Source organism: Oncorhynchus mykiss, chromosome 24 (assembly GCF_013265735.2).
Source record: "Oncorhynchus mykiss isolate Arlee chromosome 24, USDA_OmykA_1.1, whole genome shotgun sequence".
NCBI lineage: Eukaryota > Metazoa > Chordata > Actinopteri > Salmoniformes > Salmonidae > Oncorhynchus > Oncorhynchus mykiss.
Genome location: NC_048588.1, coordinates 3,308,757 through 3,380,845, shown reverse-complemented (window position 1 = coordinate 3,380,845; position 72,089 = coordinate 3,308,757). Strand labels below are relative to the sequence as shown.

The 72,089-nt window shown below is 43.3% G+C and overlaps 1 protein-coding gene across 4 annotated transcripts; it reads left to right on the top strand.

Annotated features, from left to right (window-relative positions):
- The first annotated feature begins 14,953 nt into the window (after positions 1-14,953).
- On the top strand, positions 14,954-70,569 carry LOC110503507 (protein phosphatase 1 regulatory subunit 37). 4 transcript variants are annotated; one of them, XM_021581847.2, is made up of 14 exons: positions 14,954-15,082; positions 16,114-16,955; positions 43,214-43,311; positions 55,585-55,630; positions 55,716-55,816; positions 56,609-56,728; positions 58,531-58,681; positions 58,802-58,957; positions 59,241-59,353; positions 65,058-65,199; positions 65,396-65,562; positions 65,793-67,992; positions 68,134-68,232; positions 68,358-70,569. In XM_021581847.2, the coding sequence occupies exons 2-13, from the start codon at positions 16,241-16,243 to the stop codon at positions 68,220-68,222; spliced, it is 4,098 nt and encodes a 1,365-aa protein (XP_021437522.2). In that variant the 5' UTR covers positions 14,954-15,082; positions 16,114-16,240; the 3' UTR covers positions 68,223-68,232; positions 68,358-70,569. The 4 variants fall into 4 exon arrangements, with proteins under 4 accessions (XP_021437522.2, XP_021437523.2, XP_036817863.1 ...); XM_036961968.1 differs by having other exon boundaries at positions 14,956-15,407; XM_021581848.2 differs by having other exon boundaries at positions 14,955-16,955; positions 68,134-68,266.
- The last annotated feature ends 1,520 nt before the right edge of the window (positions 70,570-72,089 follow it).

Sequence of the window (72,089 nt, the reverse complement as noted above, 5' to 3'; positions counted from 1 at the left end):
TAGGCTACCCTGCCGCCCCGTGTATCGGAGGACGCATTACTTTCAACCTTCGTCTCTCCCGAACCCGTACAGGAGTTGTAGAGATGAGACAAGATAGTAGCTACTAAGCAATTGGATACCATGAAATTGGGGAGAAAAAAAAAAAAGTGAATGTATGGGGGAATTTTTTTTATTAAATTAGTGCACTTGGTCCTTTAAATGCTTCTTTATGAGCGGAGCCGAGCAAAATGCCCCCCCAACTGAAGTGGATTTATCAAGTGACATCAATAAGGGATCATAGCTTTTGCATTGATTCACCTGGTCAGTCTATGTCATGGAAAGGGAAAGAGCATATTGTTTTGTACACCCAGTGTAAATAAACTGCACCTGCCTTCGGAAAGTATTCAGACCCCTTGACTTTTTCCACATTTTGTTACGTTACAGCCTTATTCTAAAATCGATTAAATAAAATACAAATACACAGCAATCTACACACAATACCCCATAATGGCAAAACAAAACTTGTTTTTAGAAATTCGGTCTATATAAGGTCCCACAGTTGACAGTGCATGTCAGAGCAAAAATCAAGCCATGAGGTCGAAGGAACTGTCCATAGCGGTCTGAGGCAGGATTGTGTAGAGGCACAGATCTGGGGAAGGGTACCAAACAATTTTTGCAGCATTGAAGGTCCCCAAGAACACAGTGGTCTACATCATTCTTAAATGGAAGAAGTTTGGAACCACCAAGACTCTTCCTAGAGCTGGCCGCTTGGCCAAACTGAGCAATCTGGGGAGAAGGGCCTTGGTCAAGTAGGTGACCAAAAACCCGATGGTCACTCTGACAGAGCTCTAGAGTTCCTCTGTGGAGATAGGAGAACCTTCCAGAAGGACAACTATCTCTGCAGCACTCCACCAATCAGGATTTTATGTATTAGTGGCCAGATGGAAGCCACTCCTCAGTAAAAAGGCACATGACAACCCACTTGGAGTTTGCCAAAAGGGACCTAAAGACTGTGACAAACAAGATAGTCTGGTTGATGAAACCAAGATTGAACTATTTTGGCCTCAATGCCAAGCGTTAAGTCTGGAGGAAACCTGGCACCATCCCTACTGTGAAGCATGGTGGCGGCAGCATCATGCTGTGGGGATGTTTTTTCAGTGGCAGGGACTGGGACACTTGTCAGGATTGAGGGAAAGATGAATGGAGCAAAGTATAGAGAGATCCTTGATGAAAACCTGCTCCATAGCGCTCAGGACCTCAGACTGGGGAGAAGGTCCCACTTCCAACAGGACACCAACCCTAAGCACACAGCAAATCATGTCCAACAGGACACCGACCCAACGCAGGACTGGCTTCTTGACAGTCTCTGAATATCCTTGAGTGACCCAGCCAGAGCCTGGACTTGAACCTGATCGAACATCTCTGGAGAGACCTGAAAATAGCTGTGCAGCAACTCTCCAATCCAACCTGACAAAGCTTGAAAGGATCTGCAGAGAACAATGGGAGAAACTCCCCAAATACATACCCAAGAAGACTCGATGCTGTAATCGCTGCCAAATGTGCTCCAACAAAGTACTGAGTAAAGGGCCTGAATACATATGTAAATGTGATTTCAGTTTTTACATTTTGTACAAATTAGCAAAAATGTCTAAACCTGTTTTGCTTTGTTATTATGGGGTATTGTGTGTGTATATTGATGATTTTTCTTTTGTTAATCAATTTTAGAATAAAGCTGTAATGTAACAAAATGTGAAAAAGAATCAAGGGGTCTGAATACTTCCCGAAGGCACTGTATGTACACTGAGTGTACAAAACATTAGCAACACATGCTCTTTCCATGACACAGGCTGACCTAGGTGAAAACTATGATCCCTTATTGATGTCACTTGTACAATCCACTTCAATCAGTGTAGATGAAAGGGATGTGTGCCATTCAAAAGGTGAATGGTTAAGACAAACTATTGAATGAAGTGCCTTTGAACGGGATATAGTAGTAGATGCCGGGTGCACCAGTTTGTGTCAAGAACTGCAACGCTGCTGGGTTTTTCATGCTCAACCGTTTCCTGTGTGTATCAGGGAATGCTTGTTCTGATATTTCTTATTTTATTTTTATTTTTGGGGATTTGTGTGTACTGTTTTGTATTGTTTTATATTACTGCACTGTTGGAGCTAGAAACATAAGCATATCGCTGCACCTGCAATTACATCTACAAAATATGTGTACGCGACCAATAAAATGTCATTTGATTGAGATTTTATCTCACCATATGGTAGGAGAGGTTATTTATCCAATAGAACCCAGAGTGTTCGTCAATGGAAGCTTCTCTAGCATAGGATACACTACATGACCAAAAGTATGTAGACACCTGCTCGTCGAACATCTCATTCCAAAATCATGGGCATTAATATGAAGTTGGTCCCTCCTTGGCTGTTATAACAGCCTCCACTCTTCTGTGAAGGCTTTCCACTAGATGTTGGAACATTGCTGCAGGAACTTGCTTCCATTCAGCCACAAGAGCAAAACTGAGGTCGGGTACAGATGTTGTGCGATTAGGCCTGGCTTGCAGTCAGCGTTCCAATTCATCCCAAAGGTGTTCAATGGGGTTTAGGTCAGGGCTCTGTACAGACTGATCTCAACAAACCATTTCTGTATGGACCTCGCTTTGTGCACGGGGGCATTGTCATGCTGAAACAGGAAAGGGCCTTCCCCAAACTGTTGCCACAAAGTTGGAAGTGTCACGATCGTTATGAGAGACGGACCAAGGCGCAGCGTGCGTATAGTTCCACATCTTTATTAAACGTGAAACTTCAACGAAACAAACAACGAAACGTGAAGGTCGTGGTGCACAAAAACACTCACACAAAAAATATTCCACAACCACAGGTGGGAAAAATGGCTACCTAAATATGATCCCCAATTAGAGGCAACAATTACCAGCTGCCTCTAATTAGGAACCATACAAAACACCAACATAGAAATATTGAACTAGAACACCCCCTAGTCATGCCCTAACCTACTACACCACAGAGAACCAAGGGCTCTCTATGGTCAGGGCGTGACAGGAAGCACAGAATTATCTAGAATGTCATTGCGTTAAGATTTCCCTTCACTGGAACTAAGGGGCCGAGCCGAACCATGAAAAACAGCCCCAGTCCATTATTCCTCCTCCACTAAACTTTATTGCTGGCACTATGCATTGGGGCAGGTAGCGTTCTCCTGGCATCCGCCAAACCAAGATTTGTCCGTTGGACGGCCAGATGGAGAAGCTTGATTAATCACTCCAGAGAATGCTTTTCCACTGCTCCAGAGTCCAATGGCAACGAGCTTTACACCACTCCAGCAGACACATGGCATTGGTCATGGTGATCTTAGGCTTGTGTGCGGCTGCTCTGCCATGGAAACCCATTTCATGAAGCTCCCGATGAACAGTCCTCGTTCTGACGTTGCTTCCAGGGGTAGTTTAGAACTCAATAGTGGGTGTTGCAACCGAGGACGGACAATTTTAAAGCATACAAGCTTCAGCACTCGGCAGTCCCAATCTGTGAGCTTGTGTGGTCTACCACTTTGCGGCTGAGACATTGTTGCTCCTTGACATTTCTTCTTCACAATAACAGAACTTACAGTTGACCGGGGCAGCTCTAGCAGGGCAGAAATTTGACTGACTTGAATTAGCCAAACCCACTAATTTGAAGGGGAGTCCACATACTTTTGTATGTATAGTGTATGTACTGTGCTGTGTCCCTCAGGGCAGTTGCCTTGGGCCGTTACTCTTCTCTATATTTCCAAATGACTTACAACTGCTCTTACGCAAAACTCGAATGACTATGTATGCGGAAGTTTCCACAGTCTTCATGTCATCTCCCAAATCCAGTTAGTTGACTGAAATTGTAAATAAGGAGTTAGTCAGTATCAGAAAGGGTGAATAATAATAATAAACTGGTCTTGAATACATCTAAAACAAAACATTGTATTTTGTTCAAAACAATCTGTAAGAACGCAACTGGAGTTGTACATGAAGGGTGTGACCATTGAGCAAGTTGAGGAAGCTAAACTCCTAAGTAAACTCCTAGGTAAACTGCTAGCTAAACTCCTAGGTAAACTCCTAGGTATAACAATGGATGGTCATGTTTTTTTTTTTTACACAAAAACTAACTGTACTAGTTGGTCAGGCTCTGGTCTTGTCCCATCTTAATTACTGTCCGGTAATATGGTCAAGTACAGCAAAGAAAGACTTAGCAAATCTGCTCAAAACAGAGCAGCACGCCTTGCCCTGGACTGCACATGCAGAACTAAAATCAACAACATTCATGCCTGTCTTTCCTGGTTGAGGGTTGACGAGAGATCAACTGCTTCTCTTCTAGTTTTTATGGTACATATTATTGTGATAAATTCCAGATTGTCTGCATGATCAAATAACATTCAGCTCAGACACCCATGCATACCCCACAAGACATGCCACCAGGGGTCTCTTCACAGTCCCTAAGTCCAAAACGAATTCACGGCAACACACAGTATTTATTATACATCGCCATGATCGCATGGAACTCCCTTCCATCTCCAATTACTCAAGCAAACAGCAAAATTATCTAAATGGATAAAACAACATCTCATGGCACAATAGGGACTGTGAAATGACACACACACAGGCACACTATCACACTCTAACACACAATCTACACGGCACATTATTCATTAGCTGTATTGTTTGTATATCGTTGTATTTTAAAGTTGTGAGACTGTTCTTGTCTATCAGTAAATCAGTGGTTTTGACTCGTCTTGTTTTGTGTTTTTGTGTGAACCTCCGGAAGAATAGCTGCTCCTTTGGCAAAAGCTAACGGGGATCCGAATAAACCAATAATCTTATAGGGTGGAATAGGGTGGCAGCAGGAGTATTAGGTGTTGGAGAGGGTTTGATTTCTGCCATGACCAACTCAGTCATGGCTGAGTCATCCAGAGAGTACTGATTTGGCCTGCTTGGAGGAAAATTCATGACTACTCCAATATGGTTTGCATGAGTAATCTTGTTACCCCTGACCTTCTGAACTTTCCAAATGTGAGTTCCGACACTTTCACTGCTTTTCTCTAGTCTCTCTTCCATCTTCTCTCCTCACTCATCATCACACAGGCCACTGTGACCAGCTAGTGTCACTAATAAATAGGCCAGATCCTGTCACTAATAAATACAGAGAGCCTTCCGCCCTTGTCCTGAGCATGACTCTCACAAGATACAGACAAAACAAATAGCTGGTCCCAACGATGACATCCCACATGATGAAAACCTAGACGGTCACATACGTTGATCCATTTTCGGCAGAATGAAAACAAATTGTGTTGGGATCTCCGCACAGTGTGATGGCTGGCTTCACTTTACACACACTCACTCACCGAACAGGAAGACCAGGCGGATCTGTAGCTAGCAGCCTGTCTATGACAGCTAGTGAGTCCTCCCCTATCTCCCACTTTAGAATCAGATCAAATCTGTCCAAGGACAACCTCTGGGAAGGTCCCAGCTTAATTTGTCTTCCCGTGGTGCAGCCGTTGGCCCAATGCCATGTTTAAAGTGAATCTGAACTTTTACTCAACCCCCCCACCCCTCTCTCTCTCTCCTCCACCTTTTCGCTTTTAGAATTTAGGGAAAGGGAAACGCACAGCGGACACAGTTGGTTTTCCTCAAACTGGGCAACCAGGAGATTGGCAGTGACAAAGCAAGCCATTAATGATTGCTGAGGAAATAGAGTGCTTCCAATTTGATGTTAAAATATTTACTTTTGTCCACCCGTGGGAGGTCTCCGTTTCCCGTCCTGCTCTGTCTCTGCGCGCCAGCTTTCAACTAAATCCTTGTTCGTTGCATTAATCTGGGATCCCAGACACATTAGAGCGGCCTGGTAACTGTTTTCAGTCCTCATTCTTTTGCAGGGGGTCACGCACGACATGTCAGATGGTGTTGATGTATCGGGAGACAAACCCAGGGAACTGTAGGGTAATACACCAGCCTGACCATGTGGGGAGGCCATGATGATATTAACATCGCTCTGGAACTCTGTGTTAGACTCATTCATGTAAATAGACCTATTCCTTCATAATGAGGCATACATCCATCACAAAGACAGGGGGATGTTATGTTCAATCCTCTTTATCCTGCGTAGTAACAGACAAACAGGCAATATTTCTCTGCACCTCTCCATTACAGTTGCCTATGTTGTGTTTAGCGCTTCACAATGGTAATGGTCCAGATTATGTTAATCAATATGTCAAGGGGGGCGCTTGGGAAAATGCATTCCATTATTAATAACTCATCGATGTAGTCCCCTGTTTTTCACTTATAAATCGATCGAAATGGCTCGCATTGAGCGATAGCCCTGGTTCCCACGGACACAGTAGTATATTTTTTTGAGCCTGTGTGACATAAGATGTGCAATCTGAAACCACTTGAAGCTGGGATGTTCCTCCTACCGTTTCATTCACTCTTCCGACTATCCATCAACTTCTGGCTGAGCCTACCTCAAAGGCACTAACAAAGCACATGCCTGCAACCCTTACATCGTCGCACAGGAGATGAGAATGGTTTCATCACTGTAGCACAGTCAGAGATCGATTTACAGCCATTAATCAAAAATAATTCATTGATTTGAAACAAAAAACACTTTCTGTTTATCATAGATGGACTAATATGAGATGAAAGGCGAGTTCCTAGCGAGTTCAGGAAGCCAAGCTAGAGCTCTGTGAGACGCTCACAGCGATGGGGGCAGACGCTTTGATCAAGAGAGACCTTAACAAAATATGCACATTTTCTCTAACACTAAACATACAAATACTGTATGCATTTTACAATTATAAGAAAGGTGAAATCTTATAGTTAAGTCGTTTTCTAATTTTATTATACTATATTTATAAAGCATACAAGTCATTTCAAACATTATTCAAATAGTTATGTTGAATAGGAAGTATACAATTTCATATTTGTATCATATTTGTACTGTTTACTTGTGCTTATGTCCTCAAAAGTGAGTACACCTCAGCCATTTACATACATTTTTACCAGAAAGATGAGATTTTAACCTTTATGAGTGTTCAGCATTAGTGTTTATTGTTTATGGCCCTCATGATAAATAATTACTTCTGGGGATCACATAGATTACATTTTGATTTACATTGAACTGGTTTTAATCAAACAAAGAAAGCGGCATGTGATTTGTGATTACACAGGACATGAGAAGGGTAAATAAAGCCATGAGTCGAGTATGTGTTTATAGTGTCCGAACGTATTGAATTAGGCTACATAAATCCACTTTCACCATCAATAAATGTTTCTTTCTTTTCTTTAAATAAAACCACCCTGGGACTTACTGCCCTCTAGTGTTATGATTGGTTATCAGACAATCATTCTGCTGTCAGGTTGGTCGAAATCCCGCTACTGGTATAATGTATTGTATTTCAGGATTAATGAGAAAAGTTCTCACAAAATGCAGGAAATGTTTCACATACAGTTGTTTGTGTACCTTGATACTGCGTCAATATCTTAAGATGAAGAATATGCACACCTGCCAATCAGGGTTGGGTAAGCTACTTTCTACTACAAATGTCATCCATTAGTTACTACTTACCTGTCCAAAATTGTAATCAGTAAAGTCACTTTAGGATTACCCAAACTCAGTAACATAATCTGATTGCTTTCTGTTACTGTTACTTTTCCCTTAAGAGGCATTAGAAGACGACAAAAAGGATCCATCAAATGCATTTGGTGTGTCATCATAGTGCAGTTGTGGGTCAGACTCACTCAGGTGGAACAAACTTAAACTTGAGTCTTTTTTTCAATGAATGTCATTGAGAAAACAGAAAGGTGTCATAATGTAGTTGTTCTGCTTTATGAAGGACCCTACACTTCCCACTGGGCACACCACGTCATTTCAATGTGGATAACTGGGTACTCTTTGGTTGAGACGTTGATCAATAACATTTATACCTATATTCACCCCACTCAAAAAAAGAGCTCAAAGTTAGTGCAATTTCCAACGTGTTATCACTATGCTTTCAACCATTTAAAAGCACAACAACGTTCAAATGGGAATACAAATGTCAGATATTTTCTTTATTTATACAACAGATGTGTTATCACTGTGCTTCAGCTAGCAGAACCAAATTACCTGGATTGCAGTAAAAAATATTACATTAAAAAGACATGGTGCAAAGTGATCAATGCCAAGATCTCCAAAAACCTGCAACGACCTATGCAACGACCTGTGCAACGACCTATGCATGCCATGCTATCTTGAACTTGCACGCTTTCTATGATTACATAAGAAAATGTTTTTTTAGTTACAGTAACCTCAAAATGTGGCATGGACGTGTTACTCATTTTAAGGTTTAAAGTTACATTATTTGTTTAAAAAGGTACAAATTCAACATATTTATGCAAGGTTTGTCTATGGTGAAATGTGGTTACCATGTTTGTACTGCTATGTACATATTCTTTATCCCTTTACACGTGTGTGTATAAGGTAGTAGTTGTGGAATTGTTAGGTTAGATTACTCGTTGGTTATTACTAAATTGTCGGAACTAGAAGCACAAGCATTTTGCTACACTCACATTAACATCTGCTAACCATGTGTATGTGACAAATACAATTTGATTTGATTTGATGTTTGCAAACCAACGTATTTTCCACGTAGACTCCACATTCACAATACATTGACAAATTACATTAAAACAACATTGATTCAAACAGATTGTGCCCAGTGGGCTAAGAGGTCTTCACGGGTCCACCTTTGCCCGAATACCCGAGACCTGACCCGTAGTAGTGGCGCGTCGGTAAAATCACTGGAGAAAAAAAAGCCATATTACAACCTATGTGTTTTGATAATTGAGTTTGCTCTATAACCTGTTAGTTCACCTGCTGTACCTTGACACCACGCTAAATAGACCTAAGGCGGAGACAATAAGTAGACAGTGGCAGAATCAATTCAAACACACTTTTGTTTCATCACAAAACCTGAGAGCAACCTCTGTCATCTGTCAAGTCCACAAAGCATATTGCATGCAACAAACAGTTACATGACCTACAGCATGGTCAAGGAAGTTCCTGTTTCTGACATTTTCGGACCACTAAATAACTATTGATTTACAACAACGGAGAATTACCGCAAGTCACAAAGAAAACAGGAGCTGCCTCCACTATTCCAGCACCATTTCAACATCATCAAATCGCCTATGCTTAGTCTAATACAGTGACAAGTAAAAGATGCCAAAATCTATTTAGTCCAATCAACGTAAGCAAAATATGATACGGCTGTCTATGGTTATGATTTTGTGTGTGTGTGTGTGTATGCGTGCGTTCATGCATATAGAAACAACATGTTGACGCACCCTACTTGTAGAGAAACGATAAAGCTATCCTCTTTCACGAAACGGTCTATGACTCTCATATAGTACACGCTTTTATGTTTTGATGTCCTAGGTTACGCTAGCCTATTTTCCTTTCATGGACAATGTTAACTAGTTATAATTAGTCTTCTACGTATTGAACTTCCATCCTCTCAGGCCAGGGGCACAATGTCTGAATTTATGGTTGAATCAGAATTGCCGTTATAATCAATGGCCAGTACGGAGAATTAAGTAAAATCACAAGTCCAATTCCCTATCTCCATAAATGATAAATGGCTAGCTAGCTAGCCAACGGAGGACAACACAACAAGATGCACCAATTCAGATTGTTTCTGTCAATGGCGTATGCCCTCGATGTGATTGGAGTGAATAAAAATCCAAACTGGTTTCCCTTGATACTTTTTTTGTGCGCCAGGGCCATTCACAGTTGAGCTCACTCAGTTTAGTTCAATGCCAATTGGCCATTATTTTATACTCTTTTTTTATCAAGGGAGATCATATGCTGGCTTATCTTACATTAAATGCTACAGGCGGCAAAAATGTCATAGTCATATGGCCTTAACATACAGAGGGGCACTGTTTCACTCACTCAGATGCTTTCTCCGCTGAGAGACATTCAACCTCGTGAGGGTTTTTGTCACGCTCTGACCTTAGATATCTCTGTTTTCTATATATTTTGGTTAGGTCAGGGTGTGACTAGGGTGGGTACTCTAGTTTTTTGTATGTCGAGGGTTTTTTGTATGTCTAGGGGTTTTTGTAGGTCTAGGGATTTTTGTATGTCTATGTTGGCCTGATATAGTTCCCAATCAGAGACAGATGTTTATCGTTGTCTCTGATTGGGGATCATATTTAGGTAGCCCTTCTTTTCCACTTTCTGGTGTGGGATCTTGACTATGTGTCAGCACTATTTTGTATAGCTTCACGTTTCGTTTGTTCTTTATTGTTTTGTTTTGTGAGTTTCAGTTTATTAAAATATGTGGAACTCTACGCACGCTGCGCCTTGGTCTCATTCATAAGACGAAGGTGACAGTTTTTCTCTATTTTTACTATTTTCTACATTGTAGAATAATAGTGAAGACATCAAAACTAAAAAATAACACATGGAATCATGTTGTAACCAAAAAAGTGTTAAACAAATCAAAATATGTTTATATTTGAGATTCTTCAAAGTAGCCACCCTTTGCCATGATGACAGCTTTGCACACTCTTGGCATTCTCTCAACCAGCTTCACAGGGTAGTCACCTGGAATGCATTTCAATTAACAGGTGTGCCTTGTTAAAAGTTCATTTGTGGAATTTCATTCCTTAATGCGTTTGAGCCAATCAGTTGTGTTTTGACAAGGTAAGGTGGTATACAGAAGATAGCCCTATTTAGCAAAATATCAATTACATATTATGGCAAGAACAGCTCAAAAAAGCAAAGACAAATGACAGTCCATCATTACTTTAAGACATGAAGGTCAGTCAATCCGGAACATTAAGAATTTTGAAAGTTTCTTCAAGTGCAATCGCAAAAACCATCAAGCACCATGATGAAACTGGCTCATGAGGACCGCCACAGGAAAGGAAGGAGTTAAAGGAGTTACCTCTGCCGTAGAGGATACGTTCATTAGAGTTAACTGCACCTAAAATTTCAGCCCAAACACATGCATCACAGAATTCAGGTAACAATCTCAACATTCACTGTTCAGAGGAGACTGTGTGAATCAGAAACATGAGCAATGGACATTAGACTGGTGGAAATCTGTCCTTTGGTCTGATGATGCCAAATGTGAGATTTCTGGTTCCATCCACGGTGTCTTTATGAGACGCAGAGTAGGTGAACGGATGATCTCCGCATGTGTGGTTCCCACCGTGAAGCATGGAAGAGGTGTGATGGTGTGGGGGTGCTTTGCTGGTGACACTGTCAGTGATTTATTTAAAATTCAAGGCACACTTAACCAGCATGGCTACCATTGCATTCTGCAGCGATATGCCACCCCATCTGGTTTGCGCTTAGTGGGACTATCATTTGTTTTTCAACAAGACAATGACCCATATCAAACCTCCAGGCTGTGTAAGGGCTATTTGACCAAGGAGAGTCATGAAGTGCTACATCAGATGACCTGGCCTCCACAATCACCCAACCTCAACCCAATTGAGATGGTTTGTGATGAGTTGGACCGCAGAGTCAAGGAAAAGCAGGCAACAAGTGCTCAGCATATGTGGGAACTCCTTCAAGACTGTTGGAAAAGCATTCCAGGTAAAGCAGGTTGAGAGAATTCCAAGAGTGTGCAAAGCTGTCATCAAGGCAAAGGGAGCCTACTTTGAAGAATCTCAAATATATTTGGATTTGTTTAACACTTTTTTGGTTACTACATGATTCCATATGTTTTATTTCATAGTTGGTGTCTTCACTATTCTTCTACAATGTAGAAAATAATAAAAATAAAGAAAAACCCTTGAATGAGAAGGTGTCTAAACTTTTGAGGTACTGTATTTCCTGCATCCTATATAACTACTGTCCATACACAGCATCATATACATTGTCTTATGAGTATTCTTACCCCTCGACTTATTCCACATTTTGTTGTATTACTGCCTGAATTCAAAATGTATTAATTTGTATTTTTTTCTTACCCATCTAGACACAATACCACCATGGGGCACTCAGTTCACAAAGCTGACATTAGCAAACCGCTTGGCCACACATTGTCTGCGGTTGTGAGGCCGGCTAGAAGTACTGGCAAATTCTCTAAAACGATAATCTAGGCGGCTTACGGTAGAGAAATTAACATTCTCTGGCAACAGCTCTGGTGGACATTCCTGCAGTCAGCATGCTAATTGCACATTCCCTCAAAACTTGAGACATCTGTGGCATTGTGTTGTGTGACAAAACTGACATTTTAGAGTGGCCTATTATTGTCCCCAGCACAAGGTGCACCTGTGTAATGATCGTGCTGTTTAATCAACTTCTTGATATGCCACACCTGTCAGGTGGATGGATTATTTTATCAAATGAGAAATGCTCACTAACAGCGATGTAATCAAATTTGTGCACAGAATTTGAGAGAAATAAGCTTTTTGTGCATATTAAACATTTCCGTGATATTTTATTTCAGCTCATGAAATATGGGATCAACACTTTACAAGTTGTGTTTATATTTTTGTTCGGTGTATATTTATATTCCCGGACTCTGACATTGCTCGTTCTGATATTTCTTAATTTTTGCTTTTGGGATTTGTGTGTATTGTTTTGTATTATTATGTATTACTGCACTGTTGGAGCTATTACTGCACTGTTGGAGTTAGAAACATAAGCATTGTGACACCTTGTGACCAAAAGTATGTGGACATCTGCTCGTCGAACATCTCATTACAAAATCATGGGCATAATTATGGGGTTTGTACCCCCTTTACTGTAATAACAGCCTCCACTCTTCTGTGAAGGCATTCAACTAGATGTTGGAACATTGCTTCAGGAACTTGCTTCCATTCAGCCACAAGAGAATTAGTGAGGTTGGGCACTGTTCGGCAATTAGGCCTGGCTCGCAGTCGGCATTCCAATTCATCCCAAAGGTGTTTGATGGGGTTGAGGCCAGGGCTCTGTGCATGCCAGTCAAGTTCTTCCACACCGATCCTGACAAAACATTTCTGCATGGACCTCGCTTTGTGCACGGGGGCATTGTCATGCTGAAAGAGGAAAGGGCCTTCCCCAAACTGTTGCCACAACGTTGGAGACACAGAATCGTCTAGAATGTAATTGTACGCTGTAGCATTAAGATTTCCCTTCACGGGTATTAAGGGGCCTAGCCCGAACCATGAAAAACAGCCCAGACCATTATTCCTCTTCCGCCACACTTTACAGTTGGCACTATGCATTGGGGGCAGGTAGCGTTCTCTTAGCCTCCGCCAAACCAAGACTCGTCCGTCAGACTGACAGATGCTGTTTCTACTGCTCCAGAGTTCAATGGCGGCGAGCTTTACACCACTCCAGCCAACGCTTGGCATTGTGCATGTTGATCTTAGGCTTGTGTGCTGCTGCTCGGCCATGGAAACCCATTTCATGAAGCTCCTAACAAACAGGTATTGTGCTGACGTTGCTTCCAGAGGCAGTTTGGAACGTGTTAGTGAGTGTTGCAACTGACAGCTGATTTTTACGTGCTACCTGCTTCAGCACACTGCTGTTCTGTTCTGTGAGCTTGTGTGGTCTACCACTTCGCGGCTGAACCGTTGTTGCTCCATTGTTGATACACAGCTCCATTCTTGATACACTGTTGAGCGTGAAAAACCCAGGAGTGTTGCAGTTCTTGACACAAACCACTGTGCCTGGCACCTACTACCATACCCCCTTCAAAGGCACTTACATGTTTTGTCATGCCCATTCACAGACTGAATGGTACACATACACAATCCATGTCTCAATTGTCTCAAGGCTTAAAATCCTTCTTTAACCCATCTCCTCCCCTTCCCTTGCAGGTGTCCTTAATGTTTTGTATACTCAGTGTATATTTTTAGTAAACACTACAGACATGAAAAAGAATGTTTGATTCAGTATTCTGATTAAGTGCATAAAGAACTGATCACACAAAGAACACCTGGAAGGCGATTTGGCAATAGTTGTATTTTTTTCCAAGTCTGTCATTTCATTCTGTTCACATAATACTGTCATAAGGACACTGTAAGTGTGACCCAACAATCTAATCAATTAATTATTGTCCCAGAGAATTAGGAATTAGACTAGTAATTTAATAGGATATCTATGGACTGTCCTTCCTTAGGGGGAGATCAACAATTGACCCATTGTTCAGCCCATCCCAGTGTTCTATTGATTCAATCACTGGTAGGTCTATTCAGAGTTCACCAACACTGCCATCTGAGTCTGTATGCAATGAGATTAATTGGGATTCGTAGGCGATGGAACTGTAAACAAAATTGTTTCTCAAATCAAATCAGTTCAAGTATCACTGTGTTGTCACCCTTGGTGATGCATGATGCAAAGATTAGGATATTTTCAAAGTTAGTTATCGTAATTACAGTATTGTCGTCATCATTCTGTACAGTTGTGTGGTGGTCACTATTGCCACAAAGTCATAAACCCTGCCTATTTCTACAATTGCTCTATTCTTTTCTACGATATAGACCATTTTAACTTTGTGGCTGTGTTATCTAGTGGAAACCCAGTTGTGTCCACATGTTACAATTCGATAAGTTTGACTTCAAGGGCCAAGGGGCGAGAATTTGCGAATGTGCATCACACTTTCTTGTCAGACATAGCACATATTTGTAACACCTATTGCGACAATAATTATTTTTGTTTCAACTGACTGTATGTTTTAGGTGAAAGCGCTTACACCAAATGATCACTTAGCATCGTAATCATTCTCAGCAACATTATAAAACGCTGCAAATAGAAATAGATGATATGAATTAGAAGTGTTCTACGTCAAACATATTAGCATACCTACGACCGTTCGATGTTGGCAGCGTATTGCATTTCTATTGGCGCTTGTTGCTACGTTGCGTCCACTGAACATGCCCCTGGGCGTCACTAGTTGCCACAAAGCAATAAACCACGCCCATTTCTACAATTTCTCTTCTTCAAGTCTGATTGGCATGCTTTATACCTAACCATATTAAATTAAGACCAATATTTACTTTGTGGCTGTGGTAACTAGTGAACCTCCCCATGCCCACGGATTTGCGATGACGTAGAGACAACAAACAGTTGTTCGACTTGAGTAAGCTAATGCTAGTTAGCACACGGACGAGGAGATAAAACAGCATATTTGCATTCAAGCACTTCTCGGGAGAACGTCAATAAGCGGCACGTCTTTGTTTTACAGTAACAATCGAAAAAGAGAGTATTGCTCTACAGTTAAATCATTTTGGGCACGAACTAAAACATGCTCCGGACTATGACGCTTGTTTTTTCCTTGCCTATTCGGGGATTGCGATGCGAGGTGCTCCGGTGAGACCGCGAGCGACATTAGGAAATCATTTTTAATTTTGTTTTTTTTAATAGAATGATAAACTCGAAAACAAAGCATTTGGGTCTACCGAAAGGTGCATGAAACTAAACTGTTCTAGATGTCATTGTTGGGTAACTACTTTAGCTAGGTAGCTAGTTTGCTTAATGCACAATGCATAGTATTTTGCTAACGTAATGGAGGCACCGTGAGCGAATTGTACAGTTTTAGCTAGTTAGCCAGGTAACGTTAGCTGGTCACCCAATATATAGTTAGAACGTTAGCTAGCTTCCACATCCACTTTTAGAGCGCGCTGACGAACAAAATACAGAATACTTTAACTAAAAACGGCTATCTATGCACTTCATTATCTATCGTGGTTACCTAGCATTAAATTAGCTAGCTAAAGAAGTATAAACTAGATTGAGACTAGCTACTGTCGAAGGATAATATGTTATTTCTCGGTTAGGATTTGTTTGTCACAGTCGTTTGACACACGGTGTGTTGCCTTTAGATCTTGATAATTTGACAACTATTTACAGTTGCTGGACATGGGATATGGTCGATTTATCAAAGGTTTTCTGAATTACAATTTCAGGCTATAAATATTCCGAACTGCAGGAACGCATCACGTATCAAACCAGTCAAGAAATTATATCTTGAAATAGTTGTGCATGTGAGCACAAATAGCTGTTTTGTCAACCAATTACTTTTAACACTCAGAATGCACTTCATATTGTCGTTGTTGTCAAAACAAAGTTGTAAACATTTTCGATGAAAGTACTTATTTTACAAATTGTTAGCTATTTTAGGAACGAAGACCAGCATTCAAAGGCTAGACTGAAATCAACCTTGTGTCAAGTGCAGAGTTCTCGAATCCCGTCAAATTGCTAGATCAATTGCCAACACTACCTTCCTGGAAATGAAAATATGAATATCGAGGAGCAAGCTCTAGATTTGTGCAATGTCAAAATGAAGAGTAATGTCGATGACAATACTACCAATAACTCGGAAGAGATCATACCCCGGATTTCGGAACTGATGGATGGAGACTTGTGCAAACAAGGCATTGGCACCGAGGTCGCTGACACGTCCTCTCTAGCCAGGCTCACTGACAACCCGCGGGGGGAGGACAACCACTGGTCAAAAGAGACACTGGAAATCGACGAAGTGAACGGGAATAAGAACAACAGCGTCCCAAATACCCCTGCAATTGTCAGTTCTGACTTTGCCATTTCTAATGACGACCAAGAGGAGAGTATCAAGGATACAACACCATCGGCCCTCATGTTTGCTATTGAGGAAGGGGATGATGGTGGGGATATGGACATTAGTGTGGATTTGAGCCTGGATGAAAGTGGCATGTTGGAGTCAGAACCTACGGACCAGGGACCATCCCTAGCAGAGGAGACATTCTCAAGCGGTACCAATCCAGATTCATCTACCCCAGATGTTGTCACGGACAAGGAACCTGATAAACCCTCAGAACAGGAGGACTCGCCACCTGTCATTGCCACAGGAGAGGCCCTCTCTCCAGCCCTGGATGAGGGGGATGATAAACACAAAAATGGCAAGAGGGTGACTTTTCCTTCAGATGAGGATATTGTCTCTGGAGCAGTGGAGCCCAAGGACCCTTGGAGACATGGTAATTTCTCACTCAATTTTCTAAGCAATATTTGCTGATGTGACCCTTTCATATATTTTTAGGCCTTGTTTATATGGTGTCCTTAGCCTTGCTGGGGATGCCACACAGTGTAGACTGGCGCTCTACACTGACTGGCAGAGGGACACTGTCACGGAGTACCTTTCTGTTGTCCCGGCCCTAATAGAGGGTTGTTGCACTCACCAGATTTGCGCTTTTACTGTTGGATTGTAGGGTAGTTGCAAATTTTACTTATTGATGAAACCACTTGTAATGTTAGAAACAAACAGCATTATGTTGTTACCTAGAGTCCAGAACATTTTTTTTTGCAAGCTATAGCACCCACAATTTGACAAAGTAGGCTTTTATAGGGCCATAGAGTTTAGTCTAATCTTTTTTGCCATGAAATATCTGGTCTCGTAGTATCGCTATATTGATAGTGAATCCTATTGGATTGTTTCATTCGTTCTTGCTTCTCTGCCTTCCATGGTGACCATTGGGCCCATGTGATCACACCATTATACATTTCATATCGATTTCATCCCAAGGCAATACCTAGGCCCTATATAAATTTGTCAGACCCCCTTGTAAAAATGAAGAATTGAATCATCAGAATACAAGGTGGGGACCAAAGCTAGTTCAACACCCAGGTCATTTTTTGTTGTCACTGATGTCTTCAGGACTAAAAAGCCCACTAGTTGGCGTCATCCCTTTTTTCTTTCTTATACCATTGATAATGGTTCCACATGAGTTATTTAATTTTGAGCTGGTGGAGAAAGTTCCCTTAGGCGTCTTAGTCGTCAACCAGACCAGGCACTCCTGAAAGGTATGCCGTTTTAGTAGTGGGCAGTGTTTATTTCGTGAAAACATCTCAGTATTAGCCTATGTTTTTGTATGTGGCTTATAGTGATATTCCTTACATCTGCTATGGGGGTAGAGGTGTATTCATTCTGAATGGACAATTTGTTTTTCAGTTTTGTTTCCGTTTTGCATACAGAACAAATCATGTAGGACTCCAAGTCAAGTATTTGTATGCCTGTGTGTTTATTCTGTCAAAGATTCTGCAGTTTCTCTTTATTGAACATTCCCTGTAGGCACCCCAAGCACTTGCAGACTAGGTTTATTTAACGTAGGAGGGTCGGGTGGGGATGTTTCAGGTATTGCAAAAAATCAGCAAGGTTGACATGCATATTCAATTGAATTGAAATTGTATGGATAACGTCATAGTACTATAACACCAAAACAAACCTACTCAGACAGTCATGTCCAATGAGTGTCAAGTGGATGACATTTACCATGTCACTAACTCAACACAGTTCAATTTGTTTTACGTTAGTTCCTAGATAGGAGAAAAGATAGGAGAACATGACTAGAAATACCCTAATTTGTGCAATTTGATTTCACATCTAAACAGGAATTCGTTCGGTGAGTTCATTCATGGGTAACATTCACGGCGAATGCAAACGTCCAAATGGGCAAGTGAAAATGAAACTTAATCAGGTTGCAGGCGACGTCTCTCCCCGTTACATCATGGGGTTCCTGAGTTTACAGCCATGGTCGACAAGAAGTTATCAGTTTATTTAAGTTTCAAAGGTCCAGTGGCCGGAGAGGGAGGGTGTCAGGGATATCACATGATTCAAGATAACGTTCTGCCATCTAGGGTAGCGATATGACTTATCTTGATCAGTGAGTGCATTCCTATATTTCTATCAATACAATACTATCAGTCATGTCAGTTACTCTGCCGACTGTAAAAATGACTAAATGGTAGTAGGGCTGGGGGATAAGGACAAAAGATCATATCACAATATCGTTGACATTTATGATGGTATTTGACGTTTTTTTTATAATATAAGTTCTAAATATGCTTTGAGTAGTTCATGACTCTAGGGTGGCAGCACATACATTCTAAGTGATTTCAATGGGTCTTTCTCCATTTTTATACTGTTCAATCTAACACGAAACAAAAAACGTTGTCAGCATTTTCATCAATTTCTGTGTTTCCTGCAGTTTTAGTATCATTTCCACACTGCCACACAACATGAAATGTAAGGCCCAGTTAATTGGTGAACTGTTGGAATCATGGAAATATAATGATTATTCTAATTCTATAGTTGGAGTAGAGTGGTCAGCTCCTTGAATACATTATTGTTTGACATGACAATGAATTAATAAACCAGGGAGGAATTATTGACAGGAACCAAAGTGTTTGTCAGTGTTTCCAAGTGAACCTAATTAGATGTTACATTACATGTTTTCTTTCTTCATGTAGCTAGCTAGCCAACATATTAATGTTTCGCCTATTACTCTGTAATGATAAGATAGCATTGCATAAACATGCTTATCTAGGCCGATACCAGCACTGGTACCAGGCGGTATTAGTTAGCTGTGTTTGCTCTGACCCTTGGTTCCTTTAGCAAGCTAGCTAGCCAACTAACTAGTGATTAGCATTAGCGGCTAACACAAATTATTTCAGCAACACCTTGCTAAGAAAAGACAAACTAGCAGATAGTTTACAGAGAGTAAGATACACTATTAGTTTGTGTATAGAACGCTTGTAGAAAGCAGCATGTCACCAACATTGCTGCATCCATCTGACCATGCAAAGTGAACGACAAGAACGTGCCCGTGACTCTGTGGTCGAGCAACTGCTCTCTCCTTGAGTGACGGGGCAAGACTTGGTGGGGTTAGCGGCATGCGGGAAAGGAGGAGATGACTTAAGTAGCAAATAGAGTAAACTATAAAAACTGACATTGAATACACCAGAGTTTCATATCACCTTTAACAACAAATTTTGAAATGCAGTTTGAGATAAAGTAAAATCTCAAACCAGTCCATGCATCAATACCAGTATATAGTCAAATACGGTATACCGCCCAGCCCTAAATGGTAGATAAAATTCAGGCCAATGTTAAATGGCTTTAATCATGATGATAACCCATTTATTGTTAAATGAATCAGTCGTGCTGTTGAAGGGTTCTGCAGAAGAATGAGTGATGTTGTATACTGCTGTTTTACTCCCTCGACACGTTCATTATTTCCATTTTCACCATCTGAAACATCCAGATCTAGACATCCTAGGAAGTTTGAGCCATAGGCCTAGTATTCGTAACAAGCCGGCATTGTGCTCAATCCCCACCCGGTACCCTTGTCTGTCTTTGTCTTTCCGTCCTTTTCACTGCTATTTCATGAAGGAGTAGGCCTAGCCCGGATCTCTCTCTCTCTCTCGTTGTCCTGATTTTAGCAGTCTTTCCCAGGGTGATGTTCACTCATGGAGAAGAAGTGTGTCTAACTAAGCGGGTGTGATAGGCAGTGACTGAGCTGAGGCCCAGTAAATGAAATGTATCTCCATCCCCGCCCCCAATCCTCTTCATGGTTCACTTGAACTCATCATCGCCACAATGGATCCGGCCTGGATACTTCCTTGACTCGCTGGCCTAGGATCAGCTCTTCACAGCCCAAACCTCATCTTAGCCATCAAGAGGAACAAAACTGGCCTCAAACAGGTGCTTGGTGCTGCTCTCTCCACCAGACCCAGCAATGGGATGCTACTCAGTATTAGACTAAACTGTAGGCTGTTATTTCCATAATGGTGTAGGCCTAGTTGTGATCGTAGCTACAAGTCATGCAATTATGTAGCCTTTCCTTGTTGTCTTACACGCTGACATTTTCAGAATGGTCACAGTTTACATGGCCATTAGGGTAACACTCACGATTGTCTGTTAAGTTTCTGCGGCGCGTCGCTAGTTCACAGCATTGACGATGTCGATAGATCACTATGCAGTTTGCCACTGAAGTACAGATCCACTCAGCATTGTAGAGCCTTGATAACATTAAAGGTGAATTTTAGTCTGAACAAATTGATCGATGACTCTGCTCCCTACATGGTGTTTGTTTGTCGCCCTGCAGTGAGATTGTACATGGAATCCTAGCCTCTTTGTTTTGTAGAACTTGTCCCTTCCCTTCAGTCCTGGCTGGGCACATGTTGCATCATTTCCTCGGATTCCTGAGCTTCCCAGCATGACTCTTAGCCGCTTTGCTTCCTCTCCTCCCTCATTATTCCCCCTCTCCTTCCCTCTTTCATTCTTCCCCTTTCACCCTCTCATCCAACCTTTCTCCTTCTTACGTCAGTGGTTCCCAACCTTTTTTCAGTTACTGTACCGTCAACTGAATTTTTCTCTGCCCGGAGTACCCCGGAAGTACCCCCTCATGTGCATTTGACCAGTAAGCCTACGGGCTCATTAATATTCTTAACTACACCCTGTGGATATGCCAAGTACCCCCAGGGGTCCTAGTAACCCTGGTTGGGAACCACTGCCTTACATTATGCAAGAAGCATGTGGGCTGTCGTTGGTTTTCTATTGACATATATTACATACCCAAATTAGATTAGTTGACAACTGTAAATATTTGGGTTTTGTAAACAAGTAAGAGTTATCTCCAATTTTATTTTTGTCAATTTCTTATCTAAGCTACACTGCATTTGGTTATGAATATAAGTGAAAGCATTTTCCCATTAATAAGATAATATGTAGAAAGCTGCATAGCCTACATGTGATCTCATGTCAACACAAAGGCCCACTTGGAAATTGGCACCAGTAATGATGTACCTTTGGACCTTAGAGGCTTAACTCTTGGTTGTTTAGCCTAGGCCAACACCTTTTCTTGGCTGCAGTTTGTAGTGTGCTGTGTCTGTCCTTCTCTGCCCCTGTAGTTTGGGGTCATGACATGAACCCTGCCCTTTTAACTGTGTCTGTCTGAACTTCAGTCATGGACCTTGGGACTGCAGCCAGTGCAGTCAGAGGCCACCATTTTGACCAGTGTGTTTACAGGGGGGAGCTGCTCTGCTCCACTTCACTTATGAAAACAACATGCCTCTAGGAGTTTGTGGTGTTTAGGATGACAACCTTGTTTTTGTACTAAAAACTGTTCTTCAGCCACCTCCGTCCTTCATTATTTTTCTCTTTTGGAAACTAGGCTATTGAAGCACAATTTTTGCCTGAGGGATGGCTAGCTTCCCACATAAAACACCTATCACCCCTCTTATCTGTTTTAAACAGGGCTGGCCGACGCTCATCACAAAATGCCTGCTCACTTATAAATAGACAGGCCCGGTGGAGAGCCAGTTCAGTCATACTGTTTTTAGCCCATGATATTACAATCCTTCTTTGCCTGACAATGCCTCAGCTACTGTGTTGCTGTTCAGTGGCATCACAGTTACAGTGAAGCTGTCTTGAAATCGAAGTGTTTTTAAAAAAAAATTAACCTTTTATTTAACATGGCAGATAATAACATATTCTTATCTACAATGATGGCCTAGGAACAGTGGGTGAACTGCATTCACGGGCAGAACGACTGATTTTTACCTTGTCAGCACGGTGATTCGATCTAGCAACCTTGCGGTTACTACCTGCCGCCACAATTAATTACAGATTAACACGTCACTAAGGTGGAAGAAAATATTTATCTTGCTTCCTCAGGAGTAGATGACCCTTATGACCTGTTATGATGACACGTTAATTCACTTATAACAGATGTTAACAAATTAAATTGGTGTATAATGCAACACTGCCTGCATCTAAAGGTGAAATCGCTCCACTTGGGCAGTGAGAGAAACAGAAATTTCCCCTGTGTTACCGGAGAGGCTAAGTGCCCTCTGTTAATTATTGACAAGCAGGCTAGCTCTAAATTAGCATTGTTTCATAATCACGTTTCATGTGGTTCTGGGCGCTTGATTCCCTGCTGTTGCTGGATCGACATCGTTACCAAATCCAGACATGCCGACTTTTCAGGAGGGAGAAAGTTGGAGGAGGTACAGAGGTGCCACTGTGGTTGTGTTGGTTTCTTCTAGACAGCCAGGCCTGGACATTGTTTGCTTGTTTCTCATAGTCATGTGTGTCCCTGAGTGAGTGGGGCCAGATGTGGTCCAGGGGGAAAATTGTTTGTAAAATAGCACATGGGAGAAAGCGGGAGCATGTGAGTCCAGCTGCTTATTGACGGGTGGCATTTTATATTGAAGGCCAACTTTCTTTCTTTTTTTTTTTTTTGCTTCAATCAAGTGATCAGGGACGTGCAACTATAGTTTTTCTTCACAGAAAAAACATTAGTGCAACACATTCGGCAGAAGAGCTTCATTTTCATCAGATTACAACAGAAGTGCAATAAGTAAATGAGCATGCAACAGAAAGCAAGGTATTTTTTGCAAAAACGATGCATGGCCATCATATTTCTAATGTTTATCATAGCAAGAATGTAGCCAGCTGCACTGACCAAATATATATAAACGCAACATGTGAAGTGTTGGTCCCATGTTTCATGAGCTGAAATAAAATATTCCAGAAATGTTGCATATGCACGAAAACCTTTTTATTTCTCACATTTGTTTACATCCCTGTTAGTGAGTATTTCTTCTTTGCCAAGATAATTAATCCACCTGACGGGTATGGCATATCCAGAAGCTGATTAAAGAGCATGATCATTACACAGGTGCACCTTGTTCTGGGGACAATAAACGGCCACTCTAAATTGTGCAGTTTTGTCACAACACAATGCCACAGATGTCTGAAGTTTAGGTAGTATGCAATTTGCATGCAGACTTCAGGAATGTCCACCAGAGCTGTTGCCAGAGAATTTAATGGTAACTTATGGGGATGCACCGATATGACATTTTTGGCCGATATCCAATGTTTTCCTTTCCAACAAACCCGATAACCAATATTAAAAATTTGAGCGGTCTTTTAAGCATTCTAGTACAGTTAAATAGTTGAAACCCACACACTGACCAAAAAGTAATTTTGTTGGCATTTATGTACGTCCCCATTACCAGTAAAACATCAACCTATTTATTTCACTTTCTTACTGGGCTGTTTCGTTGTTCATTTGTTCAGTCGTTTCATTCTCAGACAGGATTTCATCATACGTGTCAAACAGTGAAGTTTCAGCTCTGTCGTGTGTCCTCTTCCTCGGTGCACACTGTCACTGTGTCTGTTTCCATCTTGTCCAGCTGTGTTTGTAACATTTTACGTAAACCCTGTTTCTTGTCTGCATCAAAGTAGCGGTCCTTGTACCTAGCATCGAGCATGGTGGCGACACAGTAAAGAGGCTCAGAGAGAATGCCCCTGAATCATTTGTTCACAGCCTCTAGTAGAGTACTTTTGCCAGTTTTAACCCCACGGTCTGTGTAGGCAGGTTTGTTGGCAGGCATTTCAATGCCATGGCAGAGGGTATCACGTCTGCTGCAGACTCAGTTGATGAGCTTATTTCTTGAGTCAGTAGTTCGAATGGAGCAAGGAGTGTATTCATTTTCTCAAATGCCATTGAAATGGCAGCAGCGGAATGAGAACCAGGAACATTTTTGTGCATGCAACATGGCTTTCCTCAGTACGAAATCCTCGTCGACCCGCTGTGCTTTTAGACTCTGCATGCTCATGGGACTGACGTTGCTGGTCCAAATGTCAGTCGTGAAGCTAATAGCAGTGACGCCCATAGCAAGTAGCCCATGGATGTGAGTTTCAACAATACTGTCTAACACCGGTAGGGCAACATCTGAAAAATGGAGCCTACTTGGTAGTGTGTACAGGTGCTCGACCAGTCGACGAAAGCCAACATCCATCCACGACAGAGAACGGTTGATTATCAAGGGCAAGAATTCCATTATCTTGGCTTTAATGGATTTCGCCTTTGAGTTGTCTCGCTGAAATGTTCTTACTCTTTCAAATGACTGCTCGACTTTAACCTTTCTGGTGCAGGCGTTCTGCTAGCAACCCACCTCGAACAATCCGGTGAAATTGCAGAGCGCCAAATTCAAAATACAGAAATAGTCATAATAAACATTCATAAAAAATACATTGTTATACATCGGCTTAAGGACTAACTTCTTGTGAATCCAGCCGCTTTGTCAGATTTCAAAAAGGCTTTATGGCGAAAGCATACCATGCGATTATCTGAGGACAGCACCCCCCCTTACAAAAGCATATAAACATTTTACAACCAAGTAAAGGAATTGCAAAAGTCAGATGGCGATTAAAATTAATCATTTATATTTTGAAGATCTTCATATGGTTGCAGTCACAAGAGTCCCAGCTACACAAATGTTATTTTTGTTCGATAAAGTCCCTCTTTATATCCCAAAAACTCTGTTTTGTTGGTGTGTTTTGTTCAGTAATCCACTGGCTCAAAGGCAGTCAAAACGTATACAGACGAATACATCCTAATAGTACCGGTAAAGTTCATCGAAACATGTCAAACGATGTTTATAATTAATCCTCAGGTTGTCAATTGTCTAAATAATCGATAATATTTCAACCGGACAATAGCGATTTCAATAGAAAGGAAAAACAACAAAGGGCGCTCACTCGGTCACGTGCAAAACCAGTATTGCATGATTCTACAGTCCACTGAGAGAGAGGTCTCATTCTTCTTCATTTTTTAGAAAACAAGCCTGAAACAGTCTACAGACTGACATTTAGTGGTTCTTTTATACTCAGACATTTTAACAGTTTGAAAACTTTAGTGTTTTCTATCCAAATCTACCAATTATATGCATTTCCTATCTTCTGGGCCTGAGTAACAGGCAGTTTACTTTGGACACGCTTCTTATCTAGATGTCGAAATACTGCCCCCAAGCCATAAGAAGTAAACTTGTTTAGTTGTTGGAAGAGTGCCCTTAGTTCCCCTTTTGTTCTAAGTAGTCGCTCAACGTCTGATGCACTTTCAAATGAGTAATTAGGTTTGTGGTATTGAAAAATGTCAATTGGAAATCATAGCAGCACAAACATTGCGTATGGCCTTTTTGTTCCTTTTGAAATGTAAAAATATATCCACACAGCAGACATTGTGTGCTAGGTTAGGACTGCTGTGTTGCACGTGTAACGCTGTACTCTTTTTGTGCCGTCATTACGTCATCTATCTACGTTATATAGGTATGCATGTCAGCTTTGACATTGGTTTTGTGTTAAACTAGACATGCCAATGTTAGCACTTTTAGCTAGTATCGTCCGATTCCGATATGCTTACCCATATATTGTGCATCCCTATTCATTTCTCTACCATAAGCCACCTCCATTTGTTTTAGGCAATTTGGCAATACTACAACCGGCCTAACAACCGCAGACCTCATCTAACCACACCAGCCCAGGACCTCCACATCCGGCTTCTTCACCTGCGGGATCGTCTGAGACCAGCCACCTAGACAGCTGATGACACTGTGGGTTTGCACAACCGAAGAATTTCTGCCCACACTGTCAGAAACCGTCTCAGGAAAGCTCATCTGCACAGAGATACCGTGACAAGATCCTGAGGCCCATTTCTGTGCCATTCATCCCACGCCATCACCTCCTGTTTCAGCATAATAATGCACAGACCCATGTGTACACAATTCCTGGAAGCTGAAAATGTCCCAGTTCCTCTATGGCCTGCTTACTGGGATGCTCTGGATGTTCCCATTCCCGCCACCATCCAGGAACTTCGCACAGCCATTGAATAGGAGTGGGACAACATTCCACAGGCCACAATCAACAGCCTGATCAACTCTATGAGGAGTGGTGACGTACTCCATGAAGCAAATGGTGGTCACACCAGAAGTTGTGGCATTTTATATTTTTGTTCAGTGTACATTTCCTATTGTTTGGCTAAAAGTTAATATTGCATTTTACTGGAGAAATTTATGCTAGCTACACCGAGAAAGTACCAAAGATGTTGTCTGCTGATGGAATGCTGTTTGAATTCTCATCCGAATGGAGAAGTGCGACTGAAGCACAGAACACAGAATTCTGCGTTAACGTTTAAATCGCTAGCTATCTAAGTAAGTGGCTGAATTAATAAGGTGACGGGGTGTCATATTGTGTTAGCACCTGCTGTGTTTGAGAAGTCAAAGCCCTTTGGATGAGTATTCTGTATATTGATTTCCTTGTTTTATTTTCTTCTCTTTGTTCTCGGCCTGTCTGCTCCTCCCCAATATTCTTCGAGCAGGCAGGCCTGTTGCCCTAGTGATTCCAGACTGCACACAGACCCCGTGTGTACACGCGGTGTTCTTCCGTCATACAAGCATGCGTCAACTTTGTTCATTAGCACAATATCTCTTGTTCACATTCGCTTGTTCGCTCTTACTTGTGCTCATTTTGTTAGCATTTTGGTTAGACGCCCAATGGGCTTTTTTGCTGGGTTTTTTGGCGCCCTGCTGTGTACTAAGCCGGTAATCCCGTAAATCCCGTAATGAGAGGATGGTATGGAGATATGAATATCTGTATAAACTCAACCCTAGTTCCTACTATGTGAAATAGATTAACAACTACTTCCGCATGTGTTTCAGATGGATTCAGTTATCCATCCACCTATATTTCCTCCCATGTAAAGCTGTAGGGGGCTCCCTTCTTTGTGAGATGTTGTTTTTCCATCCTGACCCTCCCCCCAGCAGTAGTGCTGACCCCATTTGATCGACTGGTCGATAGACTGTTGGTCTTTTTTAGTCAAGCAGTCGCAAATGTATATATTTAATTATTTTATGTCACACGAGATAGGTGTCTCACGCATGTCTCAGTGGACTAATCCATTGTGATCGCTCACCAGTATCAGTAGTACATTTACCGTTAATTCCCGTAATTTTTGTTAATGCTTTCAATATTATTATTATTTTACTGTTCTCATTGTTGGAGTGGACATGTTGTTTGAGGACCTCATAACGTATGTTACACTTTGTGAGGAACAAGTTTTAATTATTTTTTTCACTTACGAATTGTAAATTTATTAATTGTCTTTTGTTTGTTAGCGCTCCTGTCAATCTTGAGTGAGGATGCGCACCTGATTATGCTTAAAGTAGGCCTAGGCTACTTGCCCTCCGCAAATGTAGGCCTATAAATGTGCCCATTTGGGAATCTGATAGTATTTCTGATTTGTTGTAACTCACCACCACTGTGGAGATTCTAACAGCAAGTTTTTACATCCATTGAGAATGTCAATAGTTCCTCAACATAGCCTATTTGAAAAATCTTTCCAGCTCTCTTTCAATAATCACTCCCGGCCACTTCAGCCCAGACCCAAGTTAATAGTTGATACAATGTTTCAAGTTCCTTGCAGACAGGCCAAGTGTGTAGCCATGTGATTTAGAGGATATTTATTTATCAGGATATTGTCTATGTTCATATGAAAATCCTAACTGGCATGCAGGTCGGTAGAAATGGTAAAATAAATTGGTACTCCAAATGGGAAAGGTTGCCGACCCTTGGTTTAGCTTATTACCGGCAACTTCAGGAGCTTAACGGCAGAATCTGCGAAGGCCAGCAGCAGCAGCAGAGGGTCATGAACTTTTTTATTTTTTATTATTTTTATCTCTGGCTCCCTCTTGAATAATTTGTCTTCATTCATTAATCACAGTGTTCTTAAAGCATCAAACAAGCTCAGTAACCTACATAGTTAATTTTTTTGGGAGAAACACAGGGTGTGTCTATGTAGGAGGGGAAAATGGTTGAAAGATCAGACGACTAGGTCGACCAAGATTTTATTTTGTTGTGGACAGCCCCACCTAGCAGGCATCCATCCAGGGCACTGTCAGTATGGCTCGATCTGTAGCATAGGCTGTTCTCTGGCAGGGACCATGCGTTCTTCTCCCCCTGTGACCAGCGTCAGCTGTCATGTGTGACTGACGCTGCTGCCACCCTGTGCAGCATGGTGGTGTGAAATGGCAGGGATGAGGCCCGGGGAGAGGGGGTGTGCTATTTTAGACTCTCTTAACACTCAGTTGTTAAGTAGGTGTCAGTTCCAGTCCCGGCCCCCCTCCCTCCTGGAGGCTCGTCCAGAGGGCGACTGCTGGCTGGCTGACTGACTGACCATTCCTCCTGTCTTCCATCTGAACCCTACGCCCAGTCCTGGTGACCTCTCAACTTTACAAAATGGCTGCTTTGCCATTTCTATTCCTCCTAGTCCCCTGAATGTGGGGGCCGATCGATACAGGTCACAGAATGAAATGGAGTGTCTATTAAAGAACCTGTGATGTTGCATGCCGTAGTGTTGCATGGATTTTCTCAGTGACAAGTGCAGTTCCTCATCAGGTGTGCCTAGCTCTACTCTTTTTCTCGTCTCCTTTTCATCCTTTGTCAACCCTGATCGTTAGACCACCTTGTCTATTGGCATGGCCCAGCAAGTCTCAATCTCACCATGTCATCCACACCCTGAGTCACAATCAGTGTTCACCCTTCAGCCACAATTGATTAGCTCAGGTGACTTTCACTTTCCATTGTGCCCTGACTATAAGTTAGTCAAACATTCATGCTTTCTCTTCCATGCTAATTTGTCGGTCATTGCAGAACGGTAATATTAATTGACAGCCGAGATCATAGTTATGTTTCAGAAGAGATTATTTACCATAGAACATCAGAAGTAATATGCTGTTATCTTCAAAGCAGCATTCAGTCGTGCCCCCACTCTCTCCTCCTTTCTTCTCCCTCACGTTTTAAGTGAAGACAACCCTATCCTCTGAAGTCTCAGTCCCACATGCGGTCCGCAGATGACTTGGATGCTCTAGCTAGTGCAGACACCTGGTCCCAGTACCTTCACATACACCGTGCCCAGCATAGAATGAGTAGAATGGACATGGTTCTAAAAATCTACAGGAGATGTCATTGTCCACGCAATAGAAAAGCATTGCTCCACATGTCAAACTGAGACTAGGCACAGAATTCTTACAGGTGTTGATAAACAAACGTTTAAACATGGACACAGCCGGTCCACCCTACCACAGAACATTTTCTTTTAATCTACTCAATCAAATTCTATGGCACCAACTGCTTTCCCTCTCTAACCCAGACAGTCCCCCTCAGCACTGATAAGTGTCTCCACACTCTGCTCTCTGCTCCTCCCAGCCAATGTGGTGAAGGGAAAATGCACTGCACCGATGGCGAGTGTGTGTTTGCACTTTGTTCCTTGTCAACAAGAGACCGAGAGAGGAGGAAAAGAGGGAGATGCAGGGAGAAGTTGTCAGACTGCACTTGGATTAATTTAGCTTGTTTTGCATTTGCTGTAGTAAACCCCTCCAAAGCAGTAGTAGCGTAAACATACTCCTAATACTACTTATCATTTTCAATAGGGAACTGTAGGATGTATTTAAAAAATATATATGTTTTTACCCCCTTTTCTCCCCAATTTCGTGGTATTCAATTGGTAGTTTGTCTTGTATCATCGCTGCAACTCACGTACGGAGTCGGGAGAGGCGAAGGTCGAGAGCCGTGCATCCTCCGAAACACAACCCAACCAAGCCACGCTGCTTCTTGACACAATGCCCCCTTAACCCCGGAAGCCAGCCGCACCAATGTGTCGGAGGAAACACCGTGCACTGCGCCTGGCCCGCCATGGATTTAAAAAAATAACTTTTAGTGCACGATGAGGCAAGGACATCCCTGCCGGCCAAACCCTCCCCTAAGCCGGACGACCCTGGGCCAATTGTGCGCTACCCCATGGGTCTCCCAGTCGCGGCCAGCTGCGACAGAGCCTGAACTCTAACCAGTATCTCTAGTGGCACAATGTAGACTGTATCTAGAGGTAAAAGGAGGCATTCCTGTCAGCTTAAAGGTCAGATTTGTTTAGACTGATTTAAATGACCGTTACAGTGCCTTCAAAAAGTATGCACACCCCTTGACATTTTGTTACAGCCTGAATTTAAAATGGATTAAATTGAGATTGTCACTGGTCTACACACAATAACCCATGATGTCAAAGTGGAATTATGTTTTTTGACATTTTTTAAAATTAATTTTAAAAATTAAAGCTGTCTTAAGTTGATAAGTATTCAACCCCTTTGCAAGCCTAAATATGTTCAGCAGTAAAAGTAGCTTAACAAGTCACATAAAAAGTTGCATGGATTCACTCAAGATTTTTGATTGACTACCTCATCTCTGTACCTCACACAAACAATTCTCTGTAAGGTCTCTCAGTTGAGCAGTGAATTTCAAGCACAGATTCAACCACAAAGACCAAGGAGGTTTTCCGATGCCACGCAAAGATGGGCACCTTTTTTTGTTAGCTGGGTAAAAATAAAACAAAGCAGACATTGAATATCCCTTTGAGAATGGTGAAGTTATTAATTACACTGTGGATGGTGTATCAATACACCCAGTCACTACAAAGATACAGGTGTCTTTCCTAATTCCGTTGCCAGAGAGAAAGGAAACCGCTGAGGGATTTCACCAATGAGGCCAATGGTTAAATTTCTTTAGTCAGTTAAGAACAAATTCTTATTTTCAATGACGACCTAGGAACAGTGGGTTAACTGCCTTGTTCAGGGGCAGAACAACAGATTTTTACCTTGTCAGCTCGGGGATTCAATCTTGCAACCTTTCGGTTACTAGTCCAACGCTCTAACCACTAGACTACCTGCCGTCCCAGGCTGTGATTGGAGAAAACTGAGGATGGATCAATAACATAGTTACTACACTAACCTAAATGACAGCGTGTGAAGGACGCCTGTACAGAATACAAATATTCCAAAACATGCATCCCTGTTTGGAAGAAGGAACTAAAGTAAAACTGCTAAAAATGTGTCAAAGCAATTTATCTTTTTGTCCTGAATACTAAGCGTTGGGTTTGGGGCAAACTCAACACTGAGTACCACTCTTCATATTGTCAAACATGGTGGTGGCTGCGTCATGTTATGGGTATGCTTATCATTTGCATGGACTAAGGAGTTTTTTTCCTCCGAAAAAATTAAATGGAGCTAAGCACAGGCAAAATCCTAGAGGAAATCCTCTTTGTCTGCTTTCCAATAGACACTGGGGGACAAATGAACCTTTCAGTAGGACCGTAACCTAAAACACAAAGCCAAATATACACTGGAGTTGCTTACCAAGAAGACAGTGAATGTTCCTGAGTGACCGAGTTTTGACTTAAATCTAAGGCTGTCTAGCAATGATCAACAACCAGATTAACAGAGTTTAAAGAATAATGTACAAATATTGTACAATTCAGGTGTGCAAAGCTCTTAGAGACTTACCCAGAAAGACTCACAGCTGTAGTCGCTGCCGAAGGTGTTTCTAACGCATTGACTCAGGGTTGTGAATACTTAAAATATGTATACATGTTTTCACTTTGTCATCATGAGGCATTGTGTGCAGATGGGTGAGTAAGAGAATCAGTTTATTCCATTTTGAATTTGGGCTGTAACAGAAAAAATGTGGAATAAGTCAAGGGGTATGAATTCTTTCTGAAGGCGGTGTAGGTTTCTGAGTAAATAACTACTGCACAATATAAAATGCCCACCAAGACTGGCCCAGAGCATTGTATTTAGACTGGCCCCTTCCCTGCTGCCCTACCCAGACTAGTAACTCAATAGGGATTGCTCCTCTCCGTTCAGGCCCCAGGAGAAGCGAGCAGGTTCTGCCTGTTTCACCAGGGCTCACTTTTTAATGGCTTCTAATTGTTTGAGTCCTCTTCATATGCCAAGCCAAATTGTCCCGCACTTGTTGAAGACTCTTAGGAGACTGTACTCCCTTTTGGCTTGTGCTTTTGTTCTAGTTCTACCAACCTGGGCTAATTCTATGCCGCACCCTCAGTAGAACTGCCTGCCTTCTACCCTCTTTCTCAGTGGCCTGCTTGTATTCCCTCCATTCTTCACCTCTGTCTCACTTACACATATCTGCTTACCCTCTTTGTTCTCCTTCCACCTTTTGGCTCGCTCCGATGAGTTCTGTGCTGTCAGCAGGGTTTAGCAGAGCTCCTCGGTCTCCATCCAAGTATTTTTCTTTACTCCCGTCCTTCGTTCCTTCCTTCCCTATCATCTCTTTCTACCTTACCTGCCTCACTGACTCTCGTTCAGTCCTGTCCTCTCCATGATGCAGTGGCCAATACCGTTTTTCATTACTCCCATCCTCCCTTGTTCCCCTAATAATGTTTCTCTCATTCACCTCTGTACACTGCCATATAGGCCTACAGTGTGTTGCCGGAGGGACAGTGTAGTGATGGTGCAATGTCTCTGATGGTGTACAGTGCCTTCAGGAAGTATTCACACCCCTTGACTTTTTCCACATTTTGTTGTGTTATAGCCTGAATTTTAAGTGGATTCAATTGTGATTTGTTTTGTCACTGGCCTACACACAATACCCCATACTGTCAAAATGGAATTATGTTTTTAGAAAATGTTACAAATGAATTAAAAATGACAATTAAAATATCTTGAGTCAATCAGTATTCAACCCCTTTTGTTATGGCAAGCCTAAATAAGTTCAGGAGTAAAAATGTGCTTAACTCATTTAAGTTGCATGGACTCACTGTGTGCAATAAGTGTTTTAACATACTTTTTAAATGACTACCTCATCCCTGTACCCAACACATACAATTATCTGTAAGGTGCCTCAGTTGAACAGTGAATTTCAAACACAGATTCTTCTACAAAGACCAGGGAGGTTTTCCAATGCCTACCAATGATGGGTACCTATTGGTAGATGGGTAAAAATAAAAAAGCTAACATTGAATATCCCTTTGAGCATGGTGAAGTTATTCATTAGATTGATCTGGTGGTCCTCCATCCACACCTTGATTGACCTGGCTGTGAGGCATGCAGCACTGTCCTGCTGGAAAAACCAATCCTCAGAGTTGGGGAACATTGTCAGAGCAGACGGAAGCAAGTTTTCTTCCAGGGCAACATTGTACGTGGCTTGATTCACAGGTCTTTCACAAAGACAAATCTGCCTGATTCCAGCCTTGATGAAGCACCCCCAGATCATCACCGATCCTCAAACACATTTCAATTTGCGAGACCTGGAGAGGCTTACAAGACAGTGTCTTGCAACCACTGTGACATTTGGCGCAGGATCTATATTGTGTATATAAACTACTGTAAAATACTACGTGCGATCTAGTATGTTCGTACGCACAGAAAAAGCGTGATTTATCAAACAATCCCACGAGAGTCATACGTACACTGGTAGGAGAGAACCATCGATAAATACCAATGGTTCTCAGCCTCGGTGATCGTGCACGACCATGGCTATTTGCATTTCAAAATGATCCCTTTAAAACTCATGGGGAATATAAAACGCCCTACCGTGAGAGAGACAACGGCGCAAACAAAAAAGTTTAGAAAAAAATCACTTTTCAGCGACTGAAATAGAGGTGCTATTGTCAGAGGATGAGACGAGTACAGCCAAAATGTTTTCTTTGACTCGCTCAGTTGTGGCTTGACCAGTAAAACATTTTTTATTGAGGACCATAAACCATCCATCCTCAACAGCTCCCTCCTGGAGGCGTAAAGGCCAACATTGCTGTTCTGCAGAATGAACGAGTCGTGCGTTCCACCGGGCCACCTTGCCAGCACATTCAGCAGCATCTTTTGCGCATCACATAACCTGTCACTTTCACATTGTGGAAGCCTGTTCTGTTCACATGGTAACTAATTTTGGGTTGGTGCTTTTATGGCGATGTGGGTGCAGTCTATTGGGCCGTTTGTATTTGTGAACCCATTGATGGCAAAGAAAGCCCTCTTGCGATGGTGTATAATTTTTTTTTATGTTACTGTTCTTTTTTGCTTTTGATTGCCTCCAAAACATTGGCTCATTGGGGGCTGAGAGATTCCAGCTGAGAACTGCATGTTGCCAAACACCCAAGGGTGGAGAGCACCGGAATGGCATGTTTGCCTTTCTGAAGTAGGTCTTTCATCCTCGCAAAAATCTTAAGGTTAGCTCATCAGATATCGTTTCCCAAAACCGATCTGTGCTTTCTGCAAAAAAGTTCCACCTCTCTCTAGAAACACGCTCTCTGCTAAATGCACAATGTGCCAAATCATCCAACAGAGCAAGATCAGCCATCTCATTCGATTTTTATAGTATTTCAAGAGTAGTTTCACTTTCACACGTGACTAATTCAACAAATTACTGTACTTTATATGCACTGATGTGGTCCAATTATATGATATATGTTCCATGAATTCACAATTAACCTTTCTAGGGCAGGCTAGCGGAACGCTAGCGGAACCCCTCGACAACATTCCGCTGAAAAGGCAAGCGCGCGTAAAATTCAAAACTAGTTTTTAGAAATAAGTAACTTTCATCCATTAACAAGTCCAATACAGCAAATGAAAAACTTCTTGTTAAATCGAAAAAATTATTTATTACTCTCAATTTCACAAATGTTCAACATATTTTCCCCATTCCACACCTTGACAAGCAAGTTCCCTTATTCCACCACTTGGCACTGCGTACTCATGGTCATAGCTGTGCATAAAGTTACGCTCACTCTCAAGCAAATGTGTTCATATTGATAAATCTCACACCTCGAGTGGAAATGATTACAAGCATGGTATACGCACAGATTCGTGCCAACGCATGATTGATAAATGAGGCCCCAGGTGTGCAAAGCTCTTAGACTTTCCCCAGAAAGACTCACAGCTGTAATTGCTGCCAAATGTGATTGTGATGTATTGACACGGGGAGGTTGTTTACTTATCTAATTAAAATATATTAGTGTTTTATTTTTCATGAACCTTTCAAAAAAATTACAAAAATAATCCATTGTCATTCCATTCATAACAATGAAATGTGGAAAAAGTCAAGGGGTGTGAGAACTTTCTGAAGGCACTGTACATAACTGATTTCTAATAGCATTTATTCGTTTTTCTTTCATATTCTGTTACCTAAGAGCTTAGTAAACACAACCAAATGATTATTTTTACAATAGCATATATGAGATGTATATTTTTTTTTTAAAGACTGTTCGTGTTGACGTCCAAAATATTTGTCAATAGCTCGTGGGGTCCCTCAAGGCCAGGCTTTTCTAGTGTTAATTTTTCGTGTTGTCGGCCCGATTTGATTACGAATCAGCAAGCTAAGCTCAGGAGCTGGGAGCGGAGGCTCTGCAGCAGCACTTGAGAACTTGTGCATTCCATGGCGGCTTAATGAAGGCTGGCCAATACCTGCAGTAGTGTTGTAATCGCATAGCAGCCCCAGACTGTACAGGTTCTCTCATATTTTTTTGTACACGCCTCGCCTGGCCTCCAGCTCACCACTGAGGTGAATTCTGTCATTGTTTATAACGTGTCGCCCAATCAGGGACCGTCTGTTGAACATTTGCTTGAACACATAAAATATGGTTCAATGGCTCAAATACCTGCATTTGTGGCGAAGGGTTTAGGCTACATTGTTCCTGATGGGATATATTTAAATAAACCCAAATCTGCCAAACAAAGAAAAGGAATGCGAAAGACAATCGATTGTCATCCAATTTCTTTTGTTTCACAACAGTGTGAACGAACCCCACAGGTTTTTGTGCAGCCAGGTGCCGTACAAACAAGTTATTGATGTCGGCAATAGATAATCCTAGTGACAGTATGTGTTGGTTTGTGCCTGCTGCCTGCAAATTTTTGTCATTTAAGGAGAGATAAAATGGTGCGTTTGGCTTGTCCTGAGAGCTCAGACAGACAATCTCCCTTTCAAACTGTATGTTGGTTTTAGGAGTCTAGTTTAGACCCAGGGATTGTGTGATACAGCCCCCCCACCACCCCCCCTCTCCATACAGTAGAGTTTGTGGTGCTTAAAGGTGAATTAGTGCTCAGTGCTGTTGCAGTAAAACCCACAGATTACTGGGGGAGGGGAGCAGCCCAGACTTTATGGCCCTGTAGCTTGTATTGCAAGTCTTTCCCTGCTTCTGTTGACCTTGAGCTGTACCTGGCCAGGCATCTATCTATATGGTACACAGTGTGGCCCCTGGCCTCTCAACAGAACACTCTCCCACTCCAACTCTAGTTCCTTACTTGCTGAGTCCTAGCGCTCTACTGTACTGAGAGTAGGTAACAAGGTGATCATGAATATTCCAGAATGTTGTATGTGTGTGCATGCTGTGAGAACCAGCGGAGTTTCTCCACCTCTGGGCTGTGGGAATGATGCTCTCTTCCTGCGCCTCACGTCTCTCTATCCCCCCCTCCGGAAAGTGTTTACGCTCACTCTTGCTCTACAACAACACTGCAAGCTAGACCAAATTCTTATCCAAGGACACACACACACAGAGAGTGTTGACATGAGCTGACATGTACCTCAGTTTGAGTCTCACTTAGGCTTCACTTTCTAGAATGGAAGCGATATGTTCTATGTTGAGGTTGAATGTGTTTTTGGGTGTGACGTTGATGGCAAAAGAATGGTCTTAATTTGAGGGGGAGGGATCGTGACAGTCATTTCACAATCTGCTTCTAGAGATTTGGTTGGAAGGGAAGATGCTCGAGCTCTGTTAGTTTGAGGAGATCTCACAAGAGACTTTTGTGTTGTATTTAGAGACGGGTGATTATTGAGTTGCTGCCTGCCCTGGATGTCCAGCCAGGTGGTTCTAATACAATCCAGCCTCTCCTGGATCAACAGGTCTGGGTGCACACGCACATAGCCTACACTCTTTCTTTCTCGCTCTGTCACACACAATGCACTCACTCGCCCTCTCTTCAGACACATTTTGTTTTTGACCGCTTTTTAAAGCCTTGTCCCTCTGTTGTCCGCTCTGCCGTATCCTCATCAGTCCTAGGCCTAACACCTGATGCCCTGAACCTTTTGCTCAGTGTGTGTGATTGAGCGGTAGGTGTGTTGCATAGGCAGCGCAGTTCTGTTTATGTGCTTTCCAGGGCTCTTTAGAGCAGCCTGCCAGGCTGTTCTTTCATTCTGGGTCTGAAGGCTGGCAGAGCCTCATGGTACTGATCCCTGGCTGGGCCTGTCTGGCCTGCAGGAGAGCTTTAGTTCTGCTGCCATGGCCTGCTTCTATCTGCCTGCAGTTGCAGGTCATTAGAATTGGCACAGGAAGAGGAGGACTGTGGGTTATAGGTGTTTGGAAATGGACTATCTGTTTTGATTACATGCTTTCGAGGGAAGCTAACACCTGAACTATAAGGTGAGTTTCTATCTCTGTCACACACACCGTGTTGTTGTCTGGTGGTGCTCTCTGGTCATTAGTTATTTGGGATGTGATCGGAGGAGATCAGACAGTCGTGTGTGTGTGTGTTGGGGAACACTGAATAGTTGTCTACTGCAGACAGACAAAGCCACAGTATGTGACTCCCACTAGCAGATCACTTACACACACACACACACACACACACACACACACGCACACACCCTCTCATTCTCGCGCTGTGCACTGTACAGACTAACATCTGTTACACACCCACACACACACAGGCCTACACCTTGTGCATATGGACACACACACACACACACACACACACACACACACAGTAACATGTTCACACACATGATCTCTCTCTCTCTTAAGCACACATGTCGACCCAGTAAGCCTAATTGTGGGATATTCCCTGGCGACTCATTGCTATTATTACATTGTCACTTGACTTTGAATGGGTTAGAATTACTAAAGCCTCAGGTTTCCTAGAAGCCACTAGGACACAGTGTTATCTTTGTTGTGAATTCATATAAAAAAAACTTGATGTGTTAAGATCCCACACTACGAAAATGCCCATGCAGCGCCTGAATGTCTGTGGTTGAACCATACTGTATGGAGTCAAACCGCGCAGAGTCTGTATGCATTGCATTTTTATCTTCAACGTTCACCGCCTTAGACAATCCTTAGCCTGATCCCGTGTCTGTTTTTGCGTGATTCATTGGCAAGCTAAACATAAATTCCATTTGGAGTTGGCACGAGACTGACTGGCACCCGGGCTAGGGATGACTGGCCTGTCACTCAGGAGTGGGGCTGGGTTAGAAGGAAGAGGCAGAAGTCAAATGAAGGGTGGGGAAGAAAGGAGAGGGGAAGGGAAGAAAGGAGAGGGAGGAAGCGAAGAGAGGAGGCAATTTGTCTCACTTTAGCGTAAGTTGCCAAACTACTGATGGCAGCACAAAATATCAGACCTTTTATGCTGTGTGTGTGTGTGTGTGTGCGCGCGCACCCACCTCTACCCCTGTCCCGTTGTCTGCATTTCTCTCATTAGTCTCTCTGAGCTGAAACAATGGGGATAAATCTGCACCCCAGTCATCTGACGAGTTAGCTCTGAGCGAGATGGTATTGGGTGGCAGTCGGTCTCACACACACACGGTGGACTCTTTAGAAATCTGCAGTACAGAGGCACCTTGAGGGGTATTTGGTATTTTATTAGGATCCACATTAGCAGTTGCAAAAGCAGCAGTTACTCTTGCTGGGGTCCACACAAAACATGAAACAGAACATTCATTAATAAAGGACAGAACTACATTAATTTAAAAATGAAACTTAGTTTGTGTGCATGTATGCTGTCTTAATTAATGAAATGTGGAAAAAGTCCAGGGGTGTGGCTTATTTTTTTACCTTTATTTAACTAGACAAGTCACTTAACACATTCTTATTTTCAATGACGGCCTAGGAACAGTGGGTTAACTGCCTTGTTCAGGGGCAGAACAACATATTTTTACCTTGTCAGCTCGGGAATTTGATCTTGCAACCTTTCGGTTACTAGTCCAACTCTAGACTACCTGCCGCCCCATGTAGCCTAGTGGGGTGTTGCTTTATCTGTTGTTTTTTTTTACCAGTTTTATTGTTCATTTGAGCAATATGAGATGGAAATTCCATGCAATAATTGTTCTATGTAATACTGTACGCTTTTTTTGAATTTGTTCTGGATTTGGTGACTGAAAAGGCCTCTGGTGGCTTATCTGGGGGGTAAGTGTGTGTGTCAGTCAGCTGTGTGTAAATTGACTATGCAATTTAGAATTTCACATTGACTGCATCACTACTTTTTATAAGAAACAGTCTCTCCTCAACTCTTAGGCAAGAGAGACTGGTATGCATAGTATTTATATTAGCCCTCTGATTACAATGAAGAGCAAGACGTGCCGCTGTGTTCTGGGGAAGGTCTTTCCTTGCAGCACTCGACCACACGAGTGGACAATAATCAAGATGAGACCAAACTAGAGCCTGCATGACATGCTTTTGTAAGTGCAGTGTCATAAAAGCAGAACTTCTCTTTATTACCATTGAATCTATATGTTTTGACCATGACAGTTTACAATCTAAGGTAACACCAAGTCATTTAGTGTCCTCAACTTGTTCAACAGCCACACCATTCATTACTAGATTCTGCGGAGGTCTAGATCGTAGGGAATGATTTGTACCAAATACAATGCTCTTAGTTTTAGATGTTCAGGATCAGTTTATTACGAGTTGACATTCCAAAACAGACTTCAACTCTTTAAGGGTTTCAGTGACTTCATTAGCTGTGGTTGCTGATGCATATATAGTTGAGTCATCAGTTACATGGAAACACATGGTTTGTTTGATGTCAATGGTAAAAATAGAAAAGAGTAGAGGGCATAGAGAGCTGCCCTGAGGTACACCACACTTTGCATGTTTGACATTAAAGAAGCTTCCATTTAGGAAAACCCTTTGAGTTCTATTAGATGGATAGCTCTGATATGGCAGATGTTGAAAAGCCAAAACACATACATTTTCACAACATCAGGTTATCGTCAATAATGTCAAAGGCTTTTATTATCAATTGATTTCAACCAATCATCAGTAGTTTGTGTCAGTGCAGTACATGTTGAGGACTTAAGCATGCTAGAAGTCTGTTAATTTGTTTACAGAGAAATAACATTGTTTTGATAAGAGCTGGCAGCAAGCTGATTGGTCTGCTGTTAAAGCAGCCTCTACTGGTTCTAACACTCTTGGGTAGTGGAATGACTTTGGGTTCCCTCCGTCCTGAGGACAAAGACTTTCCTCTAAGCCAAGATTAAAGACATGACAGATAGGAGTGACTATAGAGTCAGCTACCATCCTCAGTAGCTTTCCATCTAAGTTATCAATGCCAGGATGTTTGTTATTATTGAGTGATAACAATAATTTTCTACCTCTCCCACACTAACTTTACAAAATTCCAACTTGCAATACTTTTCTTTCATTAATATTTTTTTTTATGCATGAGTATGATGGCTCACTGTTCGTTGTCTGCACTTCCTGCCTAAGTTGCCAATGACGGAATCAATTTAAATAATAGGCAACATCAAGTGGTTTTGTGATGAATAAGCCATCTGATTCGATTTGAATTTGTCTTTCTACCATTTACAATCAATCAATCAATCAAATGTATTTATATAGCCCTTCTTACATAAGCTGATATCTCAGTGCTGTACAGAAACCTAGCCTTAAACCCCAAACAGCAAGCAATGCAGGTGTAGAAGCACTGTGGCTAGGAAATCTGTTTCTTAACAGGTGCATGTTTATAAATAATTGGAAGAAGCAATTTCATAAATTCATCAAGTGCAGCATCTGGATGCTCCTTATTAATCACATCAGATCAACAAATATTTTCAACATTATCCACATAAATGTTTTGTATGATCTCTCATACACTATTTTAGGCCCAGTTTTCAGGACTTCGGCTTTCCTGGATATAGCCACTATATTGTGATCACTGCATCCAGTGGGTACAGATACAGCTTTGGATTAAAGTTCTACAGTATTAGTAAAAATGGGATTAATACATGTGGATGATCTTGTTCCTGTAGTGTTTGTAAACACCCTGGTAGGTTGATTAATAACCTGATCCAGACTACAGGCACTGGTTACAGTGAAAAGCTTCCTCTTGAGCGGACTGCTTGATGAAAACCAGGCAATATTCATGTTTATTCTATATTCTATTTACATCGCATTTCAGAAGCATTATTTAGATACTGACTGTTAGCACTTGGTGGGCTATAGCAACACCCCAAAAGAAAGGGCTTGTGTTATGTGCCAATAACACTTGACATAATATATTCTCTGAGCATTACAGGGATATATGTGTGCGTGTGCTGTGAGGTTGAAGCTATGAACCAATAGGCTTGTCTCTCTCATTCCTTCCTGGCTTTTGGGAGGGTGGACAATGAGCCTGTCATAGTGGATATAAGCAATGTCCCCAGTTATTTCCTCTTCTGGCGCACAGTGTCCGCATAGACCTCGTTGAGGAAGATAAATGTTCCTGTCAAGTTCTTGGCTCTTTCCAGAACAGCTACCTTGTCCTTGAACTTCTGGAACTTTACCACTATCGCCCTGGGCCTGTCACCTGGGCCGGTGGTGTGTTTTCCAGTTCCCTTTGCGCGCTCCACTTCAATCTTCCTGTGGTCCATCATCTGTTTCTTCCGAGATAATTTCCCTCACTTTGTCCTCAGACTCCGTCCAGGTCTCGTGGAGATTCTGCAATTCTGTCCACAACCATGTTCTGCCTTGATTGTCCCTCTGTTACTGTTATCATGGATTCACATACAGTACTGATGTCCTCTCTCAATGACTTACAGATTGCTGTCCCAACTTGCCGTTATCCTGTTTATACTCATCGAGCTGACCCTGAAGAACTGCAAACTTCAGGTTTTGGACCTCTGGTCAGGTCGTGCATTATTTTATAAGTTGACTGAACCAGTATTTGGACACAGGACTTGAAGTTATTTTCTTGTTGTAACAACTGCTTGTAGAACTCTTTTTGTTTTTGTGATAGAGCGACGCCACTGTCGTCAACGGTACTCCCGCCGGCTTTAGCTTTTGTCGTTGTAGCAAACTTTTATGCTGTTACTCTACGCAGTTCCAGACAGAGCATGTCACAGGGAAGATTAAAAACAACAAACAGCAGGGATCTAGACAGCCACAAGCTCAGGAATATCTGCGGTCCCAGCCACAATAGCGAACCACATTGTGGGCTGCGTTCAAGCCCTCAAGAAAACCCTGCTAGCTAGTTAGCAGCTAGGCTAGTTGCTACGCCAAACAGCTCCTCAGACCCAGCCTTGGTCGGCAGGATCGAGGACAGATAGTAGCAGTCCCACCTACTGATGCTAACCACATCACGGGATCCAAAAACAAAAGGTAGCTAGTTATTAAGAAACGTTTCAATAGACTTTCAAAAGTTTCCAAAACAACACACCGCGCTCTCCCTCGTTCTGCGGGGGTCTCCATGTTGCCCCTCTCTCCACTGATGAGTCCGACGCAGTCTGAACACTGACACCAGCCATTTTATAGAGAGTGGATCCGATTGGCTTTGTTCCTTGTCCATTTGTTAAGGAGATGGCAAATCCCATATACTTACTGTCTCAAAATGCCACTTGTTTATGACTCACTCAGCCAATGTGTGAAATCACTGCATTTTTTTGAACTGTTTTAACTCACTTGCTGCAAATGTTTTATAAAGAGGTGAGAACATAACTAGAAAATGGGAGTGTCATTGTGTTGTCAATCGTTCTGTGCTATAATGTCTGATGCAAACTAATGTCATCAACAGGCCACGTGTGTGTGTGTGTGTGTGTGTGTGTGTGTGTGATCATGTGTCTCACCTTGTTGCTCTGACTCTTGTTTTTCAGCCCAGAATGTGACGGTGGATGAGATTCTCGCTGCCTACAGACAGGCCTGTGTGAAACTCAACTGTAAACTCATCCCCAAAGTGCTCAAACAGATGCAGGTAAACCTGAATGAAACGTGCACAGATATAGATAGAAAAATAATTCTCCATGCCACTACTTCAATAGCCTAATAACAGCACTGAAACACCGGGCATCATTCAGGCTTTAGAGTCTTGTCGTAGAGCTAGATTAGGCCTACATCTGGACTTTAAATCCCCAACTCCATCACCACCTCATCGAAATCTGGTACCAGTGGAACCCTCTCACCCCTCATCACTCCTGGCACACAATCAAACATCACCTGATCTCAAACCACCCTGCTGGGGCAGCTCACTCACACCCACCATGGGGATTGTCATGTTGCTAGCTGGGCTTTGCTGACAGCAGCAGGGGGGTTTATGTGCTGTGTCTTTCTTGTTTGTTGATGTTTGTTTTTCTGTTTGCAAGGTCATGTGTGCTCTAATCCCTAAGAATAAGCAGTTCCTGAGATCTGCTAGGGAATGCCTCTACTGTTTAAAAAAAAATAATAATAATAATACATATACATATATACTGCTTAAAAAAATAAAGGGAACACTTAAACAACACAATGTAACTCCAAGTCACTCACACTTCTGTGAAATCAAACTGTCCACTTAGGAAGCAACACTGACAATAAATGTCACATGCTGTTGTGCAAATGGAATAGACAACAGGTGGAAATTATAGGCAATTAGCAAGACACCCCCCAATAAAGGAGTGGTTCTGCAGGTGGTGACCACAGAGCACTTCTCAGTTCCTATGTTTCCTGGCTGATGTTTTGGTCACTTTTGAATGCTGGCAGTGCTTTCACTCTAGTGGTAGCATGAGACGGAGTCCACAACCCACACAAGTGGCTCAGGTAGTGCAGCTCACCCAGGATGGCACATCAATGCGAGCTATGGCAAGAAGGTTTGCTGTGTCTGTCAGTGTAGTGTCCAGAGCATGGAGGCGCTACCAGGAGACAGGCCAGTACATCAGGAGACGTGGAGGAGGCCGTAGGAGGGCAACAACCCAGCAGCAGGACCGCTACCTCCAACTTTGTGCAAGGAGGAGCAGGAGGAGCACTGCCAGAGCCCTGCAAAATGACCTCCAGCAGGCCACAAATGTGCATGTGTCTGCTCAAACGGTCAGAAACAGACTCCATGAGGGTGGTATGAGGGCCCGACGTCCACAGGTGGGGGTTGTACTTACAGTCCAACACCGTGCAGGACGTTTGGCATTTGCCAGAGAACACCAAGATTGGCAAATTCACCACTGGCGCCCTGTGCTCTTCACAGATGAAAGCAGGTTCACACTGAGCACATGTGACAGACGTGACAGAGTCTGGAGACGCCGTGAAGAACGTTCTGCTGCCTGCAACATCCTCCAGCACGACCGGTTTAGCAGTGGGTCAGTCATGGTGTGGGGTGGCATTTCTTTGGGGGGCCGGACAGCCCTCCATGTGCTCGCCAGAGGTAGGTAGCCTGGCTGCCATTAGGTACCGAGATGAGATCCTCAGACCCCTTGTGAGACCATATGCTGGTGCGGTTGGCCCTGGGTTCCTCCTAATGCAAGACAATGCTAGACCTCATGTGGCAGGAGTGTGTCAGCAGTTCCTGCAAGTGGAAGGCATTGATGCTATGGACTGGCCCGCCCGTTTCCCAGACCTGAATCCAATTGAGCACATCTGGGACATCATGTCTCGCTCCATCCACCAACGCCACATTGCACCACACTGTCCAGGTCTGGGAGGAGATCCCTCCGGAGACCATCCGCCACCTCATCAGGAGCATGCCCAGGCGTTGTAGGGAGGTCATACAGGCACGTGGAGGCCACACACACTACTGAGCCTAATTTTGACTTGTTTTAAGGACATTCCATCAAAGTTGGATCAGCCTGTAGTGTGGTTTTACACTTTAATTTTGAGTGTGACTCCAAATCCAGACCTCCATGGGTTGATAAATTTGATTTCCACTGATAATTTTTGTGTGATTTTGTTGTCAGCACATTCAACTATGTAAAGAAAAAAGTATTTAATAAGAATATTTCATTCATTCAGATCTAGGATGTGTTATTTTAGTGTTCCCGTTATTTTTTTTGAGCAGTATGCATGCATACATACATACATACATACATACATACATACATACATACATACACACACACACACACACACACACACACACACACACACACACACACACACACACACACACACACACACACACACACACACACCGGTGTGTGCAGAGACTTCCCTTTGTCTTGGTGACAGAACAGGAATGAATGGGGAAACCTGTGAAGGGCAGAACAGGGGGAGGGCTCATGATTGGATAACCGATTATGACACGGACCTTGCCAGTTTGTACTTGGCTTATTGCTGTAATTATATTGTCCAGTAGTCTTTTTCCTTTCCGTTCATGTGAGAGGTCAACCAATGCAGCATTGAGACCATGATATTTGCTTGTAAAGAGAGCAATCACAGATGGAATTAGTAATGTATTGATGGATTGAAATTAAGAGCAAGACCGTGGCACAGCCATAAGTAGCATAAGAGGGGGAGGGGGAGTGTGTGACCCTCCTACTGTAAGTTGCCACGGTTACCTGCCCAGCCACCCCTGCACTCCAGCATGTCTCTGTCTGCTGTGCCGTGTCATTAGAAAGTTTGAGTGAGTATTTACGAAAGTGCTTACTCTTCAAGACCCACCCCAGAACTCTGGCCACCCATCCCTCCGTCCACCCTTAACACACTCACGCATACGGCCACACATGCACACAGACATTCCAACAATTCTCAAACACACCCTTGAACAGTACAAACACACACACACACACACACACACACACACACACACACGCTTAAGCTAAAGCAGCCTACTGTCAACATTCTGTTGATGGTCAATAGCCTTCTGTTGATGGTCAATACACACCCCCTTGCTTGCATACAGAAGTATAGGCGGGTTTTAATTACCCACAGTATCTTCCTAAAGCCTCCTCAGCAGGTTAGTCTTTCTCTGTTGTGTGTCTTGTCTTAGCAAGACAATGGGCTTCAGGGTGTGTGAACGTGGGATGGCAGTAGGAATCTGCAGTGGGTAAGGATGAGCTCATATGGACGAGTCACTGAGGGTGAGTGACAGGCGGGCTGGTAGCAGGATGTGGAGTGCAGGGACATGTTATAACTGTCGGATGTTTGCAGTTTGCGCTGCCACTGCCCACACACAGGACACTAGGGCTGGGCGATAGGGCATAAAGCTTTTTTCAAACTTATGGGCGATTCGCGATGTATCTCGATTTTTGTGACGTTTTCTCTAATAAGCTTTGTTGTATAATTAAAAGTCAAATCCACAGCATTTAAAACAATCTATTGAATTCAGAGCTCCTGAAATTATACCTAGGCTGAATATATGCCTTCCACAACCTTAAGACCCACTAATAATTTAATTATTTTATAAAAATATTATTATTATTATTATTATTATTATTATTATTATACCTGCTTTTTTGCAAAAATCACTGATCTGGCTTTCAGGTATGTCTTTAAAAATGACATTTTTGTTAGGGGATCCCGAGTGGCGCAGCGGTGTAAAACACCATCTCCGTGCTAGAGGCTACACTACAGACCCTGGTTCGGTTCCAGGTAGTATCACAACCGGCCGTGATTGGGAGTACCATAGTGCGGCACACAATTGGCCCAGCGGCGTTCCGGTTTGGCCGGGGTAAGCCATCATTGTAAATAAGAATTTGTTCTTAACTGACTTGATCAAGTTAAATAAATACAAATATTTCACAAGCTCTGAATTCAGCTAACAAGGCAAAACCTTTGAATAGTTATGAACACAATCGTCTGTCCGTCTCCAACTGTTTGAACAGCATGCTAGCCTGTCCGCTTGGTTCAGATGTTGAAATCAAGTGGCCTATCTTGTTTCTCAGAATGAGAACGAGTTGCCAATTCCTTTATATAATAGTTTTGTGCTTATTGCACAAACACTAAACAGCTAATATAACAATCTTTATTTGACCAAAATGATGCTAGCGAAACGTAATGCTCGCACAACAAACTGAGTATTCATTTTTCAGAGTCAATGTTCATTGGAACATCTGTTTTAGTAGTATCTGCTCTGCTTGAAATTTGAGTTGAAACATAAACAGGGTATGGTTAGAAAGGTTAACTTCTCTATTACAGTAAAATAATGTCTCCATGTGTTTCTGTGTCCGTATGACCGATTCTGTTGGACCAAACCTCAAATGCAAATAGCGAGTTAAAACCATTTGTCAGAGCTGATGGCGTGAGCTTAAATTGTTGTTGTGGGTGGTAGGGGGAGGGGCTTGGGAGAAAGAGGTGAAGCGAGAGGTTTCACACCTGCCAAAATCTGTCCAAAATAGTCCCTATGTGCTTATTTTTAACCTAAGCTTCTCGCCTGCTTTCCCGCCTTTGGGACAACGACTCCCGTTGTTCTGGCAGAGACATGAGCATCTCTTTATTATATACAGATCTCTGGTGTAAATGGGAAGGTGTACACTGCACAGAAAGGAGCGGACGAGACCAGAAAGACATGAGAACACTCGGACATAAATGCTCATTAAAAAAAATAAAAATACAGGCATTTGGAATATTGTGCCGAAACATACATTCAAATGAATTGCATTAATTTGATATATTGCCCAGCCCTACAGGGGACACGCACTGTACAAACACACATGTTCCTGGTAGAGGAATTGCCTCCCCTTTACTTCCCTCTCAACCCTTGTATTGTTGCCGGTCTATACCTCCTGCAGCTCTCTCTACCTCGCTCATTCCTCGCAAAAACAACTTGCTCATTCCGCCTTCTCTCTCTTTTGCTCTATCTTGCTTGTGTGTGTGTGTGGGTTTGTGTGTGTGTGACGGAGGTTCAGGGAATCTCCCATCACCCCACTCAGGCTGTGTTTAGTCATTGGCGAGAGAGGGGGTGACCTCACGCACACTTGTGGAAAGACTCATCACTGCGCTTAGCTGGCCTTCTGCTCGGGCCTTAAATAAAGCCTGGGTAACTTTCCACTGTGGGGTTAATAGCTAGTGAATACACTGTCGTCAGTGTGTTGGCTACTGGTCTGCTCTGATCCACTATGGCACAGTTTTTCTGCTTAGTCATCCTTGGGGGGAGGGGGAAACGGCTGTATAAACAGACCCGTCAAACAAAATGGCTTCCCAGAAAGAGGAGTTTTTAGTGGGCCACCCCCCCCTGTAAATGCACCCTTTATTTAGTGCTTTCTGTGCATGTGGTGTCCGGCCAGGGGCCTACAGGTTAACTACATTAAGTTTGTGTGTTTAAGGGACTCTAGCCTATTCGGTGGCTGTGTGGAATGCCTGAGCCTCAGTAGCCCCAACCAAAGCCCTCAGGGTCTGGACGCTTGGCAGCCCTGTGTCACATTTCTGCCTCTTCTGCTCCCCCTCTGCACAAGGACATTGAATCTCCCTCTGTCACACACACCCATACTGTACACACACAACTATAGATCTATACTCACATGTACACTCACTCATAAGGACACAGATATTCACTTTGGCATACTCATGACTCAAAGTGTGTAGGCCTACACACACATACTCATTATTCAGGTACAGACATACCTACAGCCACACAGTCCTATTGTTTCTTGTTGTTGATGCCCTGTGCACTGCCGTATCGGGTTGCCTTTCCATAGTTCCTCCCTCACCCCTCTGAGACACACACACGTATGTGTGTATATATATACATATATACACTGCTCAAAATAATAAAGGGTGTGGGACTAACTCCCTATGTTTTTCCATCAGAAGACTATGATCGATAATGTAAAAAGCCGTACTGAAGTCTTAACAAAACAGCTCACACAATCTTTTTATCATAAATTTCTCTGCCAATCATCAGTAATTTCTGTAAGTGCCATGCTTGTTGAATGTCCTTCCCTATAAGTGTGCTGAAAGTCTGTTCTCAATTAGTTTACAGTAAAATGTTACCCGTGTCAGGAAACTAGGCATATGTCACAGGTCACTACTTTACAGGAGAGCCGTTTTTATATAACCTTTATTTAACTAGGCAAGTCAGTTAAGAACAAACTCTTATTTACAGTGACGGCCTACCAAAAGGCCTGCAGGGACTGGGGCCTGGGATAAATAAATAAAATACTATATAAATATAGGACAAACCACACATCTCGACAAGAGAGAACACTACATAAAGAGAGACCTAAGACAACATAACAACAACATGGTAGCAACACAACATGGTAGCAGCACAAAACATGGTACAAACATTATTGGGCACAGACAACAGCAATACATCACGCAAAGCAGCCACAACTGTCAGTAAGAGTGTCCATGACTGAGTCTTTGAATGAAGAGATTGAGATAAAACTGTCCAGTTTGAGTGTTTGTTGCAGCTTGTTCCTGTCGCTAGTTGCAGTGAACTGAAAAGACGAGCGGCCCAGCGTTGTTTGTGCTTTGGGACCTTTAACAGAATGTGACTGGCAGAACGGGTGTTGTATGTGGAGGTTGAAGGCTGCAGTAGATAACTCCGATAGGGGGGTGTGAGGCCTAAGAGGGTTTTATAAATTAGCCTCAACTCGTGGGTCTTGCGACGGGTATACAGAGATGACCAGTTTACAGAGGAGTATAGAGTGCAGTGATGTGTCCTATAAGGAGCGTTGGGGGCAAATCTGATGGCCGAATGGTAAAGAACATCTAGCCGCTTGAGAGCACCCTTACCTGCTGATCTATAAATTGTCTCCGTAATCTAGCATTGGTTGGATGGTTATCTGAATCAGGGTTAGTTTGGCAGCTGGGGTGAAAGAGGAGCGATTACGATAGAGGAAACCTAGTCTAGATTTAACTTTAGCCTGCAGCTTCGATATGTGCTGAGAAAAGGACAGTTTGCCTTGGACTGTTTTCCAAAACAAACAGGAAGCAAATAGAAAGGTCATTGTTTTTCTGCTGTCGTCTGTAGTTTCTCACTCTAATGGCTGTCTGGCTGGGTTATGTTCAACTCAGTCGCATCCTAGCAGTGCTTTGGGGCCATGATCCATTCTCAGCTATCTATCACTGTCGAACTTGAACAGACTTGGTTTTATTTTATTCTCTGCATTTTTAAGTATTGACATTAACATACAAGCAGATGGCTCTAATCTTGGTCTTGGTTGTGTAGGTCAAATTTAAAAAATGTAAAGTTCCAATAGCAGAGACCTGGTCCAATAGCACTCCGGTGAACTTTGCTTTTGATACGAGGACACGGGTCTGTTTTAGCTAATGTACTCAGCGTTGGCTAACTGATGAGCAGCCAGCGAACGGTGGCGGGGGAGGTGAGGTTATCGAGTGCATGTTCACTGTGCCGTGTAGTGCAGCGCAGTGGGATTTGCTGGGGGGGGGTGGGGGGTTAGTAGGGAAGCCGCAGGTTTTGTCGGTGGGCTGGGGGAGGGTGGATTGGAATACACACCCCCCCCCCCCCCCCCCCCGGTGGTGTCGTTTTCATCCCTAGAGTGGGAATACAATTCTTTGAATGCAGCAGCATTGACACTAAACGTGCAGAATAGAATTGGTTGCTGTGGAGTGAGGACACACACGTCACGTAAACAGTCTTGTGGGGTGTATAGAGAAGTGACTGAGGGCAATATCTGCCAAAGGCCTCAATAATACACTGTAATCACAATGTGTCCAGCTCAGGTTTCATGGACCTGCTACATTTCAGATGGCAATATTTCCCTTGTCCTTTGAACGCGTGCATTTTATTGGCACAAAATGGCTGCCGTGCATCAGTCAGGTGCATGTTTCAACCAATGTTCTCTCTAAAACTGCGTGTTTGGGCAGTAGCTCCGAGACTGCCGCACAGAAATATCAGCCCACAGAGAAGCACGAGATTGAACTTCACTCAAATTTCTAGAGCAGTGGTCACCAACTGGTTGATCGCATTCCTTGTCGATTGCCAAACATTTCTGTAAAAAAATGTATATTTTTAAACGATAACTCCTTATTTATTTTTTATCTTGGGCTGTTGGCGGTAGGAGCACCCGATGCAGTTACCCTGTGCCCGGGAGGGGAACAGTTGCCTTTTTGAACCATTGCATGTGTCTGAAGATCTAAACTCTGCCTTCCCAGGCCTACCGCTGGCCAATCAGATGACTGTGTCTACAGTAACGTAGCAGGTGCAAAAAAAGCTACAGCAAAAGTTGATACTTTGAGATTTCAAAACGTTTAAAACCATGACTAGAGACTGTCAACAAATGCAGCAAAGACTTGCTGTTTTTATGAGTGAGTTCATGTTTAATGTTGCATAGGCTTACGTTTAAGTCATGTTCAAAAATAATAATAATATGAGTGGTAGATCTCGGATTGCTTTTTGACTCCGTGATCTTGACTCAGAAAAGGTTGGTGACCACTGTTCTAGAGTTTTCCCTGTTAACACTGTCAACGTTTCCCTCTACTATGGCAGTTTTGATCGACTCAACACAATAGTAGCCACTTTCAATGCAACATACCGGAAGGAAGAAAAAACAACGGAAGAGATTTTGTTGTAGGCATCGGAGTAGGATTCTATTGTATTGACACGCGCTTTTCAGCCCGTACTCTACACAGACCGCTGCGGCATAAACAATCAGAGCTGCAGTAAGCCTATATGCAAAATAGACAATTGACATATATGTGACCGACCACCTTGACTCGGTCTTATATATCACAATTTTAATTTGTCTTTTACATTGGATAAAAGCAGAGACACAGAGTTACAAAATTGTATATTATACACTGCATTTGAGGAGCAATGGGAAAGTAATTTTGCTTTGAAAGTTGATAAACATGTAAGCTCACTTTTGAGAAAATGGCCTTTGAATGTTTTGGTACCTACTGGAGAGCTCTTCTTTGTCTACACCCTTCAGCATCAGTCTTAAGCTTTAGCCCCCGCACAAACTGACCAGTTTACTCGCCCTAGCATAGCTGTTTAGGCTGTTTTTCATGTTATCCAGAGTGTTGGTGACTGTAACTGCTGCTGGCAACAATTTTAATTACGTTTTTTTTTGCCAACGTTTACTGACACCGGCCATATTCAACGAGTGTTGAGCGTTCTTAAATTCATCAGTTATTCTGCGCTCTGTCACACTCAGTCGAGAGTGCTCTGAAATCAGAGTAGATGGCCAGACTGAATTCCCGAACGCACCCGAAATGGTTACTTGCATTGTCTTTTTGTTAAGACATGTAGCTAGCTAGCTAAACAATGAACCATGACCACAACTCATGATGTTATTACCCTGCATGAATCTGCAGGTAGCTAACCAATATCTGAAAATGTAGCTAGCTAGACTATCTTACCCATATACATCATTCATTGATGGACACGTCTCCTTTCGGATGCCATTGTTGCCCTTTTAGTTTGAAGATGTAATCTGGAGACAGGTGTTTTCTCAATCTTCTTAGCTATCATACTCAATTTCCATTGATTTCAAAACTCTGTCCTCCAGAAAGTGGAGAGCAACACTTATGCAGGATTACCTAGACACAATGACTAGCTCAACTAGACAGAAGCGTGCTACAGTATATGGCAGACCAATCCAAACTCATCTGTCAGCATGTCCAGCCCACTCATTATCTCAGCCAATCATGGCCAGCAGGAAGTTTGTGGTCTTTTTCTGTGGTTAAAACCAACTAGGCTCGTAATTTTAACAACTTGACTCATATTTACAGATGGCATACATGAAAGTTCACATGTTCAAGAAGGCATTTTGATAAAAAAAATCAAGTTTACATTCAAACGGCACTCCTGTGAAGTAGTGACCCGCGACATACACCTAGTTTCCTGAAACTGATCACATATGGGTCTGTACCATTTCATTTGAACTGGACTGTGTTTACAGCATGAGCAGTCGTGAGTAGATGCAGCTCTCGCTTTGATCTCAAAAACAAGCGCATGTAGCCACGTGTGCACATGTTCACATCCTTTGCTAGTTAGTAAGTTATTAGCCCAGTTATAGATCATTTGTAGTCAGCAATAAGCACAAACCGTATACATTTCTAGACATCTTTGAAAAGCGAGTCAGGTAAAGAGCTTCTTTCTTTTTTTTGTCTTAAAGGGGCAATGTTGTATTTCGAGACACAGGCTTGAATAAGCTAAGTAGCCAAGAGGCAGAATGTAGCATTTGTTTGAGTTTGTAATAATGGTATGTGAATAATGCATTTTATTTTAAGTGGTTTATTGCATCAGTCAGTTACCTTGTCTGAAGGACAAGTGGATAAACAGGTTCATTTCAAGCCCTGCATATATATATATATATATATTTTTTTTTTTGTCTCATGGAATGAAGGCCTACGTTGAAGACCAAACATTGGCTGCTACCGTAGGCTGAATAATATATCAGCTTTTTCCATTGTTTTTGATGGGAGGCCACTATGGTAGGCCTACATTATGATCAAATAGCCGCAGTAGCCTACATTGCCACCTACATAGCCTACATTGCCACTGTTTTAAGCTGTAACTTAAGGCAAGTACAGCGTCCGTGTTCACAGTAAACACTCGCTGGAAGTTGCACAGAATTTTCACAACGTTCAAGTTTGCGCTCAGCAGACAAATTTGCTCAGCGCTGGAAAAAATGAGGGAACATTGGTTACAACACACACACACACACACACAGTGTGTGAACGGGAAGAATCACCCTGTACCAATGTGAAGATCTGAGACATGTAACAGATAAAGACACTGGATATTATTATTGGCACTCTATAATACTATATGACACTAGTCCAGATAACAGAAGAAATGCTTTGTCTGCCGTTTTCCTGTCTGTTCAGGCAGGTCTTGGCTTGATGTTGTATCCTGCTGATGTAAGAGTGCACACACGCACTTTAATCCCATTGAGCAATCGTATTTTACCGATCTGTTCTTCGTGTCAACGGTTTAGGTCTATGTACACAGGAGCAGTTTTTCATTTACATGGGTTCAAATTAGAGGTTGACCGATTATGATTTTTCAATAGCGATTATTGGAGGACCAAAAAAGCAGATGCCGATTTTATTTGTAATAATGACAATTACAACTACTGAATGAACACGTATTTTAACTTAATATAATACATCAATAAAATCAATTTAGCCTCAAATAAATAATGACATGTTCAATTTGGTTTAAATAATACAAAAACAAAGTGTTGGAGAAGAAAGTAAAAGTGCAATATGTGCTATGCTAACGTTTCAGTTCCTTGCTCAGAACATTAGAACATATGAAAGCTGGTCGTTCCTTTTTAATGAGTCTTCAATATTCTCAGGTAAGAAGTTTTAGCTTGTAGTTATTATAGGAATTAAAGGACTATTTCCCTCTATACCGTTTGTATTTCAATTAACCTTTGACTATTGGATGTACTTATAGGTACTTTAGTATTGCCAGTGTAACAGTATAGCTTCCGTCCCTCTCCTCGCTCGAACCAGGAACACAACGACAACAGCCACCCTCGAAGCAGCGTTACCCATGCAGAGCAATGGAAACAACCACTCCAAGGCTCAGAGCGAGTGACATTTGAAACGCTATTAGCGCGCGCTAACTAGCCAGACATTTCACTTCGGTTACACCAGCCTAATCTCGGGAGTTGATAGGCTTGAAGTCATAAACAGTGCAATGCTTGACGCACAACGAAGAGCTGCTGGCAAAACGCACAAAAATGCTGTTTGAATGAATGTTTACGCGCCTGCTTCTGCCTACCACCGCTCAGTCAGATACTTAGATTCTTGTATGCTTGTATGCTCAGTCAGATTATATGCAACGCAGGACACACTAGATAATATCTGGTAATATCATCAACCATGTGTAGTTAACCAGTGGTTATGATTGATTGTTTTTTATAAGATAAGTTTAATGCTAGCTAGCAATTTACCTTGGCTTACTGCATTCGCGTAACAGGCAAGTCTCCTTGTGGAGTGCAACGAGAGAGAGCCAGGTCATTGCGTTGGACTAGTTAACTGTAAGGTTGCAAGATTGGATCCCCGAGCTGTCAAGGTGAAAATCTATCATTCTGCCCCTGAAATAGGCAGTTAACCCACCATTCCTAGGTCATCATTGAAAATAAGAATGTGTTCTTAACTGACTTGCCTAGTTAAATAACGATTAAAGGTGTAAAAAAATAAAATTAATCGGTGTCCAAAAATACCGATTTCCGATTGTTATGAAAACTTGAAATCGGCCATTCCGATTAATCGGTAGACCTCCTAGTTCAAATGTGTAACCTTTTTATGTGATCAAAGTCAAGTCTGTCTGTGTGGTGACATTTTCCTGCTGTGTCGTCTGTCTGAATGATTGGGTTTGTGTATTTGACTGAGGGTTGTTCTGTTCCACTGTGTTTCTTAGGAGCTGAAAGACCTAACTCATCGAAACGAATGCCTGGACCTTAAAGGTAAGCCTATACTAAGACACACGCATACAAAAACACGCACGTACACTACCGGTCTTACTTTAGGTGGAACTGTGTGTCCCTCCAGGTGAGAAGCTGGACTATAAGGCGTGTGAGTCCCTGGAGGAGGTGTTCAAGAGGGTCCAGTTTAAAGTGGTGGACCTGGAGCAGACCAGCCTGGATGAAGATGTATGTTTGTCCACACTCTTTCCCCCTCTTCTCCCTTCCCGGTTTTCCCCTACCATCTTCCATTTACCATGTCTCTTCAACTCTTTCTCATTATTTTTTCCCCTCCTTTGTCCCTGTCCTGTCATTCCCCCTCTGTTTTCCTCTCCCTCCCTCCCTTTGACAGGATGTCTAGTGTTTCCCAGGGTCGTGTGATTACTCTAGAGCTCTGAGTGTAAACACTATTCGAGAGGGGTTGGGTTGAGACAGACGGACAGACGGTCAGACAGAGCTCTATTGAGTCTGACCACTTATTTCCTCAAACAGATATTTGTAGGCTTGGCTCGATGAGCGGATGAGAGACACACACATACACACACACACGGTCAGACACAGACAGACAGCTCTACTGTAGAGCAGAGGGACACAAACCGACGCAGCTGAGTCTGACCAGTTATTTCCTTTTGTAGACTTAGCTCCATGAGCTACTCGCTCATGTACAGTAAATGCACACACGTGTTGTCCATGCTTGCACAGACTATACTGTAGACCTACACTTTTATACATTCATGTGTGCATGCATAGATGCACCGACAGTACTGAAGAGATACGTCACGGTATAAATGCTTTTTTTAAAAATATAAATAATGAGTTTATTTTTTTTATTTTTTTTTATAACATACAGCAACACTTGTAGGGAATATGTTTAGGGAATATTTTTCTGATCTTATCTTAGTAGTTAGGACATAAGGCCAGTGTAAAGTGTGGCCTAACATTTGCTCCTCTCTAAACATCTCTCTCCTCTCTTCCTCCCAGGGTGCGTCAGCTCTCTTTGACATGATTGAGTACTATGAGTCTGCCACACACCTCAACATTTCCTTCAACAAGCACATTGGCACCCGCGGCTGGCAGGCCGCAGCCCACATGATGAGGAAGGTGAGAGGTCTTGACCTCGAGGGGTGTGAAATTAATGGTAGAACAGAGGATGTGATGCATGATATTATCACCAACTATCTTTTATGGATTTTCTAAATGATTTTCTGAATGTTTTATTAGTCTTATGTACGGGATACACATGGTATATACTGTCCAACGAAATGTTTACTTGCAGGTTCATCCTCGACAAAGCAACAACCAATAAGAAAAGATAAGAATACGGGCATGAAGGAAATGGCTCAGTAGAATAGAATAAACATTGTAGCATAAGTATAGTACAGGAAGTTGCGATTTATAGTCCAATGTTTTGACTTTTAGGGATTGGGGTCAAGTGTTTTTAAATCTTGCAGTATTTAGTAATCATAATAAGCAAGTGATGGGCTCTTCAATGACACAATGGGTAGAATCCAGCAGCATGTGTTGAATGCATTGAAACCAACGGGGTTTGCAACGTATCCTATCCCCTGAGTTGATGAAACACAGTGAGTCATTAACACATAGTCCATGTCTGTTTAGAAAGACATCTCCCCTGGGCATGTATGATGATGAGACTTGCCTGCGGTCTCCACCTTAAGCACCCCCTGGGGCAGCGATCGGATGCTCGGGCATGCCGAAGGTTTTTTCTATTAATATGTTCAGTGCACATACACGCATGCGCTTTTTTGGCGTACGTGTTAGTGTAGCAGACAGGGATCTGTGAAACTCACTCCTCGGCGTGAAGCGCCGCCCCGTGCTCAATTTGAAGGCCTCTTTCAATAGCGTGATGTATAGAGACGCTTCAGGAGGGAGGTCACGTGTTTGCAAGGCAGAGGTCCTGGGATTGAGCCTCTGAGCCAAATCGCAGGCAAAGAAATACTCTGAGCAAGCAGAGCGACGTCCTTTACATTAGCAGAGGTGCTGTGCGTGTCTGGACATGGCTATGAATATGTCATCATCGCTGCATGGGAGTCGTATGTATTTGTTAGAGAATAATGGTATTGGCTTCCAGTACCAGCCAGGGGATAATGCTCTTAACTGGCACTGTGACGTGAGTCATCACTATCAGAGCTCTGATTACAGATTACGGGAGGTTGCTGGATTATGGAAGAGAGGTCAGGTCACAGTAAAACCCGAAGGGGTGTGTGTGTGCCTGCCTGCCTGCCTGCGCACGTTGTTCCCACACCCAGGGATGCTGGGAGGATTATCCAATATACATTTCAAGGACGTCCTCTATACGAGCGTGTTTGTGCACACGTGGTTCAGGGCACATCAACATTTTTCCCCTAGCGACTTTTCGGTTACTGACACAATGCTCTAACCGCTAGGCTACCGGCCGCCCATATTAGCCCCAGCGTACAGTACGTGGGCTGTAGATCGCCGGCTTACCGAAGACACAAGCAAAACTGTCTGCTGTCATGGGTTAGCATGTCTATGTAGCCGATGTGAAATGGCTAGCTAGTTAGCGGTGGTGCGCGCTAGTGGCGTTTCAATCGGTGACGTCACTTGCTCTGAGACCTTGAAGTAGTGGCTGCGGCTTTTGTGGAGCGATGGGTAACGATGCTTCGAGGGTGACTGTTGACGTGTGCAGAGCGTCCCTGGTTCGCGCCCAGGTCGGGCGAGGGGACGGACGTAAAGTCTATACTGTTACATCTACACGGAGGAGAAAATGTTTTTACCTCTGATTGTAAGAAGGTGTCAGTGACTCATGAGGATGTCTGTATGATATCTAGAAAATGGGTATCCTTTGTACAACTGCGTATGTAAAAAGGGCTAAAATAAATATGATTTTTGAAATGTTGGTTTGTGTTTTTGTCTGTCACCAGACGAGCTCTCTGCAGTACCTTGACGCCCGCAACACGCCCCTACTGGACCACTCTGCCCCGTTTGTGGCACGGGCTCTCCGCATCAGCGGCAGTCTTGCTGTGCTGCACCTGGAGAACGCTGGGCTCTCTGGACGACCACTCATGCTGCTGGGTAACAGGACGGAAAGAGAGGAGACAGGAAATCATCACTGTGTTAACTGAGAAGTTTTTTTGCCTCCATTTCCTCATCCTTCACTCATTTGTGTCTCCCTCCCTCCCTCCCTCTCTTCAGCCACGGCTCTGAAGATGAACATGAACCTACGGGAGCTGTACTTGGCTGATAACAAGCTGAACGGCCTGCAGGACTCTGCACAGCTGGGCAACCTGCTCAAGTTCAACTGCAACATCCAGATACTGGACCTCCGCAACAACCACATACTGGACTCTGGTAGGGATATAGCTCACTGCTATCATCTCACCAACCTCTTCACTCTGTTTCTCGTCCAGTCCTCTCTCTCGCTCCCTTTCTCACCCTGTCTGAACATTTCTCACTCTTTCTCTCTCGCTCTCATTTTCTCTGTTTCTTGTCTGTCGATCTCTCACACAACTTTTCTGCCACATCATGACAACCTTGTAACCCAGTGTTGAGTTTTCCGTCTCGTAGTCCAAAAGGTCAGGTCTACAGGTCTAGCCCTAACCTCTCTCTACCTCTCCCTCTGTGTGGTGTACAGGTCTGGCCTATGTCTGTGAAGGCCTGAAGGAACAGAGGAAAGGCCTGGTCACTCTGGTGCTCTGGAACAACCAGCTAACGCACAATGGCATGGGCTACCTCGCAGCTGCACTGGTAAACACACACACACAACAAAAATATAAGACGTTTTAATGTCACATACACAAGTACAGTGAAATGCGAAGCATCTTGCTCATGTGCGTGCACACACATACAAATGTAATACAGTCATTAGGGTTGAGGAAACTGTGGTTTGCATGTGCTCCCTGGACTCTGCTGATTAAACAGTTCTGTGTGTGTCTGGAGCCTGCCTCACATGTCCCCCATATAAAACAGACTATGAATCTCTATGGGTTCCCTGCAGAACCATAGACATGCGTTTGCAGTTACATTGGACACCATTCTGTGCATGAAGTTCATAACACGGCCGAGGCAAGCTATACAGTTAAATGAACTGTAAAGAATCCCACCCATATGGCTAATGTGACTGACGGTCAGTCAGGCAGGTTTTGCTTTCAGTGATGTCAATAGCAGTGCAATGTAACTCTTTGGTGTGCCCTTTCCCTCCCACTGCTATCTCCCCCGCCCAGCCTGTCTCTTGGCTTGTCCTGTCAAGACAGAGAAGCTGGGCTCAGCTTTAAAAGCTGGGCCTTGAATTAGGCATGGTAGTGATGTCTATATCTAGGCCTGTCAGTCAGTGGGATGGTGGCTCATGCACGTACTAGTGCTGCTCCCAACTGAGGGAGCGTGTTTTTCAGACTGGGTGGATGATATTGTGATTAGGGATACACGATATATCGGCCGACATTAGCTAAAAATGCCAACATCGGTATCGGCCTGGTGTCGAGTTTAACGCTGACGTTAAATCCCGATGTCAAAGCTACGGTGCATACCTATATAACGTAGGTGCATGACGTAATAACGCCAAGTAAAATGTTGCGCTACAAGTGCAACACAGCATTCCTGACCTAGCCCACACAATATCTGCTGTGTGGCTGGAGCAGTCATTTCAAAGAGTAAGAACATTTCAGCGAGACAACTCAAAGGCGAAATCCATTAAAGCCAAGATAATGGAATTCATTGCCCTTGACAGTTGACCGTTCTGTCGTGGGTGATGGCTTTCGCCGACTGGTCGAGCACCGGTACACACTACCAAGTACGCTATGTTTTCAGATGTTGCTCTACCGGAGTTGCACAGTAATAGCGTCACTGCCATTAGCTTCACGACATACATACTATGGAACGCCGTTTGGGTCTTTGCATGTCAAAAAAGATACAGTAGCACTGTCAAGGCTATACACAAAGTCTGCAAACACCGGTCACGAACGATGTGTTTACAATACCGCGTTGGTAATGAAGCATAATTTGTTCGACCGCAACTTCTGGGGTAGCTAGCTTTAGCTTGGTACCTTGCTAGCACACATACAACCAGCCTGAAAACAATGACCAGTAGAAACTACAGTCATTTTAATTATTCTTAGCAATGATTTAGGAATCCTAGTAAGTATTAGATAGGTTACCACTTGTTGTTCGCCTATTGAAATTGAACTGCAGTTCATGAAAATAAATAAATAGTTAGCCAGCTACTTAACCCTGTTGTCCAAAGCTAACGTTGTAAACAGCCATCTGGCTAGTGAGGCTCAACCAGACCGGGTTATGTGTTGTGAAGCTAGCCACAATAAGGATTAGGCACAATAGTGCAATTTTGCCTTCAAAATAAAAGTATGTAATTTACAGTGATGCAAATGAATACAGATGGTATAATTATGCCATACTTTTATTTTGAAGGCTAACTGCAAAGTCGACTTGCGGCTAATCCTTATTATGGCTAGCTTCACATAGATGGGTCCGACCCCCAAATAAGAACGGTCTTATAAATGATGGTTATTTTAGATTACACCTAGCTATATAGTTACTGAAACAGATTGTTGTGTTATTTGACACGTCAAATAGTGTTATTTGACACGCAAAGACCCAAATGGCGTTCCATAGAAATCCTGGTTAAGAATGAAATGACGAAACAGCACAGCAAGTAAGTGAAAGAAATAGGTTTTGATTATGTTTTACTGGTAATGGGGACATAGGTAAATGCCAACAAAATAACTTTTTGGTCGGTGTGTGTGTGTGTAACATTTATTTAACTAGGCAAATCCGTTAAGACTAAATTATTTACCATTTACAGATGACTATGGGCCAATTGTGCGCCGCCCTATGGGACTCCCAATCACGGCCGGATGTGATAGCCTGGATTTGAACCAGGGATTGTAGTGGCGTGTGTGTGTTAACTATTTAACTGTACTAGAATGCTTAAAAGGACGCCAGTATTTTAAATGTCGGCTATTATCATCGTTTATTTGCAAGGAAAATATTGGATATCGGTATCGGCCAAAAATGTCATATCGGTGCATCAGTACTTGTGTTTATACTGTATATTATCCAGTTGGCATGAAGGTTAGTTGGACCTCCAGATGGACAGGTTTGGTACGACTGATACTTCCTACCTCACCATATCAAAATATAGAAATTTAAGGCAGCAGCTACTAGAATGATGTCCCTTTTAGATTGAGGAGTGTGGGGGAGTGTTGGGGATACTGAGGCCTTCTGGGAATGTTGGCACGTAGACACAAGATTCCGGGTCTTCAGAGAGGCCTGTCAGCTAGCATTCCCATCAGGGACTGGGTCCAGTGGTGCAGAAGACACGCTCTGGACATTCCTCTAACACTCATGCAAGAAATCCCATGACTGCAGACCTGCCAGCATGCACGCATTTTGCGTACCAACTACGCAATTCTCTGTCCATGTACGCAGGTATGAGATCCAAGTTAAAAGTACGCAGAAATTAATAGGGCTTGATTTATTTGTAGTTTTTTAAAACATTTTAATAATTAATAAATCCACTGAGTAAATCTAACATCCCGATTCTTGAGCTGCAACACAGACATGTACGGAGTTTGTGTCAATGGACATGGAGATTAATACATCATTATTTGACGTAGCTACCTCGTGTCTGCCCCTCCTGTTTGTTGTGATGCTGAGTTTGCCGACTGTCAGCTGTACGTAAACACATGGACAAATCCCTTTTCGAACATAAGATGGACATTCAGTGGGCTCTAAAGTGCCAGCAGTTAACTCACATTTGCTAGTGAGAGAAATTCAATGCACATATGAAAAATAACTTGACGCATTTGTGCGGTTATGATACATAATTCTGCGTCTCATTAGTTGTATTTTCCACGTAACGTTACGAGGATCACGCAACCTGATAGACTGTACTGTAATTATGATCCGCATTACAAAAGTATAATCAAAAATAAATATGAACATCTTGGCATTAAATGAAGTCGGGAGTTTAGAAGACTGCCCGATGAATGAGTGTCCGCTATTAGCTATAGAGGCAATGCTTCTAAAATGCCTTTGCACTAGATTTGCAAATTGAATCTCCAATTTGGCTCGCGCATGTGGTACTCTAAAAAGTTGGACAGAGTTGGCAGGTCTGTGACTGCCTCCACTGCACTCATAATGGGAGAGAGACATGTGCATGTAGGTTTAGAACACCTACTCATTCAAGGGTTTTTCTTTATTTTACTATTTTCTACATTGTAGAATAATAGTGAAGACATCAAATTTATGAAATAACACATATGGAATCATGTAGTAACCAAAAAAGTGTTGATTTGTTTAAAATATTTTATATTTTAGCTTCAAAGTAGCCCCCCTTGATGACAGCTTTGCACACTATTGGCATTCTCTCAACCAGCTTCACCTGGAATGCTTTTCCAACTGTCTTGGATGAGTTCCCACATATGCGGAGCACTTGTTGGCTGCTTTTCTTTCACCCTGCAGTCCAACTCATCCCAAACCATCTCAATTTGTTTGAGGTCGGGTGATTTGTGCAAGGCTGGTCATCTGATGCAGCACTCCATCACTCTCCTTCTTGCTCAAATAGCCGTTACACAGCCTGGAGGTGTGTTGGGTCATTGTCCTGTTGAAAAACAAATGATAGTCCCACTAAGCGCAAACCAGATGGGATGACGTATCGCTGCAGAATGCTGTGGTAGCCATGCTGGTGAAGGGTGCCTTGAATTCTAAACAAATCACTGACAGTGTCACCAGCAAAGCACCCCCACACAATCACACCTCTTCCATGCTTCACGGTGGGAACCACACATGCGGAGATCATCCGTTCTTCAACTCTTCTCACAAAGACACACCGGTTGGAACAAAAAATCTCAAATTTGGACTCATCTGGCCAAGGACAGAATTTCACCAGTCTAATGTCCATTGCTCATGTTTCTAGGCCCAAGCAAGTCTCTTATTGTTGTTGTCCTTTAGTAGTGGTTTCTTTGCAGCAATTTGGCCATGAAGGCCTGATTCACTTCTGAACAGTTGATGTTGAGATGTCTGTTACTTGAACTCTGACTATAGTTTACATACACATACACCTTTAGCCAAATACATTTAAATTCAGTTTTTCACAATTCCTGACATTTAATCCTAGTAAAAATGCCCTTATTATGTCAGTTAGGATAACCACTTTATTTTAAAAATGTGAAATGTCAGAATAATAGTAGTGATTTATTTCAGCTTTTATTTCTTTCATCACATTCAAAGTGGGTCAGAAGTTTACATACACTCAATTAGTGTTTTGTAGCATTCCCTTTTAAATTGTTTAACTTGGGTCAAAATTTTGGGTAGCCTTCCACAAGCTTCCCACAATAAGTTGGGTGAATTTTGGCCCATTCCTCCTGGCAGAGCTGGTGTAACTGAGTCAGGTTTGTAGGCCTCCTTTGCTCGTACACGCTTTTTCAGTTCTGACCACAAATGTTCTATAGGATTGAGGTCAGGGCTTTGTGATTTACAAACAAGCTTCAACTTCCTGACTGATGTTGCTTCAATATATCCACATGATTTTTCTCCCTCATGATGTCATCTATTTTGTGAAGTGCACCAGGCCCTCCTGCAGCAAAGCACCCCCACAACATGATGCTGCCACCCCCGTGCTTCATGGTTGGGATGGTGTTCTTTGGCTTGCAAGCCTCCCCCTTTTTCCTCCAAACATAACGATGGTCATTATGGCCAAACAGTTCTATTTTTGTTTCATCAGACCAGAGGACATTTCTCCAAAAAGTACAATCTTTGTCCCCATGTGCAGTCGTAAACCGTAGTCTGGCTTTTTTTTATGGCGGTTTTGGAGCAGTGGCTTCTTCCTTGCTGAGTGACCTTTCAGGTTATGTCGATATAGGACTTGTTTTACTGTAGATATTGACACTTTTGTACCCGTTTCCTCCAGCATCTTCACAAGGTCCTTTGCTGCTGTTCTGGGATTGATTTGCACTTTTGCACCAAAGTACGTTAAGCTCTAGGAGATAGAACGCGTGTCCTTATTGACCGCTATGACGGATGTGTGGTCCAATGGTGTTTATACTTGCGTACTATTGTTTGTACAGATAAACGTGGTACCTTCAGTCATTTGTAAATTTCTCCCAAGGATGAACCAGACTTGTGGAGGTCTACAATTTTTAATCTGAGGTCTTTGCTGATTTCTTTTGATTTTCCCATGATGTCAAGCAAAGAGGCCCTGAGTTTGAAGGTAGGCCTTGAAATACATCCACAGGTATACCTCCAATTGCCTCAAATAATGTCAATTAGCCTATCAGAAGCTTCTAAAGCCATGGCATCATTTTCTGGAATTTTCCAAGCTGTTTAAAGGCACAGTCAATTTAGTGTATGTGAACTTCTGACCCACTGAAAAACAGTATATTTTCTGCCCACTGTCCTATGCTATGTGTAAACCCTGTTCCTCTCTCTCTCGCTCTAGCCCTGTACCCAGAGTTTGGAGACCCTAAATCTGGGCCATAACTCTGTGGGGAACGAGGGGGTCCACAAGCTGAAGGACGGGCTGATCTCTAACCGCTCGGTGCTCAGGCTGGGCCTGGCGTCCACCAAGCTGTCCTGCGAGGGTGTGTGTGTGCACGCATGTTGTGTGTGTGTGTGTGTCCTTGTTTTGCTATTTACAGCTATTACAATCATTTTGATTGAAAACAACTCATTGTGCATGTAAACAGAGCTGTTAGTGTGTGAAAAGGCATTGAGCTGAGCCCTGTACCACCACCTCTCCCCCTGTACCACCACCTCTCCCCCTGTACTGTATGTCAGGTGCCGTGGCGGTGGCTGAGTTCATCGCCGAGAGCCCCCGGCTGCTGCGTCTGGACCTGAGGGAGAATGAGATCAAGACGGGGGGCCTCATGGCCCTCTCCCTGGCCCTCAAAGTCAACACCTCCCTCCTACGCCTCGACCTGGACCGAGAGCCCAAGAAAGAGACTGTGAGAGAGGGGGGAAGGGGGAGGTGATGGGGAGAAGTACAGAAAGGAGGGGGAACTGTATGCAAATTGCCCTTTTGTAATACATTGTCAAGATGAATTGTGTTGTCCAGGGAAAATAAATGGGAAAATTAATTTGCAGGAATGGGGGGAGTAAGGTTGACGTAGATGGGGGAACATCAATGTATGAACCACCGATATCTCCTAGTTCTCATCCCTCTGTTTTTTCCCAGGTGAAGAGCTTCATCGATACACAGCGTTCCCTGCTGGCTGAGATCCAGAACGGCTGCAAGCGGAACTTCATCCTAGCCAAGGAGAAGGAGGAGACCGAGCAGCAGATGCATTCAGCCTCAATGGCCGAGATAGCAACCGAGGACAGAACCGAAGAGGAGGATGGAGCTGATTCCGGCGAGCATGTTGAAAAAGATGGGAAAGACGGTGAGTGTGAGGGAGGAGAGGAAGGAGTAAAAGACACTGAGAGCCTGACTGACAGCCAATCGGCAGTGTGCTCTGAGGGAATAGTGTTGCCTTTGCTGTTGGAGTCAGACTCGGACACAGACGACGATGAGGAGGAAGAGGTGGTTCTCTCTAAAGCGCCCACCGTCTCCCCTGTCCCCAAACACACTGGCCCTTCACTCCGGGCAGCGACAAACCAGCACCCCCTCAGTGCCTCACAGATGCCAACCGCTCCCTCTACACCACCAGCTACGGGGGCTTTCATTTCAGGGATCACCGTCACGGAGTCCACGGGCCCCCCCGGTACACCCCCTTCGCCGGGCCGCTGTATCTCTGTGTCGAGCCCCGGGAGGGGCCACAAGATCTTCATGGTGACCAGAGTAGAGAGCCCCTCTGACCAGCAGCAGGTTCTGGGGAAGATTGGCCTGTCCAACCCCCAGGCCTCAAAGGAGCCAGTGGTGTCACTAGTGAAGCAAACCACACATCGACCACAGCCCCCTTCACAACCCTCACAGGAGGAGGTGAGAACAGAACAGACACAACCCCAGACCACACCACTGACACAGGAGGTGACACAGAGCCTGACAGAACAGACACAACCCCAGACCACGCCCACGCCACTGACACAGGAAGTGACACAGAGCTTGACAGAACAGACACAACCCCAGCCCACGCCACTGACACAGGTGAGACAGAGCCTGACAGAACAGACACAACCCCAGACCACGCCCACGCCACTGACACAGGAAGTGACACAGAGCTTGACAGAACAGACACAACCCCAGCCCACGCCACTGACACAGGTGAGACAGAGCCTGACAGAACAGACACAACCCCAGACCATGCCCACGACACAGGAGCTGGTCCAGAGTTTAGATGAATCACAGACAATAGATCCTAAACAGACGGAGCAGAGTCCTGTTGCGCCAGAGGAACCTTCTTCAGAGGAGGCCGTAGTAGAGACTCCTAATGACCCATCTGAGACGCTAGAACTACCATCCAACCTCCTAACCCAACCCACAGAGGAGGAAGTTGAGGGCGTTCTAGACCGTTCGCAACCAAGAACAGCAGCCCAGCCGTCACACACACCGTCCCTTCCTACAGAAGATGTAGCCACTCAATCACTAGCATCACCCCAACAGACAGAGCAGATGGTAGAGACAACTACAGAGCCCCGGCTAGAACAGTCTGCTGTTGAGCAGCAGTCCACTGAAGCTGTGCTGGAAGGAGAGGAGGCGGTGGTAGAAAAGGAGGCGAGTCAGGACCCAGTAGAAGAGACAATTTGTAAACAGGCAGAGTCTCAAACCAACACAGAGGAAGTTGAGATGCAGTCAGAACGGCTTCCACAGCAGGAACAGGCTAGCGACACAGTTCAGCAACCGTTAGCGCCTCAGCTAGCGATGCAGACTAACACTAAGCCCCTGGGGGGTCTGCTTCTAACAGCACCACTCAAGTCACAGCCTGAAACAGTGCAGCCAGACTCTGAGCTTCTGCCCCCAGAACAGGAACCGGCAGAGACACTTCCACAGGCACACCGACAGGTGGTGCCAGAGAGTCCCTCTGAGCAGGGAGCCACAGAGAGTGAAGCAGAACAGGAACTATATCTGTCAGAGGAGGAGCAGCAGCAACTAGCACAACAGGCACTTCCTGTGCAGGTGGAGCAGCAGCAACAACAACGTCCTGTTCTAGAGCAACTACAGCAGCAGCCTCCCCAACCAGAGGGGCAATCACAGACCACCCTTCCCGCCGAGCCCTCACCTGTTCCAGCCGAGACAGACACTTCTCTGAAGGTGGAGGGCCGTAGCTCCCCTCCCAAGGCAGAGGAGTCCCCAGACGAGAGCTCCACAGACGAGGGGGAGAGCATGGAGGAGATGATGGGCTCGGCCCTGCCCAACGGCCTGAAGCCAGAGTTCGCCCTTCACCTGCTGGATACCGAGGGCCCCAAGCCTGGGCCTGGCAGCTGTGTGATGGAGCACGGTGAGTCACAGGCTCTGAGGGAACACCCTGTCTGTAGTGGGACAACAGGGTTGTAACCGACACATGCATACAGTACACACACACAATAGACCTGCGGACACACACAAAGTCTGACGAAGTGTGTGTATGTGCATTCTCCAGTGAGTGTGACGGCAGAGCTGAGCTGTGGTCAGGATCTGGAGGAGCTGTTGCTGGAGGCCAGCCTGGAGACTGGGAGAGACGCACCATAGCCCTGTCATGGTACACCTACACTAACTACAACGACACATTTGCGGTAACGCACACAAAATGAGACGTCGTTATTTGATATAGTGTCGGTCGGCCAATGTGTTCTCTAATGTTGGTCCTTTCTGTTTCTTCTGCAGTGGTTCTGTAGGAGAGAGGAACACGGGAACTCGTATCGTCTGTGTCTCGGTGACTCTTGTTGCTCCTACAATTTTTTTTTCTTCTCCTGTTGTCATAATCCCACAACTCACCACCGCCATGACAACGGAGGACCAGTTGTCATCTAAGTAATACACCTAAAAAAAAAATAAAAAAAAGACACAACAATAATCATTGAGCTTCATCACAGCACGTAATGAATTAACTACGTCTTCAACCGAAGTGCGCGCACACACATTTTAAAGAAAGTAATAAAAAAACAAGAAGAAAGTCACACTAACCTTTTGCCTATCAGGTAACAGGGAGCTGGGGGGGGAGGGGGTGAGAAAGAGGTAGAGAGGGAAGGAGGGGCTTAATCACTGCTCTACCCCAAGACACAGGACACACTGCTCACCCCCTGCTCCACCCCGACCTGTGTTCTTGATAGTGTCGTGAGCGTGCACACTGACACACAACCTTACTATTGCCCTCTGCTGGAGGAAAGAGAATGTGCACAGCTGTGTGTGACAGTGTGGGACCCAGCCAAGAGGACCTGCTGGCTTTTTAGTGTGTCATTCTCTGACAATGACAGTTGGGCACAGAGGGTTTTATAACCAAGGAAGGTGTGACAGGAGAAGGCATTTGTTTTGTGCGTATTTGTCTTGTTAGTTTTATTTGCCCCCCCCCCCACCCTCCCCCACCCCACCTCGTAAGGGATCTCTGCCAAAGTGACCGCTTTCTTTTCTGTTCCTTCCGTTGGCTTTGTCCCCCTCAGGAATCGTCCCCTCCAGTCTCTCTCCAGCAACGCTCTGGAACATCCAAACCATCTGTCATCTGCCAAAAACACAGTGTCTCAATCAAAACTTATTTTGGGATCAGATAGCAGAATTACTCTAATCTAAAGCCTTCTGGAAACCTCTGTAAATGTTGGATAACAAAATGTCTGCCTTGATGGAGTAATGCCATTCATTAGAGTAAGTCTTCTCTTCTTTTTTTCCTCCACCGGACAGTTATCTCAGACATTCTTTTCCAGACAGATGTTCATGTTTGTCCGACCAGAGTGATTAAATGTAGTGCGACACTCGATAGGAGTATAAAGAAAAAGTAGTTCTGACTTTGTCTTTCGTGTCCTCCCCTCTTTCTTTCAGTCTTCTGCTGGTACAACACTGTGCCATCTCTTTTCCCAGCTCTACGCAGGATTAATGTTGCCTTCGACTCGGCTAGGTTTAAATTTCATCTCCTTTTGTTTTGCTGCTTGGAGAAATCAGTCGTTTGTATTTATTTTATATGAGCCTTTTACTTTGTGATTTATTGTTCTCCCCTTCTCTCCCTCTTTTTATTAGTTATTTTCCATGGGGTTAGCTTTTAAAGATTTCCCCTCTTTGGTGTATATTTCAGATTCAAATGAGAGAAATTATTACGTTGAGTTTTTTTTGAGGGGGGGGGGATAAATGAGACTGCTGGGTGGAGGGATCAACGGTTATGGCAATAGTGAGGGAGAGTGTAGTTATGAAAATAAACGAAAAGGACGTTTTCTTAAGGAGGGGCAGTGTGAGTGGTGGTTGACATCACTGACAACACACTGACTGAGAGACTCCCTGTTTTGAGACATCACATCTTAAACACTACTGTGCTAGGTTAAGCTATGGCCACCTGGGGGCGCTGGGGCTGCTGGTTTTATCCTTTCTAGATGTAGATATACTGTATTACCCAACAGCAGTTACTGCTTAAGACTTTTGTAGGCCAGGAGGACATTGATTTGAACACAAACAGGTGGGTGAAAGTTTGAGTGGACTTCCCAACAACACTGAGGACATGTGAGCCCTGAATGCCCAACACTGTGAACCTATGGGCCAGCTACCAAGGGCCCTATTCAACTTGTATCCAAAAGATTCCAGGGTAAGGTAAAAACTTGCTTTCTTACAGTGCAAGAAGAATACAAGTTTGACTCAACCGCGGGATCCTCTGGATATAGGTTTTGGTTGAGTAGAGCCCCTTGTTTCAATCCCTCTGTTCTTTCACCCCTGGTCAACCAGGTTGTTTTTCAACCCAAATCCTCATTGCTGTGCTGCCCTCACTATTTGTAATGCTTACATTTTTTTTTTGTGTCATTTTTAATTATTTGTTAAATTAATTGAAATGTGCTGGTAATCACAAAGATATGTATGGCAACTTTTTTTGTTCCTCTCTCAAATAAATGCATGTAATGACTAATGAAGTGACTGGGAGTGTTTCACTTAAAATACTCTTTGGGAACGGCATTGATTTATTGGATATTCTGAATGGAAGTGATTGGGAGTTTTCTGAAAATACTTCATTTGACGGACCATCATATTTAGTACAAAGTACTGTAGGTCTGAAAGTCTGTTCTACAATGCTATTCCGCTGGTAAGTACTATCCAATCACCAAGCAAAGTAAATGCTGCTAGTGTTTCCATGATATTGCTCTACAGTAATACTTTTTTTTGTATGTTTAAGCAAATTAGCCAATGGCCATATTTAATTTATTCCGATGTAGAGAAGAGGAATTTATTGGTCAACGTGGCATGGTCCTAAAAAGGCTTTCTATAAGAGGAAGGAAATGGCATGGCTTTAACTGACAATGTCACAGCACAACAGTTTTATAGAGACTCTCAAGTTAATAAAATAGGTATTTGTAGGAGGCCATTGTTAGTGTTTCATAGGCCTGTTACAAGAGGTTTCTAACCTACATTGTACAAATTCTGGAGCTTTGAGACATTAGAACCAGACGAGAGGATGGAGTGAGTGAGATGCCTATGCAAAATGACAATCACCTTTGTTGGTTTCAGGTTGGTTTGATGTTCTCTGGTGACGATATAGAATAAGAATACTGTGTATCTCAATGAGTGTTTTGCTGTCTTATGTTCTGAGGTAGGGGATGTGAACCTGTTCTGAGTTGTATGAGGTTAAGGTGATAGTGCTTTGTGTGGAAGGAATTAAGACGGTTAATGTACGAGGGTTACATGTAGTAATCCACTTCACTTAGAACCACGGACACAATCAAATCAAATTGTATTTGTCGCATGCGCAGAATACAACAGGTGTGGACTTGACCGTGAAATGCTTACTTACTTAGGAAAATATTTACTAAATAAACTATAGTGAAAAAGAAATAAAAAAATCAGAAAGTAACACACAAATTACTTAACAATAACAAAGCTGTATACAGGGGGTACCGGTACCGAGTCAATGTGCGGGGGTACAGGTTAGTGGAGGTCATTTGTAAAGTGACTATGCATTGAGGATAAACAGTTGCAGCAGTGTAAAAAAAGAGAGCGGGGCGGGGGGGGTGTCAATGTAAATAGTACAGGTGGCCATTTGTTCAGCAGTCTTATTGCTTGGGGCTAGAAGCTGTTAAGGAGCCTTTAGGTACTAGACTTGGCGCTGCGGTACGGCTTGCCATGCAGTAGCAGAGAGAACAGTCTGACTTGGGTGACTGGAGTCTGACCATTTTTGGGGCCTTCCTCTGACACACCTAGTATAAAGGTCCTGGATGTCAGGAAGCTTGGCACCAGTGATATACTGGGCCGTTCGCACTACCCTCTAGTGCCTTACGGTCAGAGGCCGAGCAGTTACCATACCAGGCGACGATGCAACCGGTCAGGATGCTCTCTGGTGCAGCTGTATAACGTTTTGAGGATCTGGGGATCTTTTCAGTCTCATGAGGGGGAAAATGTGTTGTCATTGCCCTTTTTTTCCCCCTAACCTTTATT

Coding starts and splice junctions, on each gene's coding strand:
- LOC110503507 (XM_021581847.2), top strand. CDS start 16,241: ATGAATATCGAGGAGCAAGCTCTAGATTTGTGCAATGTCAAAATGAAG. Junction 55,631..55,715: donor CGAATGCCTGGACCTTAAAG/GTAAGCCTATAC, acceptor GTGTCCCTCCAG/GTGAGAAGCTGGACTATAAG. Junction 67,993..68,133: donor CAGCTGTGTGATGGAGCACG/GTGAGTCACAGG, acceptor TGCATTCTCCAG/TGAGTGTGACGGCAGAGCTG.